Source organism: Muscardinus avellanarius, assembly GCF_963383645.1.
Source record: "Muscardinus avellanarius genome assembly, chromosome: 1".
Classification (NCBI taxonomy): Eukaryota; Metazoa; Chordata; class Mammalia; order Rodentia; family Gliridae; genus Muscardinus; species Muscardinus avellanarius.
The window spans coordinates 230,072,097-230,144,185 of NC_137786.1; the positions used below are offsets into that span (position 1 = coordinate 230,072,097).

The 72,089-nt window shown below is 41.0% G+C and overlaps 2 protein-coding genes across 2 annotated transcripts; one reads left to right on the forward strand and one right to left on the reverse strand.

The window, feature by feature from the left end:
* Positions 1-18,009: 18,009 nt before the first annotated feature.
* Positions 18,010-56,018, forward strand: LOC308260617 (solute carrier family 22 member 10-like; the record flags this gene model as incomplete). The annotated part of the gene is made up of 11 exons (XM_080692047.1): positions 18,010-18,411; positions 27,752-27,855; positions 36,148-36,302; positions 36,402-36,570; positions 38,809-38,932; positions 44,952-45,091; positions 48,950-49,137; positions 50,223-50,453; positions 50,978-51,085; positions 54,826-54,970; positions 55,814-56,018. The coding sequence occupies 11 exons, from the start codon at positions 18,010-18,012 to the stop codon at positions 56,016-56,018; spliced, it is 1,971 nt and encodes a 656-aa protein (XP_080548173.1).
* Positions 48,996-50,377, reverse strand: LOC308266739 (transmembrane protein 135-like; the record flags this gene model as incomplete). The annotated part of the gene is given in 2 exon segments (XM_080701155.1): positions 48,996-50,249; positions 50,252-50,377. Coding segments are annotated over 2 exon segments (1,380 nt in total).
* Positions 56,019-72,089: the final 16,071 nt, after the last annotated feature.

The following is a 72,089-nucleotide window of genomic DNA, read 5'->3' on the forward strand; positions in this document are numbered from 1 at the left end:
AGTATACATTACTTTAGGCATACAGAGTTAATAAAGCTGTATTTAGAATGAAGTAAACATCGCTATGTTTATTACCAATATTAGGAAATACAATCTAACTAAAAAATTATTCTTTCCTGTATAAACATACCCATTCCTCTTTTCAAAAGAACTTTAGGTCATTCCTAGGAATTTTTAATATACCTTGCTACATATGTATCCGTAAGTAATGTGCAGTATTCACATTGATAAAATTTATGTAAATTGCTGGGCGTGGTGGCTCACGTTTGTAATCCTCCCCCCTCTGAGACAGGAGGATCGTACATGTTCGAAGCCAGCCTCAGCTACTTAGTGAGGCTCTCAGCAACTTAGTGAGACCCTGTTTCCAAATAAAAAATAAAATAGGTCTGGGAGTATACCCCGGAGGTAGAAAGCCCCTGGGTTCCACCCCAGTACCAAAAAAAAAAAAAAAAATGTAAGTTATATTATACATGCATTTTTTTTTTTTTGTGGTACTGGGGTTCCTGGAAGCCCTTCTACCTCTGGGCTATACTCCCAGACCTATTTTTTATTTTTGGAAACAGGGTCTCTTAAGCCAGTGCGGCTGGCTTCGAAACTGCGCGATCCTCCTGTCTCCGCCTCCCAAGCACAGGGATTACAAGTGTGCACCACTACGCCCGGCTATATATGCATATTTTTCTAAAATATATTTCTAATTTTTCATTAAATTATGTTTGATTTTTATCACAATAATTCATACTGAATAGCCAGAGATGTATATTCATTTTCTTGGATGCTTTTGTATGGGTTCCCTGGAGATCTCAGCCGGAACAAATTTAATATTTCATTCCATTTCTTATTATATAAAAATGCACTTTCCTTTGGCTCTTGCATATGCATTCTCTCTATGATATACCAATTCATCTGTGTATTGACCTATTGTTGGCCACTTTGTGCACCCCAATCTCCTTCCCACATAGGAAATAAAATGACTCCAGACCAGCTGTCTCTTCTAGAGCCTTTACTAATCTATGAACAAATTCATGCATTTTTGCCCCATTACTGGAAGTATACTCAGCTGCCAATACTTTTGTCGTTATGCTGTAGGCTAATAGTCATTGCGTCTTATATTTCTTAGAAATGTTAGGTCACTATTCTCCCAAATCCAGGAAACACATGGCAAGCTCTTCCATCTGGTGCTCTGCAACTTCACTGACTAGGACTAAGGTCAGGGAGGTCTCTGTACTGGGGAGCAGAGAGAAAAGACTCACCATCACAAAGACACTTTTTCCTAATTCCCAACATCTAAACTTATCTATATTCAGTCCTTTCACCCTCCAGTTTCATGGGGAACTAAGATTTTAAATTACCTTTTTCTGCCTGCATAGTTTTATAACTTTTATTAAAATATATATATTTCCCCCCTCTTCTCTTGTGGTCTCAGTTAAAAATTATGACAGTAAAGAGCCCAATTTGACATCATGTTTCCACAATAATTTTATGGCAATTTAAGAATGCTGTATTATAAAGAACTATTCTATGAAATAAAGCAAATAGTTTTCTTTAACACTGATCACAGGCCACCTGATCCAGTATCATCATACTTTGTACGCATCACCATGAAAGTGATAAGGAATGTTTCTCAGGCTCTTACCACTGTACCCTTTTATAGCCTGATACGCAACCTGTAGCACCTGGAGATCAATATATTTATGCTCCAAGTTCTTTTTGGAGCTGTCATTATCACAGGCAGATACCTTGCCCTTTTGCTACTGAACTGTATGGGTTGACGAACAAGCCACATTGTTCTTCTTGGTAGGAGTATTCTTTTTCATTCTGGTCAACGCCTGTTTGCCTCAAGGTGAAAGACAGGAATTTTGTGCAAGAAAGTGGTTTCCCCAAATCCTCAGTGATTATATTGCTCTCACCTACCTTGTGCCAGAAAATGTATGTTGTGTGTGTGTGTGTGTGTGGAATAATTTCTATTAAAAGCCAAAAAATACCTTGAAACTAATATGAAGGCCTGAATTGGATTCTGGCATGTTATTTGCAGAACTCAGACATTTACTGAACCAGTGTCATTAATAATTGACTCAGAAACAAGGTGTCTTCATCACATCCAAGAGGGTCTGAAGTTCAATTCCAAGTAGTCTCACCAATTTCTTTAGAAGAGGAACCAACCACATGCCTTCAGGCTAATCACACTTTTCATAACTGTCTAGGCTGGGGTGGGCTTTGCAATTGGAGTCCCAAGTGGGCACAGGATGCTCTCCCTGAGACTCTGGCTGGTTTTTTTGCACTACTGGGGATGAAACCCAGGAGCATCCTACCTCCGAGCTAGACCCCCAGTCCTATTTTATATTCTTTATTTTGAAACAGGGTCTCACTGAGTTGCAAATGTCCTTGCTAAGTAGCTGAGGCTGGCCGCGAAACATCATCCCTCCAGTCTCAGCCTCCTAAATGCTGGGTGATTTTTAAGGTTCCCATAACTTGTCCACTTCCTCATCTATACATTTCCACTTTTGAGTCATATATTAGTCACTATAAACTCAAGGATTTTTTAGGAAAATGTTTTCATTTTGATGGAATTAAAACCCTTGTTCCCAGACAGAAAGAGTACAATAGGAAAAAGGCAGGAATCTAATCTTCCTATGTCTCCCAATCTGTTTTGTAATCTGTCCTTAGAAAAGAAAGAGTAAGAAGCCAACCCAGGCTCTTAATTTATTTTACGAAGTAATAAAACGACACATTAATGATTATGGGAACTTTAATGGTCACCATGCTCTGTCATGTAACCAGAGAAGAAATGTGTTTTACAGATACCAAACTGGTAGGCCCCACTCTTCTCTGTGATAAAAAAAAATTTGCTTCCCTAAAGGATAGCTTTCCCTATTGTTTTAAGGTCCTATTTAGATTATTTTTATTGAATTAAAAAAATTATCTTTTGGAATTTTCAACATCAGTGGTTCCCCAAATGTATCTCCAAATGAAAGTCCTATAATGTTAGATTGTTTAATCTTAAATTTCATCTAGAACTTGTCTTTTTTCACATTGTCCACTCCCAAATAGACACACTCCTTTTGTTACTATGTGGTAGAATACCTATTCCCACACTCCTACTTCCAAAGTGTATAAGGCACGGGTAATAAACCCCAGTTATGCCCATATATGGTTTAGACCCTTCAGAAACAGAACAAAAGATATAGGACAGAGCAAATAAAATAAACTCTTCTGATGGTCTCTACCTGCAATATTACTGGCAATATTGAAATGTACCTGGAGAGTTGGAGCAACTGGTTTAGATCCTCTCATTCAATGTTCAAGCCCTACATTCATCAGCTCATCAGCTCCTCTGTAGTTTCTGGAGGTTGCTCTTTGTCAACTATGTTTCTCATTTGTAAACCCCTACGACAGATTCTTTTTCCCAATTAGTTGGCGGTGGATATATTTCTTCAGCCAAAATTTATGATTCTCCCTTGTCTTCCTCTCTCCAGAAACTGAGACCCTGAGTGAGGTTATAGCATCTTGGGGACTGAAGCTATTTCTGCTAGCTTGTCATACAAGATATTCTGAGAGTGGTATTGAGACTGTTTGGGTGTCAAATAAGCGAATCATAATAAAAATTAGGACAACTAACGTCAGGTGCTTTCATGAAACATCTTATTTAGTCCTAAAAGCCACTCTGCAGAATTGACACTTTAGGAATATTTATTTATTTTTTTTTATGTTTTTAATTGGTGCATTGTAATCATACATCACATTGGAATACAAGACTTGAGAGGATATACAAGCACACATCACCCAATTAGTCCTCATCCAGTCCCCATCCCATTCCCTCCCCCTCCCTCGATCCCATGCTTGTTTGATTAACCTTGATACATTTGTTTATGTACCTCCTGCATTTTAAAGAGGCTCCATCCTCCCCTATTCCATACCCTCTGATTGGTCACCTTAGTTGCTTAACTATAGGGCCCTTTCTATAGCTCGACCTCTTCCTGTTGCCCCTTTCCTCCTAGTTTTTGCTGATTAGGGGAAGCATCTGATTTTTATTTTCTGCGATATTTCTTTGCGCATGCCGTGTTGCAAGTACCGATCCCACTCTTGACGGCCCCAGTAGTGGCCTGGCTACCCAGTGGACTGATCCAGACCTTGCTGGCTCAAGCAGCGGCCTTGCCTCATGGGAGGCCCCGATTCTGATCTCGCTGGCCCCGACACCAGCCTAACCCCTCAGCTGGCTCTGATCCTGGCCTCGGAGGCCCCAGTAGCGGCCTTGCCTCACAGCAGGCTCCGATGCCGGCACTTGGCCCTGGCACTGGCCTAACCCCTCGGCAGGCTCCGATCCTGGCCTCGGAGGCCCCAGCACTGGCCTAGCCTCACGGCAGGCTCTGATTCTGGCCTCGCTGGCCCCAGCACTGGCATAACCCCTTGGCAGGCTCTGATCCCAGCCTTGGAGGTCCCAGTAGCGGCAATGCCTCCTGTCAGGCTCCAATGCTGGCCGTTGGTCCCGGCATCGGCCTAATCCCTCGGCAGGCTCCGATCCCGGCCTTGGAGGCTCCAGCACTGGCCTTGCCTCACGGCAGGCTCCAATAATGGCCTCACTGGCCCCAGCCCAGGTCTAATCCCTCAGCAGGCTCCGATCCGGGCTCGGAGGCCTCTGTAGCTGCCTTGCCTCACGGAAGGCTCCAATGCCAGCTGCTGGTCCGGGCACTAGACTAACCCCTTGGCAGGCTCCAATCCCGGCCTCGGAGGCCACAGCACCGGCCTTGCCTCAAGGCAGGCTCCAATGCTAGCCATTGGCCCTGCAATGGCCTAACCCCTCGGCAGGCTCTTATCCCAGCCTCAGAGGCCCCAGCACTGGCCTTGCCTCATGGCAGGTTCCGATGCTGACAGCTGGCCCCAACATTGGCCTAACCCCTTGGCAGGCTCCGATCCCAGCCTCGGAGGCCCCAGTAGCAGCCTTGCCTCATGGCAGGCTCCGATGCTGGCCATTGGCCCTGGCACTGGCCTAACCCCTTGGCAGGCTCTTATCCTGACCTCAGAGGCCCCAGCACCAGCCTTGCTTCACGGCAGGCTCCAATACCAGCCTCGCTGGCCCCAGCACTGGCCTAACCCCTCGGCAGGCTCTGATCCCGGCCTCAGAGGCCCCAGCACCAGCCTTGCCTCACGGCAGGCTCCGATGCCAGCCTCGCTGGCCCTGGCACCAGTCTAACCCTTCGGCAGGATCCTATCCTGGCCTCGGAGGCCTCAGTAGTGCCCTTGCTTCATGGAAGGCTTTGATGCTGGCCGCTGGTCCCTGCACCGGCCTAACCCCTCAGCAGGCTCTTATCCCAGCCTCAGAGGCCCCAGCACTGGCCTTGCCTCATGGCAGACTCCAAAGCCGTTCTCGCTGGCCCCAGCACCGGCCTAACCATTCGGCAGGCTCCAATCCTGGCCTCGGAGGCCTCAGTAGTGGCCTTGCCTCACGGAAGGCTCTGATGCCAGCCGCTGGCCGCGGCACCAGCCTAACCCATCGGCAGGCTCTTATCCCAGATTCGGAGGCCCCAGCACCAGCCTTACCTCATGGCAGTCTCCAATGCTGGCCACTGGCCCTGACACCGGCCTAACCCTGGCAGGCTCTTATCCTGGCCTCGGAGGCCCCAGCACTGGCCTTGCCTCATGGCAGACTCCGATGCCGGCCTCACTGGCCCCAGCACTGGCCTAACCCCTCAGCAGGCTCTGATCCTGGCCTCGGAGGCCTCAGTAGTGGCCTTGCCTCACGGAAGGCTCCGATGCTGGCTGCTGGCCCCAGCACCGGCCTAACCCCTCGGCAGGCTCCAATCCAGGCCTCGGAGGCCCCAGCACCGGCCTTTCCTCACAGTGAGCTCCGATCCTGGCCTTGCTGGCCCTAGCTCTGGCCTAACCCCTCGGCAGGCTCCAATCCTGACCTTGAAGGCCCCAGCATCGGCCTTGCCTCACGGCAGGCTCTGATCCCGGCCTCACTGGCCCCAGCATCGGCCTAACCCCTTGGCAGTCTCTGATCTCGACCTCGGAGGCCCCAGTAGTGGCCTTGCCTCACGGCAGGCTCCGATGTCAGCCATTGGCCCCGGCACCAGCCTAACCCCTCAGCAGGCTCCGATCACTGTCTTGAAGCTCCAGCACTGGCCTTACCTTACGGCAGTCTCTGATCCCAGCCTTGCTGGCCCCAACACCAGCCTAACCCTTCGGCAGGCTCCGATCCTGGCCTTGAAGGCCCCAGCACTGGCCTTACCTCACGGCAGGCTCTGATCCTGGCCTCACTGGCCCCAGCACCAGCCTAACCCCTCGGCAGTCACTGATCCCGGCCTCGGAAGCTCCAGCACCGGCCTTGCCTCACTGCAGGCTCCAATCCCAGCTTTGCTCTGCCCGTCGCTGACCTCTCCCCCCGGGCAGGCTCCAATCTGAGCACCCTCTTTACCCAACCAATTGTCCCATGTTCTTGAGGGTGGGTGCTGGTAGCATTCTGCCTCTGGGGTTGTTACTTCAAAGGTTCCAGGTGGCCGGGCATGGTGGCACATGCTTGTAATCCCCTAGCTTGGGAGGCAGAGACAGGAGGATCACGCAGGTTCAAAGCCAGCCGCATGCGATGGCATAGGAGACCCTATTTGCAAATAAAAAAATTATAAAAATAGGTCTGGGAGTGTAGCCTGGAGGTAGAAGTCTTCCAGAAACCCCGGTACCACCAAAAAAAAAAAAAAAAAAAAAAAAAAAAAGGTTACAGGTGTAATGCATCAGATCTCTGCCTCCCCTGAGTACTGGCCACTGCCATTGCCACTGCCTCCACCATTTCAAATCCTTCCCAAGCTCTTTTTCCACTTTGAATGTTTTCCAGTGTTCCTAAGCATGCGTTCCAATAGCATTCGACATTTGGTGTAATTTCTCCAAAGAATAAGGTTGGTAGGATCCGATTTCTGCTTCTCCTGAATACAAGTCTCCACCGCCATCATGGAGACTGCTTTCAACACCGCATTTCTCCTTGATCTCCACTAAACTCTCTCCTTACAGGTGATGTCCAAGATTCTTAACAACATAGAGAAACAGCAGTCCTCCTTCATGGGGAATTTTTCCATAAGTTCCAGTGCATTTGGGTAAGTTTTGTCTGCATCTCCAGTGTCCTGGCATCTGCCATGGCCTTCTTAACCCCTCTCCAACATTTTTCCTTTTCCTTTTTCTTTTTCTTTTCCTTTTTTTTTTTAAATAATAGAAGACAGTATATGTGGTTTGAGGAGGTAGTGGGATCAGGCACTCAGTAGAACTGTGACCCTGTCGGTTTCCCCATGGGTCCAGTGTGCTCCGTACTATTCCACCTGGGGCTCAGAGTCCTGCAACCCGGGCCCCAGCTGTTCCAGGGTCCAATGTGCCCTGCCCAACCCCTGCCTGGGACCCAGGGTCTTACTGGACCCGGTTTCTCCAGGGGTGTGGCGTGCTACGCGCGGTCTGGCCCAGGGCCTAGAGTCCCACCACCCGGGCCCCAGCTGGCGTGCCCTGCGTGACCCCTGCCTGGGACCCAGCATCTTACTGTGCCCGGCTTCTCCAGGGGTCTGGCATGCTACATGAGGTCTGGCCCGGGGCCCAGAGTCCCGCGACCCGGGTCCTGGCTGCCGTGCCCCGCGTGACCCCTGCCCGGGACCCAGGGTACTGGGCCCGGTTTCTCCAGTGGTCTGGAGTGATACACGTGGTCCAGCCTGGGACCCAGAGTCCCACAACCCAGGCCCCGGCTGGCGTGCCCCGCGCGACCCCTGCCCGGGACCCAGAGTCTTACGGTGCCCGGCTTCTCCAGGGGTCTGGCGTGCTGGAATCTTTGTTTTAATAATGGTAAAATGGATTATTTAGGAACCAATAGAAGTCACTGTCACATTTAAAGGCTGCTGTTCTTAAAGAAGAATGAAATTAGTTCATTTGAAGAATAATGCACTGATGGGCCTGGAGACCATGCTAAATGAGATGAGTCAGATTCAGAAAGTCAAGGGTCATATGTTCTAATATGTAAAGGCTAAAGAGGAAAAAGAAAAGAAATCCCATGAAAATCGAAGTGATACCAGTTAATTACAGGAAGAGAATCAGCACAGGGAGGAGAGGAAGAAACGCAAGGGGGCAGGGGGATGAGATTGACCAAATTTGCATGTACAAAAGTGCCGTAATAAATCACAAGATTATGTATAACTATAATGCACCAGAAAACATTTTAAAGAAAGCTAGCTATTAAGCCCAAGTGTTTAATTAACTCTGCTTATATTGTCTCCCTAAATGAAATGAAGATGATGAGTAAGTGCAGATTTCTATGTACAGATTCATACAAGATTCCATTTTCCTGGGGTTTTAGTTGCCTTTTAGTTACAAAAAGTCCTATTGTTGCTTTTCTTCCCATAAAAGGAGTCTTCATCTCTCTCTTTAGTAGATTTGCAGAGGGGTTTCTCTGTGATAGCAAAGTTTGAAATTCAGACACAACAGAACGCTACTGCTCTCAGTAATTTCCAGAGGGCTCTCCAGTTAGTGGGCACTTAGATAGCTTGGACTGCCTCTTTCTTTCCTGCCCTCAGTAGTCTTTCTCCTCTCTTGATGGTGAACCTCAGATATTTCACTTTTTGTTGGCACACCTGATCTTCCTTCTTAGAGACTTTATAACCACAGTGCTCTAGGAGGGTGAGCAGCTGACCTATTCCTTTGGCCCAGCCTTCAAGACTCTTGTGTCCAAGGAGGAGATTGTCAACATATTGGGGAAGAGTGCAACCTAAGGAGTGGGAAAAAATAACTTGAAGTCATGGGCCAGAATGTCTCTGGAAATGGTGAAGAAGTTTATAAATCCTTGGGGCAATTGAGTTCATGTTTATTCGCTTTGGGTTTCAGTATTTTAATCCTCCCACTCAACAGTGAACAATTCTTGGCTCACAGAAGCCAGAATGATGCTGATGAAGGCATTTTTTTTCAGGTCCAGACACATTAGCCAGGACTTGGTGGCCAGGAACACACTGAGGAGTGTGTATAGGTTAGGCATGGTAAAATGTTAGGTGACAGTAGCTTGGTTGATGGCTCACAAGTTTGGGACTGACAAGGCATGATGATACTATGTTGTTGGGGCCTTTCTAGGTGGGCTGGATTCCTTTTAGGGGTAGTTGAAGAATACTGCCATATTCACATATCAGGGTGAGGTTCAATGACTACTGGTGCCTGGGATCTAGCCATTCTAAGTTGATTGGCCTTGGCCCAGACTGTGGGCCACTGGGCTGCTACCTCTGGGTAGATGGAAGCCCCCTCTTTTCTGCCACTTCAAAGGTCTGCACTCTTTCTCTCAGGGAATTTTCTGGAAGCAAATCAGCTGAGAGGTTGGCACTGACAACTTCAACTTACCCTTCTCTGAGAAAGTGATGGTTACTCTGAGTTTACTCAGGTGGTCCCTACCCGGTAGTGGAACTGTACAGTCTAGCATATGTAGAAATTGATAAATAACTTCTCTCTCCCCTAGGGTGCATTTTCAGGGGGCAAAATACATTTGTGGGAGACATTCCTGGTTGCTCAAATTATGTTGTTTTGTGGAGGGTAGGCTATTGGACTGGTGACCACCAAGTGTTCTGCCCCAGTGTTGACAAGGAACCAGAGGTTGTGCCCCCCCCCCCCCCAGTGTCATGGGATCCTTAGGAGCATCCATTCTAGTGGTCCAAATTTCCTTGCAGAATGAACATTGGTCATAGCAAAGAAAATGCCTCTTTTCTTTGGATGGCCCTGGGTACTGTGACCGAGGAGGCCCCTGTCTGGTCAGTTCTTGGTTAGGTTCACCATGGAGTGCTACACTTCCTTCTGCAGTGGTGAGGTCAGCTTTTTGTTCCATTTTGTTCCCATTTTTATTTGATGTCTGGCTTAATGAAGACCTTGTTTACTACCTCAAGGAGTAGAGATGCATTTATTCCTGCAAATCCCTCCAGCTCCTGTAGCTTGCAACACATGTCACTAGCACTCTAAAGAAGGCAGAGTGGCCATTTGCTGGTTTTCAGATATCTCAGGGTCAAATGGAGTAAACATGTGATAAGCCATGTACAGCCACTTATAAAAGGCATCAGGGCTCTCACTGGGCTTTTGAAGAATCTCTTCAAACTTGACAATGTTTGTGTCCTTGGAGCCCTCCTTTCAAAGTCCCTGGAAGAGAGCCTCTCTGTATTCTTTTAGTTTTGCCATGTCCTCAGGACCACTTGGGTCCCAGTGTGGAGGTCTGTTGTTGGGAGGTGTACCAGTATTAGGAAATGGCCTAAAAAGATTCGAAAAAAGTTTTGGTACTAATGTATATATAAAATTGGTTTATTGAAAGTGGAGTTCAAGAACGTAAAAAGAAAAACAGTTAGGGCCTGGTAACTGCCGGGCACTCAGGTAGCTGTTATAAGGCAAAGCACCCTCCCACAAAGTAATTAGCAAGTGGATAGAGGAGTTGGGACCTAGGACCTTCACATTATAAAATCAGGTTTGCATGATAAGTGACATCTAGCAAGAAGCTAAGACTTCCCCAAAAGTGTGGGAGAAGGATACTGACCTTTGTGAAAGGGGAGCAGATACCACTTGGCCCCTGACCTTGTGGATCATTCTGGTCCTAATAAAGAAACCTAGGCTTACACCTGCAGTAAGGCAGGAGGGTTTTTGCAGGTCCAGAAATCCGCATACTCATAACAAAAGGGGCCTGCAGTAGTTAGGGGGAAGACTTAAACCTAGGTCAAAGGATCACCTGGTAGAGCAAAATGGGGGACTATGTATCTATAAAAGCTGTTTTGTATTTAGAACTTCAGTGACTTCTCTTCAAGCCGCCCCCCTGTACTCTCCTGGGTATTAAACTATATTCTATATTTCCATCTTTGTAATAATAAACTCATTTAAGCTTTCAGCAAGAGTTCAGACTAGTGTTTTATCTATACCTAGTTCAAAAGAAGAACCCACAGCTACTAGAACAATTTCAGGAGCCTAACAGGGTCCTTAGAAGGATTCCCCAACCATCACAGGAGGCATTGTTGAGCAAAGACCTGGAGCTTCAGGACCATGGCTAGGGCATTTTCTTCAGCCCTGCATGTTACGGTTTGGACTGTCATGGTTTGGGAGAAGTTATCGTTTGGGAAACTGTCCCCAGGGACCCCTGTTAGGCTCCCGGACACAATTCCCCCCCCAAAAAAAAAAAACCCACAAAAACCAGAAGTTCTTGTCCTGAGCTAAGGATAAATATGCAATAATCTGGACTCTTGCTGAAGATTTAAAGGAGTTTATTAAAAAGATAGAAATACAGAAGACAGTCACAGCCCCATGCCATTCAGGAGTGGCATGCGGGGGTGGCGTGGTTCAAACAAATTCACCGAAATATAAAGCAGGGAACAAACTTTATACATGATGTCCTTCATCTTGTCTATGTAATTCTTTTTTTTTTTTTTGGTGGTACTGGGGGTGGAACCCAGAGGCTTTCTACCTCCAGGGCTATACTCCCAGACCTATTTTATATTTTATTTGGAAACAGGGTCTCACTAAATTGCTGAGAGCCTCACTAAGTAGCTGAGGCTGGCTTCGAACCTGTGTGATCCTCCTGTCTCAGCCTCCCAAGCACGGGGATTACAAGCGTGCGCCACCACTCCTAGTAATTTTGACATAGTAAAAATACCTGTAAGGTCCTCCAAGGTATCTCCTTTCATTTCATGAAGGTCGACCCCTCCTCCCATCCTAGCTAGAGTATCCAATTATTATGTAAACCTGCCTTTAGAATGAGGATGAGGAAGTCCTAGTTCCCCTTTCCTATCGACTTGCTAATCACCTTTAGCTAGGTTAATTTACATTAGAATAGTTGCCTGCTTCTAGGCAGAAACCAAGTCCTTTCACAGATTTGCCCCTCACCCAGTTTTTGAAATATATTAGTAATCAGAGCTTTCTCAAATCTTCCTAGGCCATTCCCAATACTGGTACCCTGCAGGCTGCCCCCTTTGTTCAGTATTGAAATGAGCTAGAAGGAGCTGATGACAAGCCAAGTAAGAGTATGTGTTTGGAAGATTGATTGAAGGAGGTTGGCCAAGGCCCGTGGCTTTTCAGTATGAGGAAATATGTGGTTTTCAGTTGAGAAGGTCAGTCATAGTAAAGGGCTGGGACACAAATGTTGGCTGAACAGGCCACAACTGTCCATGTTCATTCAAGGTGGGGGTGGGGGGCTGAAACTGCCTTAGGGGAAACTGGCCACCAGATGGCAATAGAGTTTCATGAATGGAACCCTCAAGGAGTGGTTGCAGGGTTTCAAATTCCAGGAGGGACCAGTGTTGGGTATAGTAAAGGTGGTGGACAAGCAGAAGACTCATCTGTGGTCCAATTAGATGTTGTTGTGAGATTGGCATAGAAAGATAGCGGGGTTGGAGTCCCTGCCTCTGGACTTGAGGACTGGTCAGAAGAGGCAGGGGGCATCGACTGGGAGGAGGTGCTGAAGGTTCCAGTACAGCCTATGGCTGCAATACCAGTGTGGGATATGTGGTGACAATAGGCCTGGTTCCTCCAAAATGCATGGCATGTGGGTTGCACCTGGCCGTGGCCTTTGCTTTCCTTTCTAGCCATTAGCTCCCTTTTTCTCAGCAGGTAAAATCTGGGGACCAGACCTTGTTACTCTGTAGGAGGATTCTGAACTACTTGGATATGGGTGTCTATCTAAAGAAACTGGTCTTGATGTCTTGGACTGCCTATGACTTGATCTCAAATACCCAGTTATAATGATCCCTCTGATGGGAAAATTTTTATGAAGGATAGTCATTCCACTTAGTGCAAAGTATATAACTTTCCTGAGTTTAACTTGAATCCATAATCATCTGTATAGGCCTTTCCAAAATTCCTGATCATGTATGTGGCCTAGGGTTGTGAGCTTGCTGTTTCCCTCCCATCTCTGCCTAAAGAGTGCAGACTAGTGCCAGAATACCCAAAACATATAAAAACAACCCTCACTTTATCTGTGAGCAGCCATCCCTCTCATGAAGGTGTTTCAACCATCTCTTGGCAATCAGCAGAATGGTATCAACCTCTGATTTGGTCAGGCCTTTTGGGGTTCTTGCTGGATTGTCACTTAGCCATTATGGAATAGCCCTGGATCCAGGCAGCAGATTCAACACTTTTTTTTTTTTTTTTGGCTCTGTGAGGTATAAAAGAGTCTGACCTCAATGTCCACTTCAGTCACATACTTATGTCATGAGTCAACACAATAATTTCTGTGGGGTTTGGGCTTCCATGGTGAAAAGAACTTCAACACAAGTCAGTCAGAGACAAAGGCAGGGGTTTAATTCAAGAAAAGCAAAGATACACATTCAGGAGGATGTGGGCCATCTCAAAAGCATGAGAGTGCCTGTGGGGAGAAAAGGGAAAAGAGCTGCCAAGAGTGGTCCCTCAGATGTCCTTTTAATAGGGCCCCCTAGAGATGGTGACCAGGGGCACATGGGATGATGGGCTCCTTCTTTGAATCTTAAGGGTAACAAAAGGTGAGAATTCGTTTTATATAAGAATCTCAGGGAGCAGAGACATAAAGCCAGAATGTAGGGCTCTTTAACAAAAGGTGTAACTTTTTGGGGGGATCTTCCCCGAAACAAACAGAACTTTGACAAAGGTGTAACTCTCAGGTTTAATCACCTCAGGAATTTCCCGAGCCAGCACATTATATTTAAAAGTAAGAGCCTGGCTGTTTAAAAAATAACCAAGCTCTGTTAAAAAGAATTCAAAAATTTCAGATTTTTAAACCATATTTTTCTTTCCTTCTAAATATGTCTTTTTTCTACCTAAAATTTTATTACTTCTATTCTACCTCATCACTTGCACTCACCATTAACACATACTTGACCCAAATAGTGAACTGAATTCTGGTTTTGTGTCCCTTGGACACTACTTGGGGAATTCCCAAGGAGGTGACTGGCCCCTCTTCTGCTATTCTAATAGCAGAGCCTCACTGAGCCCTAGGGCAGCCTACTGTGATTCAGCCATTAGTCCCAGAATGGTCCACCTCCATGTGAGGTTTCCCACATGGTGGAACAAAGACCTCTGCAGTGCTCAGTGGATTGACATCTGTGACAGGGAAGGCTGACTCCCAAGACACACATGAGAGAAGGCAAAACACTCTGGGTCCATTGTCTGAAACGGGCTTGCCCAAGAGTGGTTCCTGACTGGCTTTCCAAAATGTTGGTCCATGGAGAGCAAGAAACAGAGGTCAGTGTAGGAGAGCAGGTTTCTTTATTTACAGGTGTGGCTCCATGAGCAAAGCTTCAGGTGTGAGATCCAAATGGTGTCACTTTTAAGTGATAATATGGCACCAGAGATGAGAGACTTGGGAAGCCAGGCTGTCTCACTCAGGAGAGCAGCTTTATCAGGGGCTGGGGTGAAAATTTTCTAGCCAGGAGTAAAGAAGGGAGGATCTGCTAGTTCCTGGAATAGCCACGTGTCTCCTTGGTAAGTTGTCGGAGGGTGGGGAATGGGGTTAAACAGAAATGTTTCTGGTTTTGCTCTATTGTTTTATTGTGTCCCCATACTTTCATATGTAGAGTTTATGACCTGCTTGAGGTTGTTTGTACAGAAGTTGTCCCCTTAGAGCTTCAAGCTCTAGAGGATCCTGCTTCCAGACCTAAGATTCTAGCCTTTTGATGATGGTAGAGGGCAGTGTTAATCAGTCTGAGCGACTTCCTGCTGAACAGGGGTGGCAAAAGGTTCTTTTTAGGAGGCTGAGGGATGCTAAGTCTGGAGTTTTAAGATGTCTTGGTAGGCTGTTGATCCAGCAGTTGGTAGGTGGTACCAGCAAAATTGGCCAGAAGTAGCTAGTTTACTGCGTGGCGTATCATGTCACTGAGTTTTTTCCTGCACAAACCTAAGAAGACAAGATACCAGAGTCACAGCTGTGAGGGGTACTGAGAGGCAGAAGCCAGGGGGCCAGGATAAGTCAGAGAGATAATCCCTGGTCTTTACTATGTCCTTGAGGCCAAAGGCCATCTGCAATGGCATTAAGATTTTTAATGGTTTTTTCTACCTGTCTCAATTTATTAATATATTAACAACATTCATCTTGAAGGAAAATGCATGTGCCTCCCTTTTTGGCTGTTAATAGATCAGGTGCTCACCATGAAGTGAGTGTATAACGCTATGGTAAGTCCCAGCTCCCCTGCTGCCAGTCTAATGGCAGTCACAGAGATCATTGAGTTGTTTCTCACCAAGATAGAAGGCATGGCTGCCCTTTTCTGCCTGAAAAATCAGAAAGAGCCAAATAATGACTTTAGATTCAGCATACAGTTTAAATTGAGGGAGTAAATTAGATGAGTAACAAGGTCCTGGAGTGGAGGAGTTAGTACACTACTGTAGGTGGAATTGGCCCCAAGAAGAGACTCCGAGGGACTACAAAAAGATTGAGAGGATGTTAGGTTATAAGAGGTAAACTGGCTTAATTCAGTGCAAGGGTTGGTTGGGGTCATTTAAATGCAGTCATGAGGGGGTGTAGGGGATAGACCAATATAGAAAGGAATAAGGTTAAAGGAGAGGGAGTACATGAGAGGTTGAAAGTAAGATTGAATAGGGGAATGGCTGCCACCAGCAATGGGGTGAGAGAAGCAGAGAGAAAGCATAAGGAAGCGTCAAGAACAGAGTCATAAATCACCCTTAGAAACAACATGAAGAGGGTGGGCCAGAAGGGATAAACTGAGAATCCAGGTCTGCAGAAACCTTGACAAGCCCAGGGAGGAGAGAACTGTCCTGTTTGTTTGTGGGTGTAAAGTTAAGGAGTTGGATGGTGTGGTCTCTGGAGAGCACTGCTGAGGGGCTACATAGGAGAATATCATCAACATGCTGAATGAGCCTGAGGGTAAGAAGGTCAGTGACTAAGGCCTCACCAAAGAAGTGGGAGAACAGTCCAGGTGAGCTAGTAGGCAGTTCCTGTGTCAGGGTCCTCCCAGGTAAAAGAAGGTTGTAGGAATCAGGATGCAATGGAATAGTAAGGAAGACATCTTTGAAGTCCAAGACCATGAAGTGAGTGGTATCAGAGGGACTAGCAGAGAGGAGTTTGAAGAGCCCCATGTGCTGGTAGATTGGGAGAGATACGGTGGAAAAGATGTAGGGAGTTGAGAGGGTGAGGGAGGGACTGAGGGATAAAAGGAAGAGTCTCAGTCCTGGATAATGGTGGTAAAAATGGAGGGGGCAGGTCTTTGGGGAAATTGCTGGCCTCTGGCCAGAAGGAATTGCTGGGGGGAACAGGAGATGCAGAGAGAACATCAGGACCATAAAGAAAAAAAATAACACCTGGATATAGGGGATCTAAGGCCATCTGATGGTATTGTGGCAGGTTTGGAAGTTAGGTTTTGAAGTCTAAGGTACCTTTTCTGGTCACTGGAACTGATTATCAAGTTGGTATTGGGGCCATTCTGTGTTACAGTGAAAAGTTAAGCAATGGGGCTTGATGTAGTCCTTGAGTTCCAGTGGTGGACACTTGAGGAAACAGAAACAGGTAGTCTAGATGGTGTTTACTGAGGGAACATGCCCATTGCAGGAAAGAGAGGCACAATTGGAGAATAAAGATGAAGTAAGAGGAGAACGAGAAGGAGAGAAGAAGACCAGAAAAAAGACTGACAGGGCAGGCAAGAACCCAGACAGGAAAAGACCCATCTCTTGAAGGCATCCCCAAAGAAGAGGAGGAGGTCTCCGAGACTGCCCAAGTCATCTAGTGCAAGCATCCCTGGTTGGGTGAGGGGTGCCATGTTATTTTTTCTTTTTATTTTTTTCTTTTTCTTTTCTTTTTTTTTTTTCCTTTGGTGGTACTGGGGTTCCTGGAAGCCCTTCTTCCTCCGGGATACACTCCCAGACCTATTTTATATTTTTGAAACAGGGTCTCTTACGCCAGCGCGGCTGGCTTCGAACCTGCGCGATCCTCCTGTCTCCGCCTCCCAAGTGCGGGGATTACAAGTGTGCACCACCACGCCCGGCTATGTTATTTTTTCTAAGTGCAGTTATTCTCATTCTATTTTGGTTTGCATTTGCATGGAATTTCTTTTACTACTTTCTCTTTCAGTTTGTATGTATTCTTAATGTAAAATGAGTATCTTGTAGAAAGCCTAAAATTGTACCTTTTTAAAATATTTTTTTCAGCAACCCTATGTCTTCTTATTAGAAAATTCAATCAATTTATATTCAAGGTCATTATAGGTAAGAACTTACTCCAGCCATTTTTTGTTCTCTGGTTGTTTTTCATTCCCTTTGTCCTTCCTTGGTGTGTTCCTTTGTGAATAGATTGTTTTCTTTAGTGGTTTGCTTTAATTTCTAATATTTTATACTTTGCACAACTACTGCAAGTTTTTGTTTGTGATTACTATAAGCTTACAAAGCGTGTGTGTGTGTGTGTGTGTGTGTGTGTATCTTTTGTTTAAAAATAAACAACTCAAAGGTGCAATGGTCCTGAGTTAAAACCTCAGTATAACACACACACACACACACACACACACACACACACATACACACACACACACACACGTCACTACTTTCTAATTTGCATAGGATTTTCCTAGAGCTTGACTTTGTTAATCATTTTATTCTAAATTCAGTACTAAGGAAAAAACCTGGCTTTCTGTTTAGCATAGAAAAAAAAGAGTTAACTTTTGTGTTTCTCAAATATCATTTTTGAAAGTCAGTGGATTGTTTATCAGTTCTGTTCCAGATCAATTAGGCATCAAATTCATTCCAAAGTCCAATACTAAATTCCTAAGTCACTAGAGACCAGCATATTTAGAAATTAGTAAATCATTAAATATATTTCAATGCCAACTGCTAAAAATTACTGCTAGTAAATAATTATCTCTGACTTTACTAAAAAGGTTTTATATTCTAGTCTCAAAAGAACTGAAGAAATGCGGAGACCACCTTGTTTTATTAGTATGGCTGGTCCTTTTAATGAGAAACTGATGTGAAGTTCAATATACACTTGACGTGAATTGATAAGAGGAAACATTTTATTCCACTGAACTTCTCTCCATAAAGTACTTTTGCCTGTTCTTGATAAATCATTCACCTTAAATGGCATTTGAGGAGCTCTTGGATCAAGTTGGAAGCATAGGGAGATTCCATATTCTTCAGATAGTTTTAATTTTTTTCCACGTGTCTTTATCGTTTGCTCATTTTTTGCTGGGGAACTTTTCTGCAGCCATTCCTGGTCATCGTTGCTGGGTCCGTATCCTCGACAATGACACTGTCTCTAGTAATGACACTGGCATCCTTGGCCAAGATGCCCTCCTGAGAGTTTTCATCCCGCTGGACTCACACCAGAGGCCTGAGAGTTGTCGTCGCTTCGTCCATCCCCAGTGGCAGTTACTTCATTTCAACAAGACCTTCCCTGACGTAGGTGAGCCAGACACGGAGCCCTGCTTGGATGGCTGGGTGTATGACCTAAGCTACTTCCCCTCGACCATCGTGACTGAGGTAAGAGGCCCTGTTTGCCTCTTCTGGGTACTTGATCTAGACTTTAGGAGAACTCATCCATGCTTCAGGTCATCAGTAACTGTAAATATTGTAGTCAACAATCTTTAAAAATAGTGAGGGCTTATCTCTCAATATCCAAGCACTGACACTGAATTTGAGAAACTGAAATCAACCATCTAGACATGAATCTACTTTCACAGAACTTTAAGTGTAATAATATAGAGACTATACTTGCTACATTGTGCAAAAGTACTTGTTATAGTGTGTGAAAAATATTTCTCTTAGTGAATTCTTCTCAGTTTAGTTTGCAAATCGGAAGAATCTATGTCAATTTAAAAAATCTCTGAACCCTGGTTACATGTCGGAGAAACAAAGTAGAGTGGATTTTCCACTCATTGTGAAATCCAGACGTCAACATTAAAAACATCCCCCTGAAGACTCAGTGGTAGAGGCAATTGCCTAGCATGTTATTAGGCCCTGCATTTGATTCCTAGCATCATAAAAATTTTTGCTCAATATTTTAAATATTTAAAAAGATTGAGAGCTGGGCGTGGTGGCGCACGCTTGTAATCCCCGCGCTTGGGAGGTGGAGACAGGAGGATCGCGCAGGTTCGAAGCCAGCCACGCTGGCTTAAGAGACCCTGTTTCCAAATTAAAAGTATAAAATAGGTCTGGGAGTGTATCTCGGAGGTAGAAGGGCTTCCAGGAACCCCAGTACCACCAACATAAATAAATAAATAAAAAGATTGAGAGTCACTGAGATCTTAAATGCCAAGTGCATATAAAAACATGGCCTTTACTGAAGAGAAAGAAGTTTCTAAGTTTTCTATCAAAGTCTCACTAACTTTTCACAACCCACTCCCACCTTCCTGCCCTCCTCCAAGCTACAGCTACTCTGCTGATATATAAGATGCAACCTTAATTTGAACTTATTGGCAAATTGTAGGCACTCCTAAGTAGATCTTATCTTCCATGCATTAAAAACCAAAACATGCAGAATCTTCCAGATGCTCTATTTTGCATTCTAGGTATAATTCCATTATTGTTCTAAAACTCAGTGCATCTGCACAGTGGCCATTTCCCCTCAGACCTAATTCAAGATTGAATCATTTTTAATAAAAGTTTGAGTCAATTATTACAAATAATTGACCCATGAACCACTATATACAATGCCATGACTGCACTTTTATGAGCACTGAGAGTGCTTAAAATTTCTTTCACTTTTACACTCTTCCAAACTGAAGGACCAACACACCCAGATTTTGTAATTGTGAAAAAAATCTACCTTCCCAAACTGAAGCTTTCCATCACAGCTTTAGCCAGGAAAAGAGATTTTGTGTTAAAAACCCTTGAAAATAAGAGCTTATTCTAGAAATGCTGAAAGACCCTTAAATCATAGAGGTGCCAGCTGGTGCTACTATAATTCATGACTATTACTTCATAGCTTATATCAAAGACTTAATTCATGCTCATTTTGTCTTGCATCTTACTATCGTTAAAGGTGGTTGTTCCTACCTAAAATTTCAATGAATTAAGTACATCCACAAAACAAGACTATGTAGTCTTCTTTTCCCCTTGACTTTAACTTAACCAGTTATACTTCAGTGTTGTAGCAGCACCGTGCAGTGCTCTTTGATCTCATCATACTCTTTGTACTGACCTGAAGGAGACATGAGTCCTTATTTTTTTCTTACTGAGCTTAAATGATATCCTTGATGTGCTTGTTCTCATTTTATGTTCTTGATACTAATGTAAAAGTGTTTCTTGTTTCTTGGTTGTATTTGGCAGTATGGGAATAAGATAACTGGTTATTCTTGAATTGCTTTTACTATAAACCAACTTTGTAATCTCTATACTCATCAAATTTTTACATTTGTGTTCTTGTCAGTTAGGGCTTTTAGATTTACTTATGATTTTTTTTATTGGTGCATTGTATTAATACATCATAATGGGATTTAAAAAACTTGTGTAGACATACATGCACACATCACCCAGTTAGCTCCTACACAACCCCATCCCATTTCCTCCCCATCCCTCCTTCCCACACTTGGCTTAGTGGTCGACATCGGTATGTTTGTTTAAGTACACCCTGTGCTTTAGAGAGTTTCCTTCTTTCCCCCTCCCATCCATTCAGTTACGTTACCTTATTTGGTTCTCTTTATGATCTCCTTTTCATCTAGAGTTCTTACTTTGACCCATTTCTCCTTAGATTTTACATATTAGGGAAAGCATATGATTTCTTATTTTTTGCGACTGACTAATCTCACTTAGCATAATGTCCTCCAGTTTCATCCATTTCCCTGAGAATTATGCAATTGCTTTTTTATGACTGAGTAAAATTCTATTGTGAACATATCCCACAGTTTTGTAATCCATTCATCTGTTGATGGACATCTTGGCTGGTTCCATAGTTTGGCAATGGTGAATTGTGCAGCTATGAACATAGATACACATGCATTAGTTTGGTTTCCTTTCTTTTGGGTAGATACCCAGAAGTGGTATTGCTGGATCATATGGTAAGTTCGTTCCCATGCTCCTGAGGATCCTCCATATTGTTTTCCAAAGTGGTTGCACTAATTTTCAGTCCCACCAACATTTTAGAGTTCCCACTTCTCCACATCCTCACCAGCATTTGTTATTGTTTGTGTTTTGAATGATCGCCATTCTAGTTGGAGTTAGGCAAAATCTCAGGGTAATTTTGATTTGCATCTCTCTGATTGCCAATGATGTTGAGCATTTTTTCATGCATTTATTGGCCATTTGAATTTCTTCTTTCATGAAGTGTCCATTTGGTTCTCTTGCCCATTTTTTGATTGAATTATTTGTTTTCTTAGTGTTGAGTTTCTTGAGTTCTCTGTATATTCTAGATATTAGTCTTCTATTGGAGGGGTACATGGCAAAAATCTCCCATTCTGTTGACTCTCCACTGAGGTTCTTGACTGTTTCCTCTGCTGAACAGAAGCCCTTCAGTTTAATGCTATCCCATGTATTGATTTGCCTTTTAGCTTTTTGTGTCTTTGGGATCTTGTTGAGAAAGTTTTTTATCTGTGCCTATGTGTTGTAGGTTGGACCTATGCCCTCTTCAAGGAGCCTCAAGGTCTCTGGTCTAATTTCCAAGTCTTTGATCCATCTTAAATTGACTCTTGTGCAGGGTGAGAGAGTGGGATTTATTTTCATTTATCTGCATATGGTTAACCAGTTTTGCCAACACCATTTGTTGAAGAGGCTATCTTTTTTCCAGTGTATGTTTTTTGGCCCCTTTGTAAAAAAAACATTTGGCTGTAAGTGTGTGGACTTGTTTCTGAGTCTTCTATTCTGCTCCATTGGTCTATGTATCTGTTTTTGTGCCAGTACCACACTGTTTTTATTACAATGGCTTTTTAGTATAGTTTAAAGTCAGGTATTGTGATTCCTCCTGCATGGTTTTTGTTACTGAGAACTACTTTGGCTATTCTGGGTTTTTTGTTGTTCCAAATGAATTTAAGGACTATTTTTTTTATGTCTGTGAGGAATGATCTTGGTAATTTAGTGGGTATTGCATTGAATCTGTAGATTACTTTTGGAAGAATGGCCATTTTGATTATATTTATTCTGCCATTCTTGAACATGGACGATCTTTCCATCTTCCAAGATCTCCTTCTATTTCTTTTTTTTTTTTTTAGTGTTTTATGGTTTTCTTTGTAGAGGTCTTTTACCTACTTGGTTAAGTTTATTTCTAAGTATTTTATTTTTTGTGGGAAATCCTGAGTGGAAATGTTTCCTGAATTTCTTTTTCAGTGGATTTATGGTTGGTGTACAGAAAAGCTCCTGATTTTTTTAGATTGATTTTGTATCCAGACACTTTGATGAATTTGTTATTTAGTTCTATAAGCCTTTTGGTTGAGTTTGTTGAGTCTTCTAAGTATAGTATCATGTCATCTGCAAATAGTGAAAGTTTGAGTACTTCTTTTTCTATTTGTACTCATTTGATATTCTTTTCTTGTCTTATTGCTCTGGCTAGGATCTTAAGTACTATATTGAAAAGAGGTGGTATTAATAAACATCCTTGTCTAGTTCCTGTTTTTAGGGGGAATTCTTGAAGTTTTTCCCCATTTAATATGATTTTGGCTATTGGCTTATTGTAGATTGCCTTTTTGATGTTGAGGTATGATCCTTATATTCCAATTCTCTGTGCCTTTACCATAAATGGATGTTGGATTTTATCAAATGCTTTTTCAGCATCTATTGAAATAATCATGTGATTTTTATCTTTGGCTCTGTTTATGTGATGAATAATTACATGGATTAATTTTCATATGTTGAACCAGCTTTGCATCCCTGAGATAAACCCTACCTGATCATGGTGTATGATTTTCTTGATGTGGTTTTGAATGTGTGTAGCTAGTATTTTGTTTAGCAGTTTTGCATTCAAGTTCATCAAAGATATAGGCCTGTAGTTTTCCTTCCTTGAACTGTCTTTATTTGGTTTTGGTATTAGTGTGATATTGGCTTCATAGAATGTATTTGGGAGAATCCTGTTTTTTCTATTTCACAAAATAGATTGAGGATTATCAGGATTAGCTCTTTTATAAATGTTTTATGAAATTCACTTGGGAAACCATCTGGTCCTGGGCTTTTCTTTGATGGGAAGCTCTTTTGCTGTTTCAATCTCTTTGATTACTATTGGTTGGTTTAAATTTTTATATCTTCTTGATTCAGTTTAGAAAGGTTGTATTTATCTAGAAAGTTGTCAATATCCTCCAGATTTTCCATTTTGTTGGAGTATAGTTTTTGAAAGTAGTTTCTGATAATCCTCTGGATTTCTGCACTATCAGTAGTGATATCTCCTTTTTTATCTCGTATCTTCATAATATGGGTTGATACTCTTTTTTTTAGTTAGGTTGGCTAGTGGTTTATCTATCTTGTTAATTTTTTTGAGGAACCAGCTTTTGGTTTTGTTGATATTCTGTATTGTTTTTTTTCTCTACTTTATTTATTTTTGCTCTGATTTAAAAAAATTCCTGTCTTCTAGTGACATTGGGGTTGAAGTGTTTCTGTTTTTCAAGGGCTTTGAGGTGTGTCATTAGGTTATTTATTTGATGATTTTCTGTTTTTCTTATGTGAGCACTCAGTGCTATAAATTTTCCTCTTAATACTGCTTTCAAAGTGTCCCAGATGTTTTGATATGTTGTATCTCTATTTTTGTTTCTAGAAATTTCTTGATTGAAATACTTACTTCTTCTATGACCTATTCTTCATTTAGAAGTGTGGTGTTCAGTCTCCACATGTTTATGTGGTTTCTCTGAGTCTTCTTATAGTTGATTTCTAATTTCATTCCAATATGGTCTGAAAAGACACAGGGAAGTATGTCAAATTTTTTGAATTTGCTAGTGCTCACTCTTGGCTTAGGATGTAATCTATTTTGGAGAAGGTTCCATGAGCAGCTGAGAAAAATGTGAACTCTGCTATAGTTGGGTGGAGTATTCTATATGTTTCTAAGAGGTCCATTTGATTAATGTTGTTCTTTATGTCTGAGGCATCTTTACTGACCTTTTGTCTAGAAGATCGATCTAAAGGTGTGAGACATGTGTTGAAGTCTCCCAGTAATATTGTATTGGGATTTACATATAACTTCATGCCACAGGGTTTTTTTTTTATGAAAGTAGCTGCACCTATGTGTGGGACATAAATGTTGATTATCATTATTTCCTCTTGCTGAATTTTCCTTTTATAAGTAAAAAATGACCTTCTTTGTCTCTTCAAATAAGCTTGGGCTTGAAGTCTAGCTTGTCTGATATCATAGTTGTTACTCCTGCTTGTCTTCGAGTTCCATTTGCATGGATTATCTTGCTCCAGCTGTTTACCATAAGTTTGTTGCTATCTTTACTTGTAAGGTGTGTTTCTTGCAAGCAACAGAAAGATGGGTTCTGATTTTTACTGCATTTTGCCAGTTTATGTCCTTTTATTGGGGAGTTGAGGCCATTTACATTCAGTGTGATTATTGAGAGATGATTTTTAATCATGTTGATTAAACTAACATGTTGAGATTTTATTTCTGTTTGAAATACTGTTTGTTCTTCTTTGCTTAGTTGTCTGCTGGATGAAAATTCTTGTTTCTCTGGTTCTGGCGTGTATTATTTGTTTCTTCTTTGTAGTTAATCTCTTTGAGTATTTTCTCTAGTACTGGTTTTGAAGACATAAACTCCTTCAGATTCTGTTTGTCATGGAATATTTTTATTTCCTCATCTAACTTGAGAGATAGTTTTGATGTAAGTTGTTTTATTTCAGAATTTGGAATATGATCCAAGACCTTATGGCTTTCATGACTTGGTTTGGGAAGTCTGGAGTAATTCTAATTGATTTCCCTCTGAATGTCACTTGGTCTTTTGTTTTTATTGCCTTTAAGATTCTCTCCTTGGCTTCTACATTGGTCATTTTGACTATTATGTGGCATAGGGAACCTTTTCTCTGATCTTGTCTAAAGGGGGTTCTATAAGTTTCCTGTACCTGTGTGTCAATCTCTTGCTCTATGTTTGGAAATTTTTCTGCTATTACTTCTTTGAAAATATTGTTGTGTCCTTTAGTTTCACCTTCTTTTCCCTCCTCTATGCCAATTATTCTTAGGTTAGCTCCTTTAAAATGGGACCATTTTTCCTCAATGTTCAATTACTGCTGTCAAATTTTTTTTTCTATTTTATTTACTATTTGTTCATTTTTGGAGTGATCATCTTCTAGAAGCGAGATTCTACTCTCCATGTGGTCTGATTGCTTATAGTTTGAATAGATGCCTTTACTTCAATGATTGTATCCTTTATTTCTTTCAGACACTCTCTAAGTTCTTTTCAAAATTCCTGTAGTATTTCTACAGTTACATTCCTGATTTGACCTGGAGATCTCTGCAATTCTGTGTTATCAAGTTCTGTAGTTCTGGAGTTGTGGGAGCTCCCTGCTCCCTTGTTGTTCCTCCTTTTCATGATTTCAAAAGTTTACCTCTGTTGCTTTTGATAGATTTCTCTCTGTCTTTAAGTATCAGCTGGTATATCCAAGGGTAGTTTGTATTGTATTCAACAGTGAAGGTTGAGGAAGGAGAAAAATGAATAGTAAATGGCAGAATAGGGTAAAATCTCAGATAGGGTCAAAAAGAATAAGAGTATGAGTATGGTAATGTAGAGATTTTTGATAGTAAAAATGTAGTAGTATTCTAGTAACCAGTAAAGTTTCTGGTGTACTGATATGAGGTGGATTTGATACAAGACAAGGTAGAGATAAAAAGCAAAAAACAATAGGAGAGGGATAGTGAGAAGAGAGTTGGTATGTACAAAGGAAGAAGCTGGAGAGAGGGTTTTGGAAGAGGAAAATCAAATAAAGAAACAAACAACAACAACAAAAAACCAACCAGGCATACACATTCACATACAAAAAGAACAAAAAAAAACCAACTTCAACAGTGAATTAATGCAACTCTACCAATAAATGACTATTTAGCAGATAGATCTGCTGCAGTCTCTCTCTGTGCAGATATCGAGTGCCACCTGCACCCTTCCTGCTGTGAGTTTTATGACTGATGGAGCATATTAATTTGAGGTTTCAGATCTTCCAAAGCACTACTTGTTTTAATCACTAATTTTAAAAAACAGTGACTTAAAAAAAAACATATGGAAGTGACTGTGATACAAATAATGACTCTGTTTTAAGTACTCGTTTTAAGTAGTTGTATTCTATATGGAACATGGCAAAAAGATTAAAATAACAGTTATTAATTGTATAATTCAGAATTCATAACAGTCAGTGTTGAAACTCAAACAGTGCAAAAGTGGGAGGCAGTACCCAGTTATCAACAATTTCATAGCTTTTGTACATGTGAGAAATGCGTACTAATATGGATTTTACCTTTATAAACATGTTTTTTTAGGTTTATAAAATAACCTTTCTTTCTTTCTTTCTTTCTTTTGTTTATTTATTTATTGGCTGTACTGAGGATGGAACCCAGGGGCATTCTACCCCCAAGATATACCCCTATCTCTCTTTTTTTGTGGTACTGGGGTTCCTGGAAACCCTTTTACCTCCGGGCTACACTCCCAGACCTATTTTATATTTTTATTTGGAAACAGGGTCTCTTAAGCCAGCGAGGCTGGCTTCGAACCAGTGCGATCCTCCTGTCTCTGCCTCCCAAGTGTGGAGATTACAAGTGTGCACCACCACACCCAGCTCCTCTATCTCTATTTTGAAACAGGGTCTCACCAAGTTTCAAAGGGTCTCACTAAGTAGCTGAGGCTGTCCTCAAACCATGATCCTCCTGTTTCAGCCTCCCAAATGCTGGGATTACAAGCATGAACAACCATGCTCAACAAAAATAGCCTTTATTTTTTAATAAAGGAAACAAAAATACAAGAAGTAAAAAACAAAGTCAATCAGTCATAAGCAGCTTAGTTGGCTGTGGCCTTCACACTCCTGTGTATACATACACAACATACCATTTGTGTGATCAAGATTGTAGTATGTATCATGCTTTTTCACACATCAATATTTAATTCAAAATCCCAAAACTACAAGAGTATTTTCAATAACCAAAGATATAGCGCATCAACTCAATCTGTTAGAAAAAAATTGTAATCCTGCCTTTCTTGGAATGAAAATTTCACTGAAGATAGAAATAGCAACAGGTCTTCAGATAGACATATTGGCAGAGTTGAGTAAAATACTACATTCCCTCAATGCTCAATTTAAAGTGAGATATAGAGCTAGAGTATACCAGCATATTTCTAATAAGAGTTATCAGATTTCTACTACTAAAATATTACCTTGAAAGCATGTTCTCAGTGAATTAGGGTGTTACAATGGGACAGCACAGAAGATGCACACACACAGATTTACATAAGCATGTTTTTATAAGAATTATGTGTATGCCTATCTTTACATTTGTTTTCTTTATTTTGAAAAAGTATTTTCCACCTTTTAGATGTTTTATATTAGAGATTTTCTTAATACACACTTGTCAGATATAGATACATAGATAGATAACATATATTACCAATATTACCTTTTGTTTTAGGTGTAAGCACGTGCTCATGTTAAGTATGTACATAAATTGTTTTCTTGTATAATACCTTTTTGTTTGTTTATGTGGTTCAAATATATTATTGAATTCTTAAAAAATAAATAAATATAAAAACAGGACCTAAAATACCTAGATGGTTTGAAATGTTAATATGTAGAGGATGCTCTGGGTAAGTTGAGATGCAAATGGTATGGACCAGTAAATATAGTTGGGAGAGGCTGGACATGTCCACTGAACAGCAAGTGGGTATTGGAGGTCATAAGCTTCTGTGAATTCCCTCTCTTCAGTTTCTTTCTCTTCCAGTGGGATCTGGTATGTGAATATCAGACACTGACACAAGTGGCTCAAATCCTGACTATGACTGGAGGATTCCTGGGAAGCATCATATCTGGTCCAGTCTCAGACAGGTCAGTGTTTTCATAACAGGGTTGTCTTTTTTTCTCTCTTGCTTTTAGCAGCTCATGACGAATTCTTGTGATTGCTATTGAATTGTGATATGCAATTTATATTTGTCTCAGTTGACATTCTCATTGCTAATATCCAAAAGAACTGACCATACAACTTAGAGGAAGGAAGATTTATTCGCTCCATTTTTGGAGATTCCAGACTTCAGTCTGTTTCAGGGTCTGTATAGCTCAGGGCATGACAGCAGGAAAAAGGAAGAGGGAGAGAGTAAGTCTCTGCTTTTCAGACCATGGAATCCAGAAGTGAGACAGTAAGCAAGGGAATTCAAAGACAAAAGCATAGTCCTAAAATCATATCCCCAGGTTCCACCTTCTTTAGCCATATTCCACCTGCCTATGTTACTGCAGAGTAAAACCATCACAATGGATTCACACTAATGAGATTACAACTCTCATGCCTTAATTGCATCAGCTCTGAACATTAATACATGAGCTCTTCAGAGAATATTCTCTATCTAGCCATAATAATACAGTTGTGGTTTCTTTGATCCTTAGAGACCTAGATGTAGAAATGAATTGTAGTCAGTTTGTTGAATATAATTTTATTGCCACAGAACTTCATGAAGACTATCTCTGTACAGGAATCTAAAATTAAAGCTCTATAAGATTAGAAGACTCTGTGAACAAGATTTAGAGAGGAGGTATAAGGAAAAGAAAGAGTTATCTACAGATGTCAAGAGAAGTGTGCTCCAACACAGGGAATTACACCTGTTTGAAAACCTAGACATGTAGGCCTTGGCTGTGCTCTCTATCAAGTCATTCTAGGACTCTGTGTGTTAAATGCTGGTGGGTTCCCAGATTGGTGGTCATATCAGTGCCCTACTGTCATGAATATACATTCAATTAGTATAGATTGTTATAATAGTCTTATTAAATCTTAAGTCAGCCCAAAAATTTATAAACCATTCCCTTTTGGCCCTTTGTATCATGGGGAAATTTTATTCTGTATTCTCACAGTTTGATTACATAATCACTTTAATTTGATTAATATATATATATATATTTTTTTTTTTTTGAGGGGGGTGGTACTGGAGATAGAACCCTTCTATCTCCGGGCTTCACTCCCAGACCTATTTTATATTTTTTATTTGGAAACAGGGTCTTTTAAGCCAGCGAGGCTGGTTTCGAACCTGCACAATCCTCCTGTCTCTGCCTCCCAAGCGCAGGGATCACAAGCATGCGCCACCACACCCAGCTGATCAGTAAATATCTTACACATGTATATCATATTCTACCACATAATTACAATTAAAATGCTAATAAAAGTAAATGGAAGCAAAAACAAAGAAAATTTACTAAACTTATTCTTTTTCTAACTGGACTCACAGATTTAAATATTGTCTCTACCCAACCTGTCCTCCTCATCTCTAGAAGGATAATAAAGTATATGTTTGAGATGAGAAGAAAATTTTGGATATAGAGATTGTTGTACAACATTGTGAATGTAATTAATGGCACTTAATTCTTTGTTTAATAGTGATGAAAGGAGAAATTTTGTGTATATACATATTCTTACTCCAGTATAATATTTTAAAAATCTGTAACTTTCAGCATCAATTATGTTATAATTATGCCAATTTTTAAACCAGCTATAATGAGGTATCATTAAAATTTATATAATTTGAGTTTACAACTTGATGTTAATATGAACCACCATGATTAGGCTAATTAATATGTTTATTACCTCAGCCAGACCATGGTGGTACATGCCTATAATCTCTGTACTTGGGAGACTGAGACAGGAGAATTATAGAATCAAGGTCAGCCTCAGTAATTTAATGAGGCTCTCGGTGACTTAGCAAGACTTTATTTCTGTGTAAAATAGAGCTAGGGGTGTATCTCAGAGATAGAATGCCCCTGAGTTCAATTCCTGGCACCTCACACAAAATATACATTTATTACCTCTACAAAATTATCACTGATCTGTGTTTTTAAAAATATATTTTAAAATCTATCATCTAAGTAAATTACAAATATACAATATAGTGTTTCTAACTACTGTCACCATTTGGTACATGAGATTATAGATATTATTTTTCAAAAGCCAAGCTTTGCACCTTTTAATAGACATATTATTTACCCCTTTCCTATCCCTTGGCAATCACCAATATTCACTCTACTTCTACGAGCATGACTACTTCAAATTCCATATATAAATGAGATCATATGGTATTTGCAGTTTTGTATTATGTTTAGTTTGCCTACTGTAGTCCATTTCCAGGATTATCAAAAATTCCAGGATTTCATTCTTTTCTAAGGTTAAAAGTATTACATTGTGTGTGTGTGTGTGTGTGTGTGTGTGTGTGTGTGTGTGTGATTGTCTTCATTCGTGTATACATAAAAGTACTTTTAGGTTGTTTTAATATCTTTCCCATTATGAAAAATGTGGCAGGGAACAAGGGAATGAAGATACTGTTTCACCAAAATGATTTAATTTCTTTGGATACATAGAAAGAAGTGGAATTTCTATATCATATGGGAGTTCTGTTTTTTATTTTCCAAGAAGTTTTCTGACTGTTTTCTATTTTGCTGGGCCAATTTACATTCCTACCAACAGTGTACATGAGTTCCCTTTCCTCCATCTCTTCATCAACATTTGTTATCCTTTGTCTTTTCCATAGTTATCCATCTAAACAGGTATAAGGTAATATGATACTGTGGCTTTGCTTTTTTTTTTTTTTTTTTTTTGGGTGGTACTGGGGGTGGAACCCAGAGGCCTTTTACCTCCGGGCTATACTCCCAGACCTTTTTTATATTTTATTTGGAAACAGGGTCTCACTAAGTTGCTGAGAGCCTCACTAAGTAGCTGAGGCTGGCTTCGAACCTGTGCGATCCTCCTGTCTCAGCCTCCCAAGCGCGGGATTACAAGCGTGCGCCACCACGCTCAGCTTATGCATTCATTTTGGAGTGATCATCTTCTAAGAGGGAGATTCTATTCTCCATGTCATATAATCTATTGTTTGTAGTTTGTATTGATGTCTTTACTTCTCTGATTGTATCCTTTATTTCTTTCAGACTTTCTCTAAATTCTTTTCAGAAATCCTGTATAATTTCTAATGTTGAATTTCTCATTTGTCCTTCTGGTAATCTCTGCAATTCTGTGTTGTCAGGTTCTGTTATTGTGGTGTGCTAACTCATTGCTTCCTTATTTTTCCTCCTTTTCATGATTTCAGAAATTTGTTGATTTTGATAGATTTCTTTCAGTCTCTAGGTGTCAGCTGGTATATTCAAGGGCAAGTTGTGTTTTATTCCATGTTACAGTTTGAGTAAGGAGGGAAGTGAAGTCATAAATGCAAGAATAGGTAAAACCACATTTATGATCAAATAGAATGAGAGTATGAGTTTGATAAGGTAGTATATAGTAGAGATTAGAGTAGTATTCTAGTAACCAATGTATTTAGTATCGTAATATGAAATGGATTTAATACAAGACAAAGAAGAGAGAAATAAAGAAAAATAAAAGGATGGAGAGAAGAGAATAGGTATGTAAAAGCAAACAGACTTGGGAAAGCAATGGGGAAGAAAGCAAACAAACAAGAATACAGAAAAAACAAAAACAAAAAACAACAAAATAATGCAACCCTACAAATATGTAAATATTTAGTAGACTTGACCTCTGCAGTCTCTCTCTGTAAAGATGCCAAGTGCCACTGGTATTTTCCTGCTGGAATCCTGGTTCTCTGAGTCTCTCTGTCTATGCAGATGCATGGTATCAATGGGGCTGGATGTAGTGTTAAGCACTAGTTTTCACCTTTCCTGTCTCTTTTAATCTTGGTCTGCTACAGCAAACTGATTGGAGAAGGCCTAGCTTTGATACGATTTCTTCTTTCAAAAAAAGACATGCATGCTTTATGGGCTTGTTTCTAATTACTGCATTGAATTCTTGCACTCTCGAGCTGAGAACTGGATCCCTTATGATTTCTGTACAGTAGCAAAGATGGTCCTTACAGGACAACAATATTTGCAGTGGCAGACGTGGCTTAGTGAGGAGGCAAAACAAATTATCCATGATCAAATGGCTCGGGGGAAATCCAGCCCTGTTGTCCTATGAGTTACTTTACTGGAATTGGAGCTTGGTTAGACGTAAGAACTCAGGTACAAAATGTACAACCGTGGCAGCTGTATTGGATTCATGAAGCTGTTGTTATAGCTTGGCAAAAAATTAAAACAGGAACAGGAGAGCCATTTACAAAAATCTTACAGGGATCCACTAAAGAATATAGTTCTTTTAATTAGAAACTGCAGGATTCTATTAAAAGTAAAAATAAATAAATAAATAAATAAATAAAAATAAAAAATAAAAAATGCAAAATTGTCAAAAATGTTGATTAGACAACTAGTTTTCAATAACATTAATGAAGATTTCAAGCAGCTATTCAACCCATTAAGAAAAGCATATGTGATTTAGATTATATAAAAGCATGTCAAACATAAAAACAGTAAGACATAATGCCCAAATAGAGGCAATTGAAACAAAAAAGGATGGAAAATATGAATAAACAAAAGTGTTTTAATTATGGGAAGCCAAGATATATAAAGTAAAGAAAATAAAATAAAAAAGTACAAGCAAAAGAAGATGGACAGAAGAGAGGAAAACAGCCACTCCCTAGAATATGCCCTCGGTATAAAAAAGGGAAATGTTTAAATAAATAAATAAATAAATAAATAAATAAATAAAAATAAATGTGATCTAAATTTGATAAGGACGGAAGCAAATTACAAAAAATCTCTGAGATGTCATTGGAACATTAGTCAATTTTGTGTTACTAATTCAGAATGCAATCAGACAAAGTATAAATGGAACTCTGTTCGTCAGCATTTGGCCAGAATTTCTGGCAACAATTCCTTAGATATTACTGCCTTGAAAAAAGATATAAAAGAAACAGTCACTCATGTACTCTCTTCAGAATATGATGATAGATTTTTCAATGCTTTAAATAATATACTTGTAATTTCAGGACTCGGGTGGGTCCGGAGAGCCTTATCTGGATCTGAGTCCTCTAACTTCAAGCTTTTCAGCTTAACAAAAGAGGGGGAAGTGACGGAGGACATGGACAAAGCCTGAGGAACAGAAGGTTCTGAAAGAGTTAAAGGAGATTCCACAAAGGTCGAATTCTCCAAAACTCTGGGTGTGACCATTGTCTTTCCAGAATTTGCCCTCTAAGGCCCACCTGTAATCACGTGGCTGATCTTAATCACAAGACCTATGATGTCACAGGTCTTCCTTTTGTCTTGCTTATGATTGGTGATTTACATGTCCTTCACTTAATACCCCACTATTGTTCTTTGGTGTTTACTCTCTTCTACTAGGATCTGATGATTAATCTAACTAGAGAAGGGTATAAGATCTTTCTTTTAGAGAATAAACTTTGTCAGTTGCTCATCAGGCAGTTGTCCGTGCGTTCATTTCAGGGTAGTTGCTCATCAGGCAGTTACATTTCAGTACGGCTGCTCAGCAGGTAGCTGTTGCTTTCATTTCAGGACAGTTGGTCATCAGGCAACTGTCCGGGGTTCAGGGCAGCTGCCCATCAGGCAGCTGTTCGGTTTCTCCTCTCAGGTCTCTCCCTCCCAAGTCCCGGAGAAGAATCTCCACAACAGTGACAAAAAAAGTTAAATACTAACTAATATAGTATGAATAAGAAATCAAACATAAGACAATTTCTGTGATAGAACATCTCTCTTAAGTTTTTTTTTTTTTTTTTTTTTTAGCTAATGCATGGATCTCCTCTTAATTGGATTCAATTACTAGAAGCTTATTAAGTTCCTTTGGAGGTGTCATGTTTATCTGTGTTTTCCTGTTTCTTATTTACATTCTTTCATTGTTGTTTACACATTTGAAGAAGTCATCTCATAGATTTTATGGAGCATTTTGAACATAGGAAGATTGTGGTCTGTGGTGTTGATGGATGAGTGCAGGGGCCTTGACTTGGGTGACATGCAGAAGACACTGTTTGACTGAACATTGTGGTGGGCAGAATCTGAGATGGCGTGGTTGTTGGCAAACCTGCTAGTGAGGGTCCACAGTGGATCTGAGGGCTGTGGAGTTTCTCAGTGGTACCTCTGGATACAGAGTCCATTGCACAAGGGCAGGTGGTGGCTGGTGCAGGTGATGGTGGAGTCAGGACCAGCTGTGCACAGCTGAGTGGTCTATGGGCACATGTGATGGTGGGGGCCTGGCTCACTCAGGAGTGTCTACAGCACAGGGGATGTGAGGCTTGAGGCCATTGGCAGGAGCCAGGGCCATTGGTAGAGTTTGGAGCTGGGGATTTAAATGTGTGTGGCTGTGGGGGCAGGCCACATGCATGTACACAATGGAACAACTATGCTGTTCATCAAGGCCTGGGTAATTGTTAATTTTTGTTTCATGGATTTATAAGTTTTCTTATTGAGTCTATACACTTGAAAACTTTAATATTGCTTTCTCTGAAAACATATTCGTTTGGAAAAATGTCTTATATGCTACTAATAAACTAAAGCCTCCTTGTTATTGCTGTTTGAATCATAAATCTTTTGCTACACAAACACTTTTAACCTATAGTATTTAAAGTGCTACTCTGGAGAGCATATAATTGACTTGTTTAAAAATTATTCTGGTACTCTATCCTTTGACAGACTCTTTAGACCATTGTCAAACTTATTTAATTGATATGATTTTCTTTCAATCTATCAGTTCATATTTTGTTTTCCATATTATTGTTTGAAACTAGCGTTACTGTAATAATTTATGTTTGTTTTATTTTTATATTTTCTATTTTTATGCCCTTTCAGGGATGATTTGAATAGCTTTAGGTTTGAATAGCACTTCAAATATTACCGAACAATTCCCAATCTAAAAATCTGCAAGTTTGTTAGTATACTGGGATTTACAGAGTAAGCGTATCACAGCTGGTTCATGTTGTTTTCCTCTTTACAAATAGCCCACGAAATGCAATCATGTCTTCCCTTCTGTACCATTCATCTTCTTCCCCCTTCTTTCTCCATCTTCCATAATCTCTCTGCCTGTGGATTTTCTATAATTCCCACCATCTGGTTTGTGGCTCTCATGCTCTCTTCTAGATGAAGCAAGTTACTTGAGATCTACACACCCAGACCCAACAAGAGGCTCTTATGCAGCCCACCGGCAGACTTGGGGCATTCCTCCAGTGACAATTCTTTCAGGACAGTCTAGCCCAGTTCTGCAAGGTCCTCAGGACCCCAGTACAGATTTGTCTCCATTGTGTTCATGACACTACATGGACTTTGGACTATGCTAAATACATATGTTAGAACAGTGAATACTTGAGGCGTATGGCAGCACTGTAACCTCTTTTAGACCCTCACACTTAGTGAGAGGGACTTTCTGGGGGTTGCATGATAAAGTTTTGGTATCATTAGCCTATATCATAAGCAGAGAGGTTTATCTCTGATGATATTTCTGTCTTTGATTTAGCTCTGGATTTCAAGATTTCAAGAACAAAGAATATTTTGCTCAAATATTTTTTGTCTTAAGTTCTCTAGCTGGGCATGGTGGCACACACCTGTAATCCCAGTACTTGGAAGGCTGAGACAGAATCCCAAATTTAGTGAGACCTGTTTTATTTTTTATTTTTTATTTTTATTTTTTGGTGGTACTTAGGGTGGAACCCAGGGGCTTTCTACCTCCGGGCTATGCTCCCAGACCTATTTTATATTTTATTTGGAAACAGGGTCTCAGTAAGTTGCTGAGAGCCTCACTAAGTAGCAGAGGCTGGCTTCGACCCCCTGCGATCCTCCTGTCTCAGCCTCCCACGTGGGGATTACAAGCATGCGCCATCAGGCCCGGCGACACCCTGTTTTAAAACAAAAACTAAAAAAAGAGACTGCTTGTGTGTCTCAGAGATAGAATGCCCCTGGGTTCAATCCCCAGTGCAACAAAAATAAAATGTTTCATTTTTTAAATTTTTGCTCAACTGAGGGGATATGAAGGGGAAGAGGGAAACACATGTTAAGCACATGATGTACTTAACAAACATATCAATGTCAATCAGTAAGCCAGACATGAAAAGGAGGGAGGGAGAGGGAATGGGGTGGGAATTGGGTAAGGGCTAATTGAGTGATGTGTGCATGTATGTATCTACCATCTTGTACCCCATTAAGATGTATGACTATAATACACCAATCAAAATTTTCTAAAAAGATAATCATCGAGCTCAATGCCAAAAAAATTTACCAGAAATTATAATTACTGCTATAACCTATGGTAACTCTATTTATCAGGTTTGGGCGAAAGTGGAGTCTCAAATGGTCTCTCCTCCTGCTGGCCGTCTCTGGGACCTGTACTGCCTTTGCTCCCACCTTTCACGTTTACTGCTCAATGCGTCTCTTGGCAGGTGTTGCTTTCGTGGTCATCATGCAAAATGGTTTTATTCTTGGTAAGCCAGTAATTTCAATGTTTATTTTTATGTCTTGATTTTTGACCTGGTCATTTCATGCTTCTCTGATTTTAACATTCTATCTGGGTTTTCTTTCAGCTATGGAGTGGACAAGTCCCCAGTATATATCCGCTGTATTAACAGTGATCAGCTCTTTCTCTGGTGTTGGACAGATGATCCTGGGAGGCGTGGCTTTTGTCTTTCGAGACTGGCACACCCTGTACTTGGTGATGTCTATACCCTTCTTTCTCTTATTTCTCTTCTCAAGGTATGAGCCTCCTCTCTTACTTTATCCTATGAGATCCTGGGGTGAAAAGAAATATTCAATCAAAAAGCATAGACTTTTTCATTTTCACACCTGACCCTAAAATGGTGTTCCCATCGGTGGCCTCTGTGCAATTTTCAGCCTGTGAGTTCTAGGTATTTTCTACCATCTATTTTCTTAACCCTTACCCAGTATGATGGACATAGAATTATTTCAAAATTATTTTCTTTAATAAAAATATAGACCAATTTTTTGTGGTACTGGGGATGAAACCCAGAGGCATTCTACCTCTGAGCTATATTCCCAGCCCTACTTTTTACTCTTTATTTGGAAAAGGAGTCTCACTAAGTTGCTGAGGGCCTCACTAAGTAGCTTAGGCTAACTGCGAACCTGCAGTCTCCTATCTCGGCCTCTCAAGTACTGGAATTACCATGCACCACTAAACCCAGCTGACTGAAATGTTTTTTAAATATACCTTTAAGCCAGTTGTGGTGGTACACACTTGTAATCCCAGCATTTGAGAGGCTGAGAGTGGAGGATCGCAGTTCTCAGAGAGCCTCAACTACTTAGTGAGGTCCTTTGCAACTCAGTGAGACCCTGTTTCCAAATAAAGAATAAAAAATAGGTCTGGGAGTGTAGCTTGGAGGTAGAATGGCACTGGGCATTTTTTTTTCCCCCAGTATCACACAAAAAAACCTTTAAATGATTTTGGTCTTAGACTGAATCAGACTATAGAAAGTTTTTAGTGCTTTTCATTTTTGTAGGTAAAAGGAAGAGGCAAGTTTATTTAGATAGCACTTTGACAAAAGAACAATATGGTTTCTCCAGTACTAAAAAATTGGCATGCATATTGAGTGATTTATATCATATTTTCAGCACTTTCTTCTCCCTTAAATTACTCTTTACTCTTTATGATTCTGTGGACTGAGCCCATGGGTTTTCTATCTCTGAGTTACATCCCAGCCCCCCCTTTTTTTTCCCCTTGGTGGTACAGAGGATAGAACCCAGAGGCTTTCTACCTCCGGGCTATACTCCCAGACCTATTTTATATTTTATTTGGAAACAGGGTCTCACTAAGTTGCTGAGAGCCTCACTAAGTAGCTGAGGCTGGCATGGAAGCTGCACAATCCTCTTGTCTCAGCCTCCCAAGCAGGGATTACAGGCTTGTGCCACCATGTGGGCCCAGCACACTTTTTTAAATTTGAAAGGAGATCTTCCTAGGTTATCATGCACTGACCTTGAACCTGTGATCCTCCTGTCTCAGACCCCCAACTACTGGAATTACAGGCATGCAACACTGCACCCAGATCCCTTAAATTACTTTAATGGACTTTTACGTATAGAAAACTTCATCCATACTCTTAGAAACACTGAGGGGAGCCGGGCATGGTGGCGAACGCTTGTAATCCCCGCGATTGGGAGGCTGAGACAGAAGGATCGCACAGGTTCGAAGCCAGCCTCAGCTACTTAGTGAGGCTCTCAGCAACTTAGTGAAACCCTGTTTCCAAATAAAATATAAAATGGGTCTGGGAGTATAGCCCAGATGTAGAAAGCCTCTGGGTTCCACCCCCGGTACCACCAAAAAAAAAAAAAAAAAAAAAAGAAAGAAAGAAAGAAACACTGAGGGAAGAATCAGATTTTGTTATAAAATACTGGATTGCAAAAATATTACTGATAGAGTAGAGAGAAATTCCTGTCAGACTCATAAACTATTTCATTCTACCTTCACAACAGCACTAGAAAGAATTTTGAACTGTTTTCTCCTATTTATTGGTGACAAAACTTAAGACAATGTAAGTATATGATTCACATGTGTGCTAAATTACCAACATAGCTGGCAGCAGCAGGTGTACTTACAATTTTTATGTGGTTTGAGGCTTACATAACTTGAAGACAAAAAAATGCATATACTGGACCCAAATTTGCCAGAACCTATGCCAAGATTTGGAAGTGAATTATGCATATGTGCCCTTTCACTTACGCTCAATAAGCTTCTTAAAGAATATCCTTCTGACCAGAGGTGATTTGACTCCAAAGTCTGTGTTTCAAAACATAAAGATGGATTGCATGGGATGTTCAGCTTTATATTTTTCTAATGGTTGTATAATAGAATATAGGTCTCTATTCCCAATCTATTAAGTAGTGAATAATAGATGAGGTCCAAAATCTATAGTCAATAATTATGAGTAATGGTGAGAAAGAGAAAGGGGGGGATATGCTCATGGTTTCTTCTTTCATCAGGTGGCAAATGGAATCTGCTCGGTGGTTGATTACCATTAATAAACATGATGAAGGTTTAAAGATACTTAAAAAATTTGCTGACATGAATGGAAAGAAGATTGCTGAAGAAGCCTTGAACATAGAGGTGAGCCAAAAAGTAAAGGAAGTTTTTGGGTTTGAAGGAATACATAAACTGACATATTCATTCTTCTTATTTAGACAATCTGCTTTTTTTTTTTAACAATGGCTGTTGCTGAGAGCACAAACTCAGTCCCCAAGGTTATTATTATTATTATTATTTGGTGGTGGTGGTACTGGGGTTCCTGGAAGCCCTTCTACCTCCGGGCTACACTCCCAGACCTCCATTTTTATATTTTTATTTGAAAACAGGGTCTCTTCAGCCAGCACGGCTGGCTTCGAACCTGTGCGATCCTCCTGTCTCTGCCTCTCAAGCGTGGGGATTACAAGCATGCGCCACCACACCAGGCAGTCCCCAAGGTTATAAAGACTGTGTCATTCCATTTTTTGTTACCATAACAACATACTAGGGACAGAATAACTCTACGTATAGGTAGAGTACGTGCAAAGGAAAGATTACATCTTGAGCCGGAAAGCAGAGAGCACTAAGTGAGATGACACCCATGTATTTATTCTTATGAGAACTACCAAAAGGTCACCGGAAACCTACCATATTCCTTTCAAGGGTATGCTCCTAATGATCTAAGGACCTCCTAAAGGTTCTACTACTTCTGATATTTCCAACCTGCAGAACAAGCCCGTGATCACATGGAACCCTGAGTGACATCATATTCAAGTCATTGCCATGGTTTTCTCATAGAAGGATTGGAGCTGGGCATGTTGGAAGAAGCCTGCACAGTACTTAGGAGGTTAAGCAGGGGATCCAAGTTCAAGGTCAGCCTCAGCCACTTAGCAAGATCTTGTTGCAAAATAAAGCATAAGCCAGGCATGGTGGCACACGCTTGTAATCCCCACGTTTGGGAGGCTGAGACAGGAGGTTTGCACATTTTTGAAGTCAGCTTCAGCTACTTAGTGAGGCTCTCAGCAACTTAGTGAGACCCTGTTTCCAAATCAAATATAAAAATGGGTCTAGGAGTATATCCCAGAGGTAGAAAGCCTGTGGTTTCCACCCCCAGTAGCATAGAAAGAAGAAAGAAAGAAAGAAAGAAAGAAAGAAAGAAAGAAAGAAAGAAAGAAAGAAAGAAAGAATAAAAAGGGCGGAGAGTATATCATAGAAAGAAAATGCCCCTAGCTTCAATCACCAGCAATACCAAAAAACAAGTGAACAAAAGAAGCATTGGGCCCTGTGTAACTACCTTTTCCTTTAGTTCACTTCCTGATCCTACTCTACAATGTAGGGATCCTCGTGGGTATCATATATTCTCATCTGAGTCTGCTTAAAAACCTTATTGCCACTAAATTTCCCAAAAAGATCCTTGAACTCCCTCCTACCCTTTCCTTCATACTACTTTCACACCTATCATTCCACATATAGTATATTATAACAGAGAGAAAGAGAACACTTCTCTTTTCTTGTCTTGTTAAGTGCCAGTGCTCAACACAATGTCTAGAACTATGTTGACAAATTATATGTGTTTGTTGTTGCACTTGTAATCCCAGCATTTGAGAAGCTGAGACAGAGGGATCATGCTTTGCTGACAGCCTCAGCTACTTAGTGAGGCCCTTTGCAACTCAGTGAGAACCTGTTTCAAAATAAAGAATTAAAAATAGGGCTGGGGGTATAGCTTGGAGGTAAAATGGCCCTGGGTTTCATCCCCAGTGCTGCAAAAAAAAATTTTTTTTAAATACATGTTTGTTGTCTTTTAAGGTTTTGAGATCCACCATGAGAAAAGAGCTGGAGCCAACACAGACAAGAACTACTTACTGCGATTTCTTTTACACACCCAACATGCGTAAAAATACCTGTTTCCTATTACTTCTGAGGTAGGACTCACAGAGTACATGAGGAAGAGTAAGAGACTAAAGATATGAGTTTATTTTTTTACTTCCAAGGCGACAATAGTGTTGTGGGGTGTCACATTCATTTGTAGATAAAGGATTCGAGGAACATGAGGGCAGATGCTTTGTTTGCAGCTAGACACAGTATTATGTAGACTCGTGGGGACTAATTGCACAATTAGGAGTTCATCTTCAATGGTGTCATCATGACTTTCACCACTAGAGACTGATATTGAGATCTTCCACAGAATACAGATTTTGACATTTAATTTTTTTAAACTTTTTTTTTTAGGTGAAGTCAACTGTACAAATTATTAGCACTCACAGACCATGAGTATATACAACTTCATGAATATTTTGATTTGTAATAATACAACCAACACCCAAGTCAACCTGTAGAAAAATTCACATCCTTTGAAACTTCTGCTCATTGATCAGAAGATCAATACAATGACTTCTGCCTCTGCCCCTTATTCTCCCTATGATAATAAAATCTAATAATTATTCTGACCTCCATCACCATACAGTATTGTTGTTGATGTAAATGATAAAAAGCATTTTTTTCATAATGGCTTCTTTCCTTCAGCATCTTTAATTCAAGATCAATCCAGTTGGTTCACAGAAGCCCTGGGTTGTTTTCCTCCTCAATACTTTAGTATTCCTTAGAGAGCACAAGGCAGTGTTTTTATCTACTACATTGCTGGTGGACTTTGGCTTGTTTTCAGTTTGGTCTCCTGGGTCTTCTGTAGACAATCCTGAACCTTATCTCTTGGGGAATACAAGAATTTACTTCATGTTAGGATTAGGTATAGAATGCCCCCTGAAGAACTCGTGTGTTAATGTTCAGAGTTGATATAATTAAGCCATGAGGGTTGTAATCTTATCAATGAAATGGCTTTACTAAGCAGTAACCTAAATAATTAGAGTGTGGCTGGAGGAGGTGTGTCCCTGGAAGTATGGTTTTGGAATCTATGCTTTTGTGTGCGAATCCCCTTGCTTCATTGCCCTCTTGCTTTGGGCCTCTATGATATGAGACCTCTCTCTGCTCTCTCTCCCTCTCTCTGCTCTCCACCTTAAAATCCTTAGGTACATAAACCCTGGCCTTACAAAGACTGAACCCCAAATCTGCGAGCAAATAAATCTTCCTTCCTCTAAGTTGTGTGGTCATTTGTTTTGTATTATAGCACTGAGCATATTGACTGAAATACTTCATTTGGGTCAGGGAGGGAAATTCTAAATATAATCATGAATTTTTGATGACTTGTAGAAAGTGTACAGGACCTATGTGCCCACAGCTAAGCCAAAGAAAGGAGCTATGCAATTTACAGTGAGACTATAATGCACCAATAAAAGTAGATTTAAAAGTTTACAGTTTACCTCCTTTAAGGCATATTCTCATAGTCCATTTCTTCATTTAATGGCCTTTTGTTATTTATCTTTCTTCTATTTATTAGATCTCAGGTTCCTTTTTTAAGAAATAATTTATTTTTAATTGAAACATTGTATACATATATGTATGTGTGTATTTATATCTATTTACATCTTTATATATGGAGTACAGTATAATATTCTGATCTGCATATTATGGAAAGAAACAAGCAAAATGACACATCTATTCTAGTAATTTTGAAAGAGATTCTACATTATTATTATCTACAGTCACAATCTAGTCACAAACTATAGTTGCAATAGATCAATAAATTTTATTTCTTCAGTTTGAGCAATTGAAACTTCATACTATTTTATCTTTATCTAACCTTTCCCAATCCTTTTCCTATTCCAGATTGTAGTAACCATCTTTCAACAATCTCTTTCTATGAGATCAACTATTTTTAGACTCAACATAAAATTAAGATCATATAGTATTTGATTTGGGGGGCCTGGCTCATATCACTTAGCATAATGTTCTCCATTTCAATCCAGTTTGTCTCAAATGACAAAATTCTCTTCTTTTTTAGGCTGCATTGCATTCTTCTGTGTTTATTTTCCACATTTTCTTTATTCATTCATCTTTTGATGGACATTTGGGTGGCTTTCATATCTTAATTTTTGTGACTTGTGCTTAAATTAATGTGAGAATGAATACAGTTCTTTGACATATTGAATAAATTTCCTTTAGATATACACCCAGAAGTGAGATTAATGGATCATATGATAATTTTCAATACTTTATTATTGCATTGTTAATATATATCATAGTGAGGTTCAATGTGATACAAACATATATGCCCACAGCTGTTGTACTATAGCATTCTCAGCTTCTTCCTTCCCCATACATGCTAGCAGCACCACTAGTAATACTTTTACATATTTGAACTTATTCCTTTTCAGTCCTCCTCCACTCCCACATCTATATGGTAATTTTATTTTTAGTTAAGAAACCTCCACATTCTTTCCCAAAATGTTGGTATTATTTACACTTCCAGCAGTGTCATACAAAGATTTCTTTTTCTCCACATTTCCTTTTGTCCACACATGTCTTTGCAAACTTTTGTTTTTTTTTAAATGCTTTATATTGATGTATTGTAGTCATACATCTTGATGGGGCACAAAATGGTAGAGACATACATACACACATCACTCATTTAGCCCTTTCACAATTCCCACCCTATTCCCTCCCCCTCCTTCCTTCTCATGTTTGGTTTAGTGATTGACTTTGTGATGTTTGTGAATGTACATCACATACATTAGGGAATTTCCCTCCTCCCCCTCCCCTTCCTCAGTTAGATCACCCAATTAGCTCAGCTATAGTTTCTCCTTCTTTGTCTAGAGTTCCTCCTATGACCCATTTTCTCCATAGCATTCCGATATTAAGGAGAGCATCTAATTTTGTACTTTTTGTGACTGAATAATCTCAATTACCATAATATTCTACAGTTCGATCCAACTCCATGTAAATGACACAAATTTGTTCTTATTTATGGCTGAGTAAAATTTCGTTGTGTACATATCTCATAATTTTGTAATCCATTCATCTGTCGATGGACATCTTGGCTGATTCCATAGTTTGGCAATTGGGAATTGAGCAGCTATGAACAGAGATACACATGCATTAGTTTGGCAGTTTGGTTTCCATTCTTTTGGGTAGATACCCAGGAGTGTATTGTTGGATCATATGGTAAGTTCATCCCCATTCTTCTGAGAATCCTCCATACTGTTTTTCAAAGTGGTTGTACTAATTTGCAGTCCCATCAACAATGTATTAGAGTTTCCACTTCTCCACAACCTCACCAGCCTTTGTTGTTCTGTGTTTTGAATGATTGCCACTTTAGTTAAGTGAAATCTCAGGGTAGTTTGGATTTGTATCTCTTGATTGCTAATGATGTTGAGCATTATTTTATATATTAATTGCCATTTTAATTTCTTCTTTTGTGAAGTGTCTGTTCAATTCACTTGCCCATTTTTTTATTGGGTTATTTGTTTTTATACTGCTGAGGGGGTTGGGGTCTTTTTTTTTTTCATGTGTATGTGGTATTGGGGGTGGAATCCAAAGGGCTTTTTCAACCTCCAGGCCATACTCCCAGAACTATTTTATATTTTATTTAAAAACAGGGTCTCACTAAGTTGCTGAGAGCCTCACTAAGTAGCTGAGACTGGCTTCGAACATGTGCGATCCTCCTGTCTCAGCCTCCCAAGCACTGGGATTACAAGTGTGTGCCTTCACACCCAGCTATAGTGGTGAGTTTTTGAGTTCTTATATATTCCAAATATTGGTCCTCTATTGAAGAAATAGTTGGCAAAATTTTCTCCCATTCTTTCTTTTTTAGTGTCCACTAAAAATGCTTTTCAAGCTGGGCGTGGTGGCTCACGCTTGTAATCCCAATGATTACAATGTATGATGCTTTCTTTCTTTTGTTTTCACAGAAATAGAGACCAAGTGTCAGCAGAACTGATATATGCTGCTTCCTTTGGTCACCATCTTTCAGGCATACTTTTTGCCAACCTTTGTTATTCTTTGTCTTTTTGAAAGTGACTGTTCTAACTGGAATCAGGTGGTACCTCAGTGATTTTAATGTCCATTTCTCTGATTCTGGCAATATTGAACATTTTTTCATGTGTCTGCAGTTTATTTGTATGTCTTCTTTTGAGAAATATCTGTTTATACCCCTGGTCCAATTTTAAGTTAGGTTTCTTGCTCTTGACTTATTTCAATTTCTTATACATTTTGGATGTTACTCCCTTGTCAGATGTATGGTTTGAAAATATTTCCCATTGAGAGCAGGGGCCCAGGTCGCAGGACTCTGGGATCCTGGCTGGACCATGTGGAGCACGCCAGACCCCTGGAGAAACCGGGGCCCGGCCGCAAGGCCCTGAGCCCCGGGTGGAGGTCAGTTGGAGGATGCTGGACCCCCTGAGAAACCAGGACTGGGTTGCAGGACCCTGGGCCCCGGGCAGGATCGCGTGTAGCACGCCAGACCCCTGGAGAAACCGGGGCCAGGTTGCAAGGCCCTGGGCACTGGGCAGGGTCATGCGGGGCACGCCGGACCCCTGGAAGAGCTGGGGCCCAGAGCCTGGGCCCCAGGCAGAGTCACATGGAGCACACTGGACCCCTGGGGAAATCAGGCCCGGATCACAGTGCTACTGAGTACCTGATCCCACAACCTCCTCAAACCATACATACTGTCTTCTCTTATTTAAAAAAAAAAAAAAAGGAAAAGAAAAAGAAAAAGGAAAAGGAAAAATGTTGGAGAGGGGTTAAGAAGGCCATGGCAGATGCCAGGATACTGGAGATGCAGACAAAACTTATCCAAATTAACTGGAACTTTTGGAAAAATTCCCCGTGAAGGAGGACTGCTTCTTCTCTACATTCTTAAGAATCTTGGACATCACCTGAAAGGAGAGAGTTTAGTGGAGACCTAGGAGAAAGGCAGTGTTGAAAGCGGTCTCCATGATGGTGATGGAGACTTGTATTCAGGAGAAGCAGAAATCGGATCCTACCAACCTTATTCTTTGGAGAAATTACACCAAATGTCGAATGCTATTGGCACGCATGCTTAGGAACACTGGACAACATTCAGAGTGGAAAAAGAGCTTGGGAAAGATTTGAAATGGTGGAGGCAGTGGCAATGGCAGTGGCCTGTACTCAGGGAGGCAGATATCTGATGCATTACACCTGGAATCTTTGAAGTAATTACCCCGGAGGCAGAATGCTACCACCACACACCCTCGAGAATGTGGGACAAATGGCTGGGCGAAGAGGGTGCTTGGATTGGAGCCTGCTGAAGGGTGAGGCTGGCGACGGACATAGCAAAGCTGGGATTGGAGCCTGCCATGAGGCAAGGCTGGTGCTGGAGCCTCCAAGGCTGGGATCAGAGCCTGCTGAGGGTTTAGGCCAGTGCTGAGGCCAGTGAGGCTGGGATCGGAGCCTGCCATGAGGTAAGGCTGGTGTTGGGGCCTCCGAGGCCAGGATCGGAGCCTGCTGAGGGGTTAGGCCGGTGCTGGGGCCAGCGGCTGGCATCGGAGCCTGCCAAGGGGTCGGGCCAGTGCCTGGGCCAATGGCTGGCATCAAAGCCTGTCGTGAGGCAAGGCCACTACTGGGGCCTCCGAGGCCGGGATCGGAGCCTGCCAAGGGGTTAGGCCGGTGCCAGAGCCAGTGAGGCTGGGATCGGGGCCTGCTGTGAGGCAAGGCCGGAGCTGGGCCTCCGAGGCCATGATCGGAGCCTGCCGAGGGGTTAGGCTGGTGCTGGGGCCAGCGGCCGGCATCAGAGCCTGCCGTGAGGCAAGGCTGCTACTGAGGCCTCCGAGGCCGGGATCAGAGCCTGCCTTGAGGCTAGGTCGATTCTGAGACCACTGAGGCCGGGATCAAAGCCAGCCGAGGGGTTAGGCCCGTGTCGGGACCAGCGAGACCAGAATCGGGGCCTCCCATGAGGCAAGGCCGCTGCTTGAGCCAGCGAGGTCTGGATCAGTCCACTGGGTAGCCAGGCCACTACTAGGGCCGTCAATAGTTGGATCAGTACTTGCAATGTGGCATGCACAGAGAAATATCGCAGAAAATAAAAACCAGATGCTTTCCCTAATCAGCAATAACTAGGAGGAAAGGGGCAACAGGAAGAGGTCAAGCTATAGAAAGGGTCCTATAGTGAGGCAATTAAGGTGACCAATCAGAGGGTATGGAATAGGGGAGGATGGAGCCTCTAAAATGCAGGAGGTACATAAACAAATGTATCAAAGTTAATCACCAAACAAACATGGGATGGAGGGAGGGGGAGGGAATGGGATGGGGACTGGATGAGGGCTAATTGGATGATGTGTGCTTGTATATCCTCTCAAGTCTTGTATGCCAATGTGATATATGATTACAATGCACCAATAAAAATTAATTTAAAAAAGAAAGAAAATATTGCCCATCATATGTGGGTTTATTTTTACTCTACTTGTTTCCTTTGCTTTACTCGAGCTTTTTATTTTTTATTTTTTTTATTTTTTTAAAAAACTTAAAACTACATTTATTAATCAGTTTTGAAATCTGAAACCAAAATGATCCTTTAGCAGCATTGCCAAATGGACATGTTTGCTCTAAAGGTTAATCACAATATAAAATTTTGACCAAATTAAAGTGGTTTTCTATGTCTTTTTGTTGGGTTGCAATTTGTCATAACAACCAAGGATAAGATTACATAGAAACAGACATATACAAGGATTGATAAAACTGAATATGGGGGATTAAGTATTTGTAACCTCTAAGTTATAATTCCTGTTGCAACATAAATTCTATTATATAATTTACCATGGCCTAAAAACTTTTTAGCAATGAAATTATATTAAAATATCACTCCTACATATTATATTAACTCTAGACATTGCAACCACTTAAGCCTTTTATTAACTTAGAAAAGTATAACTTTTCCCTGAAAAACTAAAAAGTGATCATATTTCAATCAGTGGTACTGGACTACTTTCATTAGCAGCAGTGACTATATTTTATCACTTCTTTACTCCAGAACATAAGAATCCCAAACTTACTGGCTTATCACTTTCTTTTCAGAAAAAGAAAAAACAGCATCTCTCTAGGCACTTCTAATGCCCCCTTATTTTTATTCAATGACTCCCCCATTGAACTAGGGGGCTAATATCCCCCCTATCCTTCCGGCATCCCCTGTAAGGACAGTATCACTAACTTTGGGAATCTATGTTGCAGAGAAAAAAGGATGAAAGTGATTTCTGAACAGAAAGCTGGAGAATATAAATCCAATCAGTGATCAAACAGACTTTTCACCAACCACTGGATTTTTATATTGTTTTTAGTTCTAAAACAGCCACAATTTAGGTGACATATCTGAGAGGGTACAGAATGTCACACTGTCAGAACTTCTTTTGTTCCATAGAATTTTGATCCCTTCTAAAACAACAGTGGTATATAAACTGAGCTGAGAATTCAATCCTTATAAATGAAAACAAACATACCAACAGAAGATCTAAACAATTTGTTTTTTAAATATTCAAGTGCAATGCTATTATAAAAGATTAACACATATATTTCAATTACGTAGATGTATCCATTTTCACTTGTTTCTAACCTGCCATTACTAGTATGTGGGTTCACTGGGTTCCTCACAGCCCAGTTGTCATGGAGACATGGTGTTTTCAGCTAACAAAACAAGAATGGACACCGCGACATTCACCTAAATGGTAGGAGACCCATCTTTGCATCCCTGAAGTAAGAATGGCCACTTTCTCCAATGCATTGCTCCATTCTAAAGCAGCAATGTCTGTAGAGAGTTCCTTCAAAATTATAGCCTTCTACTACTACAGATACCAATTCCGAAGTCAAAAGAAAAAAAAAATCCAGATCAAATCCATGTACCTGTGATCCTTTGAAAATACTAAAATGAGAAATAATCTTAGTTTTAACTAAGAATTATACTGGAATGAACTAAAGATATCTTTAAAGTAATTTTAAGTATACTCTTACTTGTTATTACACTTCTACATAGATTATTCAATATTGTTTGTGGACATAATTTAACCAATAATATATCATAAATGTCAACCTCTACAGCAACCCAGAATCAGGTTCTGGCTACAAAGGAAGCTTAATTATTAAGCAACATCTTCCTAAAAAGCTTCTGTATTTCTGATTGGTAAGAAAAACAAAACAAAACAATAAAAGCATCTCTTATTGAAATAACACTGAAGTTTGAGCTCCGGCCCCCTTCTTTGTGTTCAACATAATTAACTCTTCAAGATATAATGATGAAACATACAGTCACATTAATAAATTACAGCCATCTTCAAGAAAACTCTATGGGCAACTCTGGTGTTACAACTGTATATCTTGGGTCCAATCTGGGGATGAAATCCTGAAAGTGTTTAGATGCACCAGTATCAAAAACATCAAGGGCTTTTCGATTCATGACAGCAAATCTGCCTTTGGTGAGCCTCAAAAGGAACTTCCAATAAGATGGTCGCAAGTTCTGAACTTCCATGACAGCAGCATGGAAACAAATTGCTGTAGAGATGGAATAGATAATAGTATCTGCATGAGGAAAATAGGGAACCTTCCCTGCTTCAGTGCCTTTTTTGAAATACATTGTCTCTACCAACTTGGAAGCTAAGTACATGGAAATTGTTGTGCTTTTATAAAACATCATCGATATACCTGCCAAAAATCCAGCTATAATAGCATGTAGCTCATCATCCAGGTTTCTAATCCAGCGCAAGAAGCAACTAGTACCCTTGTATATACTGACAAAAGAACCAAGAAACGTCCCAAGCTGGAAGTTTTCTTTATTGTAGAACAGAGAGAGCAGCCGGGATGGTTGTGTAAACAGATGCCTAAATGTAGAGGGAATTCGAAGACAGCACTGGATCAAGTATCCCACACTAAACATTCTGATGAAACCTTTCATGCAATATGAAATGCAACTATCCTCATAGTGTTTACAACATCTATGCCTTGGCCCATGCTTGCATATCAAGTCCACAAGTTTTCTAACTAGAGCAATCACGTTCATTCTTCTGGGTTTCCCCTCCTGTTTCTCTTTCTTTTGTTCCACTTTTGCATATGCTGCCTCTGGTGAATAGGAATGTGTGGGGATTTCTTCCTTCCCTACCATGAACCTAAGGGCAGAAAATGTAAATCCTTTCAAGCCATCTTTGCACCTGAAAAAGAACATGTACATAGCCGCCCTGATGCAGAACAAAAGGCCTTCTCCATTTCTTAATGTTGTGATGGTTCCTCTTGCCACTCCCATTCTAAATAGTGTTTCGGTGGCCAAGTCGGCCATATAAATTCTGAGGAGCCCTCTCCTGCTTTTTCTTTCAATTAGAATGGCCACATAAGATGCTGGTAAGGCGGCACCAAAGCCAGGAGACCATGAGTAAAATTTTCCAAGTATCTTCCTTAAAATGCAAAAGAAAGTAATATACAAGACCCCGTTAGCAGTCAGAAATGAAGCAGATTGTAGGATCTCAGGGAGTAGTTTGTATAAATAATAATCTAATTTTCGTTTCCGGAGAATTGCTGCAATCAAGTACAGGGGGGCGCATAGATCTTCAGGGACTCCTCCAGGGCGCCCCAAGTGATCTGCAGGAAAGAGACCCGGCAGGAAGGGTGCCAAGGGTGGCCGATCTCATAGCAGTTGTGAGGGATGGACTTGCTGAAGGCCGCCATGACGACGAGCAGCGTCGCGCGCCGGGCAGGGGGACACAGGCCCCGGGACCCCCGCGGCCCCAGACGCCGCCCTCGCGTGGCGGGCGGGGCGCCGGGCCGAGCTTTTTATTTTTATGCAACCTCATTTCTCTATTTTTAGCTTTTATTTCTTCAAAGACTCAGGCTTCTGAAACCAGTTAAAAGACTGGGAAAAGGCAGAGAAACTCATCAGGGTAAAGCTTACTTCTATATATGATGGTTTCTTTTACCATAATGTATGTATCAATTCCTTTCTGAATATATCATCAAATAGAACTCTACCTTTTAATGAATGTTCTCCCTAGTATAAATCATTGATTTATTTCTTACTGTGCAGTTGATGCCTATTTGTTCACCTGGATTCTTAGATCTTCCCTTAGCCTTAGACTTGGGGATAGAGATATGGTCCTCCTTGGGTAGTGACATTCTCCCTAGGCATCCTCTGGACCAAGATTATAATGGATTTTGATCAGCTCTTGCTCCCACAGAGACCTCATCAGATCAATAAGAAAGATGCGTGTATCTTTGCCCCATGTCCAAACAGAGTAATTAAACACTAGTCACTTTCTTTCTCTCCTCAAGAGATAGCCTCCTCTTTTTACCTTAAATTACTCAAAACTGTGTTAGACACTGAAACACTCTACTACCAGATTGTGCCCAGAGTTCTCTACTGGCAGAAAGTTGTTCATGGTAGCGAGGTTGGGGGCAGATGAGGGAAAATCACAGCCCACTGAGAGGTCTCAAAAAAGAAAATCTTACCCTAATTTCCAAATTTTAATGTTTAAATCTCCTATATAGAGCTGGGCATGGTGGCGCACACTTGTAATCCCAGCATCTGGGAGGCTGAGACTGGAGGATCGCAGTTCACGGACAGCCTCAGCTACTTAGTGAGGCCCTCCACAACTTAGTGAGACCCTGTTTCAAAATAAAGAATAAAAAATATGGCAGGTGGTGTGGCTCAGAGGTTGAATGCCCCTGGGTTCCATCCCCAGACCAGCAAAAAAAAAAAAAAAAAATCTCCTCTTGTTCTTGTATATCATCAACTTTGGTGATTGGTGCAAGTTGTTTCCCTATAATAGCAAATTGGATGTTTGGGGACTCACACAAATAAACAATGGAAGTCTTTTTCTTACATATTGCCATGCAGTCACTTATGATAACTTTAAAATCACCACCTCAAAATGAAGAACTCAGCAAATCAAATCTATTGGTAGCCTTCTTGGTCATTGGCTCTGAGGTCTTGTAGTAATGCTATATTTGTGCTTCCCAAATGTTAAAAATGGGTATTAGGCAAAACACCAGTCAGTTTAGCTATCCCAGTTCATCACAGCCACCCGAAGCCATCAGCTCCAGAGCCAACAGCCCCAGAGACAAACCACTTGACTGCTCATGAAAAATCTGAAAAGTCAAGCAAGCTGATCCTGAAAAAGATGAGTCACCCTGCTCCAGTAACTCCCAGAAGCTAACAAGATGGTGCAAAATGGAAGACAGAAGAGAAACACATCTCAGGTCACAAAATTGAGGTCATCTTTTTTGTCACAGTGCTTTACACTGACTTCATTAGTGGGATTTATGGTGGCCTTAATTTTAACAAAATAACATTGGTGTCTACCCAATTTGATTTTTTGCTAAAATTAAAAAATAATTGACAATTATCATTCTGTGGGGAGGGCTGTTAGTTTGTTATAGTCAGTCTTAGTAATATTCACCATTAATGTATCCAAAATTGACAAGCTTTATATTGTCAGATTTTATGCATGTGGCAGCCAGACAGACCAGTGACAGTTCTCCTGGACTGACAGATATTACTGGCCTTGTCTCAAAACAAAAAAGAAAAAATATTGGAAACATTAATTTTAAGCTCTGACATTACCTTGGACCCGCTTGAGAGGGGCACCAACTGCCCACCCAAATGGAAATTTGTTTGCATTCAAGAAAATTTCCAAGGACCAAATGGAATAAGCAGATTGACCCTGACTGCAACCTCTTCATCTCCCAGAATTGTTTACTCTTTCCATTCTTGATTTATCCGTGACTGCCTTGTTGTTTTTCCCTGACTCACCCCATGACTGCTTTAGTGGCTCCTGTGATTAATCATTTTTATAATGTTTTGGTTAAAACCCTCAATAAATGTAAGATGCTGGTTAAATGAGGCAGAAGATCTCTATCTCCTCCCCAGCCACCCTATACATCTAAAAATTACTCTGACTCCAAGTCATTCATGTGAAGGCACTTCAAATCCATCTGCATCATTACATAACACAGATAAAGCCTTTATTCTTGAATATTGACCACAGATTTCCTGGACCAATATGATCATTAACTGCAAGACATGAGTTCTGACTCTAATAACATGTATCTTCTCTGTTTTGTTTCCTACAGAATTTTAGTCACAGTGCCCTTTTATGGCATCCTAACTAACATTCAGCACCTGGGAAACAACATCTTCCTCTACCAGGGACTTTATGGGGCTTTCAGCCTCTTATCCCAATTTTTTGCACTTTTTTTAATGAATCGAATGAGCTATAAATTCAGTGAGCTATTTCTCCTGATCCTGGAAGGACTTTTCATTTTGGCCAATACAGTTGTGTCTAAAGGTGAGGAAAGACTGGACTTTAGGGAAAAGAAGTATCTGCTCATTCCTCAGGGAATCATGTTGTTCACTATGGAATTAATATGGAATAGTCTAAGGAATAAATAAAAAGAGGTACCAAATAAGGGTTAAATATTGCCAAAACCAATCTGAGGATTTAGGACAAATTATGCCAGTAAGTTTTTGGGAAAAGAGCCAAAGGTCAGCAAGGGCATCTCAATAATTTTTTTTTAATAACACTGTGGAAATGTCTCTGAAAACCAGTGCCACTTATTCCTGGCCATTTCTCTCAGGCTACTAGTAAAATGATCACTTGACCATTGTTAATAACATTTTCAATAGTGAGCCTGGAGTGCCTAGGTCTAGGTCTTGCGATTGTTCCCACTTGAGAACACACTATGTCACTTCTTTAGTGTGGCTCTTTCTTGTTAGCATATCTTTCTCATTAGCCATTCTCCGGCAACTTGCTTGCTCTCTTATCTCTATATATCCACACAGGTATGTGATATTAAATCACCATGATGGTAGTCCTTGATCAGGGCGAATCTTATTGATATCAAAGAAGAAAAGGTCAAATCCTTTGTCTTTAAGCAGAGAAATGTGTACTAAGAAAAAAGCACTGAGCAGATTAAAAGCCAAATTTATTCCTTGCTAGACTTTCATAACAATTAAATGATTGTCTGTAAATATCAGGAAAACTTTAAGGGGTCCTCTGCTTCACCTGCCTCCAAGTAAAGAATGGAGTGAATGACACTACTGACTTCTGTAGCCTTTTCTGAATATCATCAATGGTGCATGTTAGTGCCTTCCAGGAGAGCACTTTCCAATGTTAAAGAGCTATAATTCATTTTTTTTCTACATTAGGCAGAAATTGCTCTCTAAAATTTTATTTCAGTGAGTCCTAAAGCCGCACCTTTTTTTCAAATTGGTTTCTATTCTTGGTTTGTTATGCCTATCCTTATTCTAATAATAATTTTTCTTTATCTTGCCTACTAACAAAGTCATGTTGCTTTATTAGTCTATTCTGTAATACCATTTCCTTGACCATACGTGTACTAGGTTAACCTACTCATATAGGTTTATCTGGGAATTTCCTAGTTTTATCAAGTGAAATTTTGCATTGCCATAACCTCCTCCATGAGAACACCAGGACGACTGGTCATTTTAAGTTCTCTATATTATATAATTTTAAAGTACTCAAGTTGATTAGATGAGTTTCAGACTCTTCATTAATTGTTCCCATGATTGGTCTACCTTTTACAGTACAGTATAGCAGATACAGTTAAAGCAAGACCAAATTTCTGTTAGACTCGCCTTTTTTTCCTCTCTAGGAAATCTCAGATACTTGCCAGAGATTTGCTGCAATAATGCAAATAACTGTCTGCACCTTTTGTGATCAATGTTGATTACTCAATACATTGTGGGTTATCAACCACTCCATATTTTCTCCCCCTGTACAATTTTCTATAATATAGTTTTTTTAAAAAAAAAAACAACTATTTTTAGTACTGGGGTTTAAACCCAGGGGCATTCTACCCTAACCCTACTTTATTTTTAAATGGGGTCTCACTAAGTTGTTGAGGGTCTCGCTATGTTGTTGAAGCAGGATCTTAACATGTAATCCTCCTGTCTCAACCTCCCAAGTACTGGGATAATAGGCCTGTACCACCATGCCTTGTACTACAAAGTATTTCAAACATACAAATGACGTATAGAGTCTTTTTTAGATTAAACTCTGAACGTTCTTTCCTTTGGCACAGAGCCTCACTGGTCTCCTCTTGTCTCCAGAAATGCAGATCCTGAATATAACTTTGTTGTCTGCGGCATTCTTCTTTAGTACTGGTGTTAGGAGTGTTATCAATATACACAGTGTGGGGCTCCAACCAACAGTCCTCAGGTATGAGAGTTATGCATGACTTGGTGATTGTGAATTCTGCTGCAATGAATATAGGTACGAAAAGGAGGAATGAGGAAGAAAATATGTGAAGTAATCCTACGATCACATATGAAGATATCACTACCAATCTAACATATATGGAGAGGGAGGGGGTTCCAAGTGTGATGTAGCGGGAAATACAGCAAGATGTGTTTACGTATGTTTGCATCACTTTGATCTCACTGTGATGTCTAATTATAATACAATGATTTTTAAAGCCAAAATATAAAAAAGAAAGTTGTCCATGCCCTTCTGGAAAATATGACTTTCCCAGCTAATCGACATTTACTTAACAAATAAATTTGAGATGTTTATTAGGCAATCAATATTGCTACTAGTATACTAATAAAATTATAATCAATGTTTGAGGAAAGTTGACTTTTTAGGCCAAGTTGTGTGCTATGCAACACCTTAATACATCATCTCATCAATCTCTTTGACCAGTTATCTAGTAGGTGTGATGTGTAACATTATTTTGCTTAAAATGATAAATATGGCTGGGCGTGGTGGTGGAGGCGGAGACAGGAGGATCGCGCAGGTTCGAAGCCAGCCATGCTGGCTTAAGAGACCCTGTTTCCAAATAAAAATATAAACTAGGTCTGGGAGTGTAGCCCGGAGGTAGAAGGGCTTCCAGGAACCCCAGTACCACAAAATAATAATAATAATAATAATAATAATAATAATAATAATAATAAATGATAAATATGAGTCTTAACTCACTATGAATCTGACAAAATAGGTAAAAAATCATGGAGAAGTCAAAAAAGCAAGTGTCTATGTATCTAAGAACTGTGTCTTGTTGGCATCCATTATCAAATCAAAGTCATGTGTCACAAACTATATATATGTATTTTTACCCAATTATTATGTATTGTCATTTATCCCCCAGGGCAAGATCTTCAAGTCTGAATTCAGTAGTAAGTACGTTTGGATCTATAATGGCTCCCCTCTTGATGACCCTACAAACATTTTCTGCTCTTTTGCCTTGGATCATCTATGGAGTCTTGCCCATTATTGCCTGTCTTGCTGTGTTCTTCCTTCCTGAAACCAAGAATATGCCTCTGCCTGACACGATCCAGGATGTAGAAAATTAGTGAGTGACCATAAATATGTTCATCCCCTGTGAGGAGCTGTGGGCCTTAGAACTGTGATGATCCAAGCAAATCCATGTGGGGTCTAGAGATTTCCTTGAGGACTGAGCTTTCCCTGGGGCTCTTCCACTTCCCTTTCACTTGTAGCAGAGTCGCCTGTGCCCACTGTGAAATCTGACCCTTGACTGCAGAGACCCGCTTCAGCCACATCTCATTGGTAGATTTAGTGGTAACAGACAAAAGTGAGTTCTTTCGATGGTTCAAACTGTTCTTTTTGTACACACATATTCATAATGGTGGTTAGTGACTCTTAGAACTGTAGAGCTTGAGATGGGAGGGACACAAATAAAGTGGTCACTGAAAGAAAGGTGTAGTTTGAAGGTAAAATGACCCCGGGTTCAATTCCTAGGACCAAAACACACATACACACACAAACACAAACACACACACACACACACACACACACACCAAAAAAAAAAAAAAACTTTGGTGGGGGTAGGGAATAATTTAACCCAAGCTAATGGGGAATCTATTTAGTGATTTCAATCCATTCCCTACTTTTCTAAATATGTCATAAGGCAGACATCTAAAGAAACTTAGAATAGCAATTTTCAAAACCTCCTTTTTGGATCTGCACAGAGACCAAGGCCCTTTCCAAAATGAGTAGCAAATTCATAAGGAATAATCAGTTATAAAAAAGCTGATAGAAGATCAGTTGGCACAGTTGTGCCTAGAAGAATACCATTATTTTATCTTTCTCTCTCTCTGTGTGTGTGTGTGTGTGTGTGTGTGTGTGTGTGTGTGTGTGTTACTGGGGATGGAACTAGGGGCTTTATATTTGCAGGATACCCTCCCAGATGTATTTTTATATTTTATTTGGAAACAGGGTATCACTAAGTTGCTGAGAGCCTCACTAAGTAGCTGAGGCTGGCTTTAAACCTGCAGGATCCTCCTGTCTCAGCCTCCCAAGTACGGGGGTTACAAGCATATGCCACCATGCCTGGCTCTTTTTTTAAAAAAAATTTCATTGGTGCATTGTAGTCATACATCTTAATGGGGTACAACATGGTGGAGACATATACGCACACATCACCAAATTAGCCTTACCCAGTTCCCACCCACTTCTCTCCCCCTTCCTCCTTCTTATGTTTGACTTAGTGATTGACATTGATATGTGTGTAATGTACATTAGGGAATTTCCCTCTTGCCCCCTCCATCCCCTTAGTTAGGTCACCTTATTTACTCATCTACAGTATCTCCTTCTTCGTCTAGAGTTCCTCCTATGACCCATTTTCTCCCTAGTTTCCACACATTGGGGAGAGCATCTGATTTCTTATTTTTTTGTGACTGACTATTCTCACTTAGCATAATGTTCTCCAGTTCCATTAATTTCCCTGTAAATGATATAATTGTGGTTTTCTTTATGGCTGAGTAAAATTCCATTGTGTACATATCCCATAGTTTTGTAATCCATTCATCGGTTGACGGGCATCTTGTCTGGTTCTATAGTTTGGCTATGGTGAATTGTGCAGCTACGAACATAGATAAGCATGCATTAGTTTGGTATATTTTTAATGTCTATTTTTTGTTCATTTCTTGGTTGACCGGTTGTTTCTGTTTTCAGCAAAACATTCAGAAGAAAAGCAGGAAAGGAAGATTCGTCCATAAAAGTGACCAAGTTTTAAGAAGATTTCATGAGCTGGTATTTAAAAGAAATCCAGAGAAAGACACAGGAAAATAAAACACTCATGAGTTTTCCTTTATATCTCCAAACCAGCAAGAACACATACTGCTAAAGTGAATGCTGACTACAATGATAGCATTCATTTCAGATTTTCTGTAAAATAATTTATATGGGTATGTAATTCTATAAATAAGCCAATATTTGGGGAAAGTAGTTGAAAAAGTTTCAAATTTAGCCGAGCGTGGTGGCGCACGCTTGTAATCCCAGCGGTTGGGAGGCTGAGACAGGAGGGTTGCACAGGTTCGAAGCCAGCCTCAGCTACTGAGTGAGGCTCTCAGGAACTTAGTGAGACCCCGTTTCCAAATCAAGTATAAAATAGGTCTGGGAGTATATCCCAGAGGTAGAAAAAAGCCCCTGGGTTCCACCCCCCAGTACCATTAAAAAAAAGTTTAAAATTTGCCAATAAATTGTTGGTAGAAAAGATGATTCAGAAACTAAAGAAAATTGTGGAATTAGAATGTAGCTGCCTGGCTATTGGGCAGCATCTGGTGAACTCATAGAGCTGCACAATCAGAGCAGCAGCCAATGTGCATCAGAAATCAAAACAAGTACAGATCAAAAGACACCAACATGCACTCGATACATAGCATTCTGACTTCATGAACCAATAGAAAATAGACTGCGGACCAAATAGGATTAATTAATTATCTGCAAGTACATTCACTCAGATAACAGTAATGATAACTTCAAAAATTTTTTTTGGTGGTGGTACTATTAACTGAATCCAGGAGCACTCTACCTCTGAGCTATATTCCAAAGCCGTATTATTTTTTGGTTTTGAAACACGGTTTTGCTAGGTTTCTTGCTGAGGCATTCCTCCTGTTACAGCCTTCTAAGTACTAGAATAGTAAGCATGTGCTACCATGTCTCGCTCAATGATGACTTTTTAAAAAATTTTTATTGGTGCATTGTAATCACACATCACATTGGAATACAAGACTTGAGAGGATATACAGCACACATCATCCAATCAGCCCTCATCCAATCCCCATCCCATTCCCTCCCCCTCCCTCGATCCCATGCTTGATTGGTGATTATCTTTGATACATTTGTTTACCTACCTCATGAGTTTTAAAGAGGTTCCATCCTCCCCCATCCCATCCCCTCTGATTGGTCACCTTATTGCTTCGCTATAGGGCCCTTTCTATAACTCGACCTCCTCCTGTTACCCCTTTCCTCCTAGTTTTTGCTAATTAGGAGAAGTATCTGGTTTTTATTTTCTGTGATATTTCTCTGTGCATGCCGCATTGCAAGTTCCAATCGCACTCTTGATGGCCCCAGTAGTGGCCTGGCCACCCGGAGGACTCTGATTCCGAATTCGCTGGCTCCAGCACCAACCTTACCCCTTGGTGGGCTCCAATCCAGGCCTCGGAGGCCCCAGCACCAGCCTTGCCTCACAGCAGGCTACGATCCCGGCCTCCGCTGGCCCCGGCAACAGCCTAACCCCTCAGCAGGCTCCAATCCTGGCCTCAGAAGCCTCAGTAGCGGCTGTGCCTCATGGCAGGCTCCAATCCCGGCCTCGTTGGCCCCAGCACCGGCCCTGCCTCATGTCAGGCTCCAATCCCAGCCTCGTTGGCCCCAGCACCGGACTAACCCCTCGGCAGGCTCCAATCCCAGCCTCGGAGGCCCCAGCACCATCCTTGCCTCACGGCAGGCTCCAATCCCAGCCTCAGAGGCCCCAGCACTGGCCTTGCCTCACAGCAGGCTCTGATCCCAACCTCGCTGGCCCTGGCACCGGCCTAACCCTTCGGCAGGCTTTGATCCTGGCCTCGGAGGCCCCAGCACCAGCCTTGCCTCACAGCAGGCTCTGATCCAGGCCTTGCTGGCCCCAGCACAGGCCCTGCCTCACGGCAGGCTCCAATCCCTGCTTTTCTGTCCCCATCACTGGCCTTACCCCTCGGCAGGCTCCAATTCGAGCACCCTCTTCACCCAGCAGGTTGTCCCACGTTCCCAAGGGTACGTGGTAGTAGCATTCTGCCTCTGGGGTTATTTCTTCAAAGTTCCAGGTGTATTGCATCAGATCTCTGCCTCCTCTGACTACTGGCCGCTGCTATTGCCACTACCTCCACCATTTCAGATCCTTCCCAAGCTCTTTTTCCACTCTGCATGTTGTCCAGTATTCCTCAGCATGCGTGACGGTAGCATTCGAGGTTTGGGGTAATTTCTCCAGAAGATAAGGTTGGTAGGATCAGATTTCTGCCTCTCCGAAATACAAGTCTCCACCGCCATTGCAGCTAAGGCTTCCAACACCGCCTTCCTCCTAGGTCTCCGCTAAACTCTCTCCTTATAGGTGATGTCCAGGATTCTTAAGGATGTAGAGAAGAAGCAGTCCTCCTTCACGGGGAATTTTTCCAAAAGTTCCAGTTCAGTTGGTTAAGTTTTGTCTGCATCTCCAGTATACTGGCATCCACCATGGCCATCTTGACCCCTCTCTGATATTTTTCTTTTCTTTTTTCTTTTTCTTTTTCTTTTTCTTTCTTTTTTAAATAAGAGAAGACAGTATGTGTGGTTTGAGAAGATTGTGGGATCAGGCACTCGGTAGCACTGCAGCCCGGGCCCTGGTTCTTCCGGGGATCCGGCATGCCCCGCGCGACCCTGCCCGGGGCCCAGGGTCCTGCAACCTGGGCCCCAGTTCTTCTGGGGCTCTGGAATGCCCTGCGAGGCCCCTCTTAGGGCCCAAGGCCTTGCGACCCAGGCCCTGTTTTTTCTGGGGGTCCGGAGTGCCCCGCACGACCCGGCCCAGGGCCCAGGGTCCTGTGACTCAGCCCCGCTTCTTCCGGGGGTCCGGCGTGCCCCACGCTACCTGTGGTTCTTCTAGGGGTCCGGTGTGCCCTGTGTAACTACCACCCGGGGCCCAGGGCCTTGTGACCCGGGCCCCGGTTTTTCCAGGAATCCCGCGTGCCCCGCACGACCCCGTCCCCAATGATAACTATTTAATGGTAGGATTTTAAGTGATTATTAACTTTTCTATACAATATTCCCTTCTCATACTTTAAGCAACTAGCATACCTCAAATTAAAATATTATAAAAATATTATCGGCCGGGCGTGGTGGCGCACACTTGTAATCACCGCACTTGGGAGGCAGAGACAGGAGGATCGCACAGGTTCAAAGCCAGCCTTGCTGGCTTAAGAGACCCTGTTTCCAAATAAAAAATATAAAATGGGTCTGGGAGTGTAGCCCGGAGGTAGAAGGGTTCCTTCTCCAGTACCACCAAAAAAAAAAAAAAAATTATCAAAATAAGTCAACTGCCAGGATAAACCATTTTCAAACAGTACATATATTTTAATCACTATAATTAAAAGTTATATTCCAAATTTTGTGACTAGTCAGTGTATTAATGTACATGAGATAATTTTGTTCTTTTTAGCTGAGTAAACTCCACTGTGTGTGTATGTGTGTTTGTGTGTATGTGTGTACATGTGTATATGTATGTATGTGTATATGTGTGTATGTGTGTACTTGTGTGTATGTGTGTACGAGTGTGTGTATGTGTGTGCATGTGTGCACTTGCATGTATGTGTGTGTACGTGTGTGTGTACGTGTGTGTGTACGTGTGTGTGTGTGTCCGCCATGTTGTCTTTATCTATTCTGCTATTGACAGACACCTAGGTTGGTTTCATCAATTGGCTTTTGTGAACTGTGCTGCTTGAAACATAGGGCAGCATGTATCACTATAGTATTCTAAATTTATTTCAGAAAAATACTGAGGAGTGGTATATCAGGGCCATGTGGTGGTTCCATTTGTGGTCTTCAGGAACCTCAATACTGATCTCCACAGCAGTTGTACTCATTTAAAATCCTACAACAATGTATAAACATTCCTCTTTCCCCACATACTTGCTAGCATTTATTACTGTTTGTATTCTTGATGCTTGCCATTTGAACCAGAGTTAGGTGGAATCCCAGTGCAAATCACACTATAGTGTATGGAGAGGGAGGAGGGGAGGGTCAGGGAAGGGCAGGGGATGGAAACAGATCAAATACTGTTGTGTGCACATATCAATGTATCCTCGTGAACTTCACTACCACGTACAATGACAAGACACTCATATAATATTAAAATAGTAAGTGTAGTATTAAGGTAATTGAAGATCAGTCTACTTCACCAAAATAAAAGCTTCAGTTTTCAACGAGCAAAATTTTAAAAGTGCTACTGATTCTCAGTGGAGGTGGTGGCACATTGTAATGGACAGTCGTAAAGGCCCGGTGACACGTGGGTGAGTGGGCAAGGAAGCGTGGATAGTCAGTCTCTGCCCTTTTGCTGCTTTTGCTTCTTCTTGGAGTGTGGCCTTCTTACAGAGCACAAGTGCCAGAGAATTTTGAACCTTCCTTCTTTTACATGACTTGCCAGGCTCTGGCTGGAGAGTCTTGGAGTTGCAAAAAAGAATTTTAAAAGGATTGAGGATATAGCTTGGAGGTAAAGTGCCTTGAAACAATCCCCAGTACTACAAAAAATAAAAAGAAACAAGAGGAGGAAAAGGAGGAGGGGGAGGAATACAAATGGCAATAAATACATGAAAAAAATTATTAGCATCATAGCAATCAGGGAAATGCAAATCAAAACTACACTAAGATTTCATCTCACTCCAGTTAAACTGGTTATCATAAAAAATAAAAACATTCATAAATGCTGACAAGGATGTGGAGAAATAGGAACTCTTACACAAATAAAGATTAATTTTTAAAAAGCAGGATATTGTGCTTGCTTTGGCAGCGTATATACTAAAGTTGGAATGATAGAGAGAAGATTAGCATGGCTCCTGTGCTCTAATGTGCCCAAACTAGGGAGTTTTAGGAATACCAGATAATGGAGGGGAAACCTCAGCAAAGCTAGAATGGAAGGATAGGAGACAAAGAAGGCTGAGGTTGATTAATGGAGGAGCTACATCCGAATATGTGTAAAAGTATAAATATAGCATGATTAACCTGGACACTCATTGTTGGGAGGGGGAAAGGGAGGTATGGGGAGGCCACCAAGCGCAGTCTGAAGGTATGCCATTTTTAATATGTTCCACATTAAAATTTTTTTTAATAAAAATTAATAAGTAAATACTAGGCAAAGTACTTGAAAAGATACTGCTCAAAAAAAGATGTGCAGTGACCAGCATTTTTATGGAAAAAAAATGCCTAACATCACTAATTATTGGGGAAATGGAAATAAAAACCAAAAAGAAGTACCAAAAAGAATAGAGCAGAGCCGGGCGTGGTGGCGCACACTTGTAATCCCCACACTTGGGAGGCTGAGACTAGAGGATCGCACAGGTCTGAAGACAGCCTCAGCTGACTTAAGATACCCTGTTTCCAAATAAAATATTTTTAAAAATAGGTCTGGGGATGTAGCTTGGATGTAGAATGCCCCTGGGTTCCATCCCCAGTACTGAAAAAAAAAAGCATGATATGTATTTTAGATACCATACTGAAGGATTTATACATAAAAATAGAGATAAAGAATAAGATGAGTATATAGGCTGCTAATCAAAAACATTTTTTGTTTGTGGTACTGGGGATGGAACCCAGGGGCATTCTACCTCCAAGCTACATCCCCAGCTCTATTTTATTCTTTTATTTTGAAACAAGGCCTCACTAAGTTGCAGAGATCCTCACCAAGTTGCTGAGGCTCACCACAAACTTGCGATCCTCCTGTCTCAGCCTCCCAAGTACTGGGATTACAAGTGTGCACAACGATGCCCAGTCATTCAAAAATTTTCTAAAAAGAAAATTTTGAAACAATTTTAGTTTTTTTGTGTAAAAAAGCTTCTTCTACTTCTTCCAATAGAATTTTTTTTAGGTACTGAGGATGGAACTCAGGAACATTCTACCTTTGAGATATAGCCCCAGCTTTATTTTTTATCCTTTGAAACATGATCTCACTAAGTTGCAGAGGGTCTCACTAAGTGCCAATAGAAATTCTAAACATGAGACTTCCGGTAAGATGGCGACGGAGGAAAGCGGCACTTACAAGTCCCGCTAACAATCCAACTCTACTACCACAAAACCAGCACCTTTCAGAGCCAGAAAACACCACCAGCAAAGAAATAAAAACGGTAAATACAAGGGACAGAGAAAAAGGGCTGGAAAAACAAGACACCGGAAAAAAACCAGCCCGAAGTGCCGCGCCCGCGCGGCGCAGAGCGGCTGGAGCAGCGGGAGCAGCCAGAGCTGCATCGTGGAACGGCCAGAGCGGCCGGAGTGGCCAGACCCGAGTGCAGAGCAGCCGGAGCCACGGATCAGAGCAGCCGAGCAGAGCGGCCAGAGCAGCCGAGCGGAGGGGCCAGAACAGCCGGAGCAGCCAGAGCCGCAGCGCAGATTGGCTGGAGCGGATTGGCTGGAGCGGCAGCGCGGAGTGGCCGGAGCCACGGAGCGGAGCGGCTGGAGCAGCCGGAGCAGAGCGGCCAGAACAGCTGAGCGGAGCGGCCAGAGCAGCCGAGCAGAGCGGCCAGAGCAGCCGGAGCGGAGCGGCCAGAACAGCCGGAGCAGCCAGAGCCACGTCGCGGAATGGCCAGAGCGGCCAGAGCGGCCAGAGCCGTGGTGCGGAGCAGCCAGAGCCGCGGCGCAGAACAACCGGAGCAGCGCGGCCTACATCTCCCCTAGCAGCACCAGGCTCCAGAGAGGAGGGAGACTCAAAACAGAGCTCAAATCCAGAGAGGAGGTACTCTGGCCTTGCGGCCTAGGATGCAGAAGCAGCGTCTTACTGCTGGCGGCAGCGGTGAGTTCACCGAATGGCCCTAGACCAACCCACTCAACCAGCCACCAGGCGCCTGAGAGGAGGGGTGGACAGCGAGCCGAGGTGAGCAGGTGCTGAACAGCCAGGTGGCAGTCAGCAGTTTTGTTGGTGCAGGGAACATCTAAAGCTCCCAAGGGCCGGGCACAGCACAACTGGCAAGGACTCAGAGAGGAGTTCAAAACCAGAGAAGAAATACGCCACATCACGGCCGAGGGCGTGGCAGTGGTGCCATATTGCCAGTGGCGGCAGCAGCGAATCCACCGAGTTCACTACAGCTCCATCAGCACACTCAACAACCGTGAGTCAAATTGCGGCCCCTAGGGGAGAAATCCCAGTACTGCACTCCCAGGGACTTGCGCAGATAGTCTCCCTGGGTCGGAGATTTTAGCAGTGCAGCCCAGTGAGGGAGTGGCAGTGGCAGAGATATCATACCATAGTCACAACTCCCCACTGGAGAACGCCCAACTTGGCACCCCCCACAGTCTAAGCAGCCTTGATTGACTCCCTGGGTCTGAGACTTTGTGATACAACCCAGTAAAGGAGTAGTGGTGACTGAGATACCACAGACTCGAGATCTAGAGCATCTTAAGTGAACTCATAGTGACTCAGGGAAGAACCCAGAGAAGGTACAAACTTCCAAAATCATGGGAAAGAGAAATAACAATGGAGCAGTGAATGCCAACAACCCCACAACATCAGAATCTGATAACACAGAAATCCAAAGATCTCTAGAAGTTCAAATTAGGAAAATAACTTTAGAAATAATAGAGGACTTTCAAAAAGAATTTAGAGAGAGTCGAAGATGATCATTCTAAAAATGAACGCATAGTTTCTAATTTAGAAAAAAAAAAAACCCGACAGCAGGAATCTGACATTGAAGAAATATGGGCCCATTTCAAGAGAGCTAACCTAAGAATAATTGGAATAGAGGAGGGAAAAGAAAGTGAAACCAAAGGGATCAACAATCTCTTCAAGGAAGTAATAGCAGAAAATTTTCCAAACATAGAGCAAGAGGTCGATACACAGGTCCAGGAAACTTATAGAACTCCCTTTAGACAGGATCAGAGAAGAGGATCCCCACGCCACATAATTGTCAAAATGACTAATGTGGAAGCCAAGGAGAGAATATTAAAGGCAACAAAAACAAAAGGCCACGTGACATACAGAGGCAAACCAATTAGAATCACTCCAGACTTCCCAAACCAAGTTATGAAAGCCAGAAGGGCTTGGAGTAACATATTCCAAACACTGAAAGAAAACAACTTCCAGCCAAAAATTTCCTACCCAGCAAAACTATCCATCAAATTAGATGGGGAAATAAGAAGCTTCCATAACAAACAGCAACTGAAGGAATTTATGTCTTCAAAACCTGCACTAGAGAAAATACTCAAGGAGATTAACTGCAAAGAGGAAATGGGTAATACACGCCAGAACCAAAGAAATAAGAATCCCCATCCAGCAGACAATTAAGCAAAGAAGAATAAACAGTATCTCAAACAGAAATAAGATCTTAACATGTTGGGAATTAAAAATTATCTCTCTATAATCACACTGAATGTAAATGGCCTCAACTCCCCAATAAAAAGACATAAAGTGGCAAAATGGATTAAAAGCCAGAATCCATCCATCTGCTGCTTACAAGAAACACACCTTACAAGTAAAGATAGGAACAAACTCAAGGTAAAGGGCTGGAGCAAGGTAATCCATGCTAATGGTACTCGAAGACAAGCAGGAGTAGCAACTATAATATCAGACAAGTTAGACTTCAAACCCAAACTTATTAGAAGAGACAAAGAAGGTCACATTTTACTGGTAAAAGGAATAGTCCAGCAAGAGGAAATAACAATAATCAACATCTATGCCCCAAACATAGAGGCAGCTACTTTCATAAATCAAACTCTTTGTGACATGAAGTCACACATAAATCCCAACACAATAATACTGGGAGACTTCAACACACCTCTCATAATACTAGACCGATCTTCCAGACAAAGGGTCAGTAAAGATGTCTCAGAACTAAAGAACACCATTAACCAAATGGACCTTTTGGACACATAGAATATTTCACCCAACTACAGCAGAGTTTACATTTTTCTCAGCTGCTCATGGAACCTTCTCCAAAATAGATCACATCCTGGGACACAAAATGAGCAGTAGCAAATTTAAAAAATGTTACATACTTCCCTGTGTCATTTCAGACCATAATGGAATGAAACTAGAAATCAACTATAAGAAGACCCAGAGAAACAACAAAAACATGTGGAGACTGAACACCACACTTCTGAATGAAGAATGGGTCATAGAAGATGTAAGAGGTGAAATCAAGAAATTTCTAGAAACAAATGAAAATAAAGAAACAACCTATCAAAACTCTGGGACACTTTGAAGGCAGTATTAAGAGGAAAATTTATAGCACTGAGTGCTCACATAAGAAAAACAGAAAATCTTCAAATAAATAGCCTTACGACACACCTCAAAGCCCTTGAAAAGCAGGAACAATTGAACCCCAAAGCCAGCAGAAGACGGGAAATTATTAAAATTAGAGCAGAAATTAACGAAATAGAGAATAAAAAAACAATACAGAAAATCAACAAAACCAAAAGCTGGTTTCTTGAAAAAATTAACAAGATTGATAAACCACTAGCCAACCTAACTAAAAAAAAGAGAGAATCAACCCAAATTATGAAGATAAGGGATGAAAAAGAAGACATTACTACTGACAGCGTAGAAATCCAGAGGATTATCAGAAACTACTTTGAAAAACTATACTCCAACAAAATGGAAAATCTGGAGGAAATCGACAACTTCCTAGACAAATACAACCTTCCTAAAGTGAGTCAAGAAGATATAGAACACTTAAACCAACCAATAACAATCAAAGAGATTGAAATAGCAATAAAGAGCTTACCATCAAAGAAAATCCCAGGACCAGATGGTTTCCCAAGTGAATTCTATAAAACCTTTATAGGAGAACTAATCCCAATACTACTCAAACTATTTCAGGAAATAGAAAAAACCGGGACTCTCCCAAATACATTCTATGAAGCCAACATCACACTAATACCCAAACCGAATAAAGACAGTTCAAGGAAGGAAAACTACAGGCCTATATCTCTGATGAACTTGGATGCAAAACTATTAAACAAAATACTAGCAACACGCATTCAAAACCACATCAAGAAAATCATTCACCATGACTAGGTAGTGTTCATCCCAGGGATGCAAGGCTGGTTCAATATACGAAAATCAATCCATGTAATTCATCATATAAACAGAATCAAAGACAAAAACCACATGATCATCTCAATAGATGCTGAAAAAGCATTTGATAAAATTCAACATCCATTTATGATAAAAACACTGCAGAGAATTGGAATAGAAGGAACATATCTCAACATTATTAAGGCAATCTACAATAAGCCCACTGACAACATCATATTAAATGGGGAAAAACTTCAAGAATTCCCCCTAAAAACTGGAATAAGACAAGGATGTCCACTATCACCGCTTCTCTTCAATATAGTACTAGAGACTAGCCAGAGCAATAAGGCAAGAAAAGGAAATCAAAGGAGTACAAATAGGAAAAGAAGAACTTAAGCTTTCACTACTTGCAGATGACATGATACTATATTTAGAAAACCCAACAAACTCAACCAAAAGGCTTATAGAACTGATCAACAAATTCAGCAAGGTATCTGGATACAAAATCAATCTTTAAAAATCAGAAGCTTTCCTGTACACCAACCATAAATCCACTGAAAAAGAAATTCAGAAAACACTTCCACTCAGGATCTCCCACAAAAAAATAAAATACCTAGGAATAAACTTGACCAAGGAGGTAAAAGATCTCTACAAAGAAAATTATAAAACACTGAAAAAAGAAATCGAAGAAGATCTTAGAAGATGGAAAGACCTTCCATGTTCATGGATTGGCAGAATAAATATCATTAAAATGGCCATCCTCCCAAAAGTGATCTACAGATTTAATGCAATGCCCATTAAACTACCAAGATCATTCCTCACAGACATAGAAAAATCAGTCCTTAAATTTATCTGGAATAACAAAAAGCCCAGAATAGCCAAGGTAGTTCTCAGCAACAAAAACCACGTAGGAGGAATCACAATACCTGACTTTAAACTATACTACAAAGCCATTGTAATAAAAACAGCATGGTACTGGCAAAAGAACAGATATATAGACCAATGGAGCAGAATAGAAGACCCAGAAACAAGTCCACACACTTTCAGCCAATTGATTTTTGACAAAGGGGCCAAAAACATACACTGGAAAAAAGATAGCCTCTTCAACAAATGGTGTTAGCAAAATTGGTTAACCATATGCAGAAAATTGGATGTTAATCCCACTTTTTCACCCTGTACAAAAGTCAACTCACAATGGATCAAAAACTTGGAAATTAAACCAGAGACTTTGAAGCTCCTTGAAGAGGGCATAGGTCCAACACTACAACACATAGGCACAGACAAACATTTCCTCAACAAGACCCCAAAGGCACAACAAATTAAAAGGAGAATCAATACATGGGATTGCATGAAACTGAAGAGCTTCTGTTCAGCAAAGGAAACTATCAAGAATCTCAATCGAGAGCCAACAGAATGGGAGAAGATTTTTGCCACCTACACCACTGATAGAGGACTAATATCTAGAATATACAGAGAACTCAAGAAACTCAACACTAAGAAAACAAAGCATCCAATAACAAAATGGGCAAATGAACTAAATAGACACTTCACAAAAGAAGAAATTCAAATGGCCAATAAATGCATGAAAAAATGCTCAACATCACTGGCAATCAGAGAGATGCAAATCAATAGTACCCTGAGATTTCACCTAACTCCAACTAGAATGGCAATCATTCAAAACACAAACAACAACAGATGCTGGCGAGGATGTGGAGAAGTGGGAACTCTAAGACATTGTTGGTGGGATTGCAAATTAGTGCAACCACTTTGGAAAACAGTATGGAGAATCCTCAGAAGAATGGGAACAAATCTACCATTTGATCCAGCAATACCACTGTTGGGTATCTACCCAAAAGAAAAGAAACCAAACTACCAAACTAATGCATGTGTATCTATGTTCATAGCTGCACAATTCACCATAGCCAAACTATGGAACCAGCCAAGGTGTCCATCAACAGATGAATGGATTACAAAACTGTGGGATATGTACACAATGGAATTTTACTCAGCCATCAAAAAAAACTCAATTACATCATTTTCAGGGAAATGGATGGAACTGGAGGACATTATGCTAAGTGAGATTAGTCAGGCACAAAAAATAAGAAATCAGATGCTTTCCCTAATATGTGAGAGTTAGGGAGAAAAGAGGAGCAAACAAGACAACCTAAAGGAAGAAAAATGAGGGGGGAAGAAGAAAATCTCTAAAGCTCACAATATACTTAAACATATCGAAGTCAATCACTAAGCCAAGCAAGGGAGGGAGGGACGGGGAGGGAATGGGGTGGGATTTGGGTAGGGGTTAAATCAGCGATGAGTACATGTTTGTACACACAAGTTTTTTACCCCAATAAGTTGTATGAATATAATGCACCAATAAGAAAAAATTAAAAAAAAAAGAAATTCTAAACATAACAGTATTATAAACGGTAAAACCAAATAAAAATCAGGAAAACAAAGAACAATGCAAACTATGAAACAGAACACTGTACTTATGGGGGGGGAATACAGTTCTAGATAATTAGGCCAAATATTAATATTGCTACAACTTAAAGGAGGGTTTATGATGTAAACTTTTATACTTCAAAGAGTGTTCTATAAAGAACATTTAGAACTACAGTGAAAATAAGTTATAAGTAGTTTTTGTGTATTTTCAATTTTTCATCCGTGGGGAGGAAGGAATTTGTTTCCCAAGAAGAAAGGTGTTAGCCAGGCATGGTGGTACACGCTTGTAATTTTAACATTTGGGAGGAAGAAACGAGGATCTGGGTTTGTGGACAGCCTCAGCTACTTAGCGAAGTCCCTTGCAACTCAAAACCGTTTAAAAAAAATATAAAGACTAAAAAATAGGACCAGGGGTGTAGCTCGAAGGTAGAATGCCCTTGGGTTCCATCCCCAGTACTACACACACAAAAAAATGGAAGGGTGTTGGAGACCTCGGAGATTTAAAAGAATCCTCATTTCACCCTTCCTTACCATCCCTATGAAGCTAAGGCTGGTATCTCACTACTAAGCCCACACCCACCAATAGCTTCTCACTTCACAAGACAAAAAAAAATAAAGACTGTGTGAACTGAAAAATGTGTGAATGTTACAGAGCATAAAATAGCAAAATGAACCTTATGGAAGTCATGAATACCTTCTATTCCCCACTGGAATATACATGCATGGATATGACAGTAATATGCACACAAAAGGCTAAAAAATAGAATAGATATACTTCCACCAAAATTCCACAAAGGCCATTGAGAGCTCACATGAGTAACATGTGATTAGTACTGCAAAGGCTCTGGAAACTGGATGGCAGTAAGAAATATAATATACAGAATGTGTGCGGTAACTTTATATCACAGAACTAATCAGGTTAATACCCTTTTAAAGCAAACATATTTCTCCAAAATATTTGCAAAGACTCAGACACTAAAGAGTATAATCCAAAATTACTTGAACACCAAAAGCTCTGGGTGGAAAATGCAATCAACAGAATTGCCAGATTATTGTCTTTTATTATCTTTTACTTAGCTCTAAAGAAGCTCTGCTTTTAAAGTCTTTGTCAAATGTTATGTCATTTGCAGGAAAATACTTGGAACTAGAGAATATGCTAAGTAAGATCAGCCACTCTCAGAAAGTCAGAGGTCAGACATTTTCTCCCATGTGTGGAAGCTAGAAAGAAAAGAAGAAAGAAGGGTGGAATGCGGAGGGACATATTTCAAGTGATGAGTGCACGTATGTTTGTAGCACTATGAATCTTGCGATGACGTATAAATTCAATGCACCAAGAAAAGTATAAAAAAATTTTAAAGCATATCTCATAGTGAAAAGAAAGCAAAAAGGTAAGTGGGAAAGCATCCTAATTTTGTTCCTCTAAGAAACATTAGGAAAAAAATTAGAAGAAAAATACAAATGAGAAACATGGCAGAATAAGAAGCTCTCTATTCTCCCTCTACAAATTAATACCCAATGGATCAACTCCCTCAGAGCAAAGTAGAGACAAGGTGAGAGATTTTCATCCATCAGGTGACTGGGCGAACACCCACATTAAACAGGTGGGAAAGCTGAGGCACATTCAGGCAGGGGCCCCACCCTGGGCACTGCACCGTAGGGTTTGCAAAGGAATCCTAGTTTCTCCTTCTGGAGAGGAAGGATCTTGACTTCAATATAGGGCCCTGCTATTAAAGTTACCCAGGTTTTACTCTGAATTCACCAAGTACAGCTGTTAAGAGGTCAGACATATTCAAGTCACTCTACACCATAGATTAAAAAAAAAAAAAAGCAGAAATTTTGTACAAGTGATGAAAGACCTTTAGGGGACTTCATTACCCCAGAAGCAGCACTGAGATAGTACTTAAAACACACATTCCTCCATTTAACCTATGAACAGGTTTATGAAACACTCCTGCAGTTA